At 36.7% G+C, this 71,650-nt stretch overlaps 2 protein-coding genes and 15 non-coding genes across 18 annotated transcripts; 1 reads left to right on the forward strand and 16 right to left on the reverse strand.

The window, feature by feature from the left end:
* Positions 1-34,046: 34,046 nt before the first annotated feature.
* Positions 34,047-34,131, reverse strand: TRNAY-GUA. Its single transcript is given in 2 exon segments — positions 34,047-34,082; positions 34,095-34,131. It is a non-coding gene; the product is annotated as a tRNA-Tyr (tRNA).
* A 97-nt stretch (positions 34,132-34,228) lies between these two features.
* TRNAY-GUA lies at positions 34,229-34,312 on the reverse strand. Its single transcript is given in 2 exon segments — positions 34,229-34,263; positions 34,276-34,312. It is a non-coding gene; the product is annotated as a tRNA-Tyr (tRNA).
* A 457-nt stretch (positions 34,313-34,769) lies between these two features.
* On the reverse strand, positions 34,770-34,854 carry TRNAY-AUA. Its single transcript is given in 2 exon segments — positions 34,770-34,805; positions 34,818-34,854. It is a non-coding gene; the product is annotated as a tRNA-Tyr (tRNA).
* A 97-nt stretch (positions 34,855-34,951) lies between these two features.
* Positions 34,952-35,036, reverse strand: TRNAY-GUA. Its single transcript is given in 2 exon segments — positions 34,952-34,987; positions 35,000-35,036. It is a non-coding gene; the product is annotated as a tRNA-Tyr (tRNA).
* Positions 35,037-35,133: 97 nt separating this feature from the next.
* Positions 35,134-35,218, reverse strand: TRNAY-GUA. The gene is given in 2 exon segments: positions 35,134-35,169; positions 35,182-35,218. It is a non-coding gene; the product is annotated as a tRNA-Tyr (tRNA).
* A 459-nt stretch (positions 35,219-35,677) lies between these two features.
* TRNAY-AUA lies at positions 35,678-35,762 on the reverse strand. Its single transcript is given in 2 exon segments — positions 35,678-35,713; positions 35,726-35,762. It is a non-coding gene; the product is annotated as a tRNA-Tyr (tRNA).
* Positions 35,763-35,859: 97 nt separating this feature from the next.
* TRNAY-GUA lies at positions 35,860-35,944 on the reverse strand. The gene is given in 2 exon segments: positions 35,860-35,895; positions 35,908-35,944. It is a non-coding gene; the product is annotated as a tRNA-Tyr (tRNA).
* Positions 35,945-36,041: 97 nt separating this feature from the next.
* On the reverse strand, positions 36,042-36,126 carry TRNAY-GUA. The gene is given in 2 exon segments: positions 36,042-36,077; positions 36,090-36,126. It is a non-coding gene; the product is annotated as a tRNA-Tyr (tRNA).
* Positions 36,127-36,765: 639 nt separating this feature from the next.
* TRNAY-GUA lies at positions 36,766-36,850 on the reverse strand. Its single transcript is given in 2 exon segments — positions 36,766-36,801; positions 36,814-36,850. It is a non-coding gene; the product is annotated as a tRNA-Tyr (tRNA).
* A 97-nt stretch (positions 36,851-36,947) lies between these two features.
* Positions 36,948-37,032, reverse strand: TRNAY-GUA. The gene is given in 2 exon segments: positions 36,948-36,983; positions 36,996-37,032. It is a non-coding gene; the product is annotated as a tRNA-Tyr (tRNA).
* Positions 37,033-37,129: 97 nt separating this feature from the next.
* Positions 37,130-37,214, reverse strand: TRNAY-GUA. Its single transcript is given in 2 exon segments — positions 37,130-37,165; positions 37,178-37,214. It is a non-coding gene; the product is annotated as a tRNA-Tyr (tRNA).
* Positions 37,215-37,308: 94 nt separating this feature from the next.
* On the reverse strand, positions 37,309-37,393 carry TRNAY-GUA. The gene is given in 2 exon segments: positions 37,309-37,344; positions 37,357-37,393. It is a non-coding gene; the product is annotated as a tRNA-Tyr (tRNA).
* A 97-nt stretch (positions 37,394-37,490) lies between these two features.
* TRNAY-GUA lies at positions 37,491-37,575 on the reverse strand. Its single transcript is given in 2 exon segments — positions 37,491-37,526; positions 37,539-37,575. It is a non-coding gene; the product is annotated as a tRNA-Tyr (tRNA).
* Positions 37,576-37,672: 97 nt separating this feature from the next.
* Positions 37,673-37,757, reverse strand: TRNAY-GUA. The gene is given in 2 exon segments: positions 37,673-37,708; positions 37,721-37,757. It is a non-coding gene; the product is annotated as a tRNA-Tyr (tRNA).
* A 437-nt stretch (positions 37,758-38,194) lies between these two features.
* TRNAY-GUA lies at positions 38,195-38,279 on the reverse strand. The gene is given in 2 exon segments: positions 38,195-38,230; positions 38,243-38,279. It is a non-coding gene; the product is annotated as a tRNA-Tyr (tRNA).
* Positions 38,280-38,893: 614 nt separating this feature from the next.
* Positions 38,894-45,561, forward strand: LOC121996776. Its single transcript, XM_042550884.1, has 3 exons — positions 38,894-39,966; positions 40,544-40,620; positions 45,166-45,561. Coding segments are annotated over exons 1-3 (1,065 nt in total). The 5' UTR covers positions 38,894-38,979; the 3' UTR covers positions 45,167-45,561.
* A 783-nt stretch (positions 45,562-46,344) lies between these two features.
* On the reverse strand, positions 46,345-54,512 carry LOC121996777 (scar-like domain-containing protein WAVE 5). Of its 2 annotated transcripts, none has more exons than XM_042550886.1 (10): positions 54,190-54,512; positions 52,987-53,150; positions 51,833-51,956; positions 51,631-51,760; positions 51,362-51,408; positions 50,118-51,268; positions 47,293-50,021; positions 47,045-47,218; positions 46,851-46,958; positions 46,345-46,771 (listed from the first exon to the last, which is right to left on the reverse strand). In XM_042550886.1, the coding sequence occupies exons 1-10, from the start codon at positions 54,342-54,344 to the stop codon at positions 46,718-46,720; spliced, it is 4,836 nt and encodes a 1,611-aa protein (XP_042406820.1). In that variant the 5' UTR covers positions 54,345-54,512; the 3' UTR covers positions 46,345-46,717. The 2 variants fall into 2 exon arrangements, with proteins under 2 accessions (XP_042406820.1, XP_042406819.1); XM_042550885.1 differs by having other exon boundaries at positions 51,833-51,959.
* Positions 54,513-71,650: the final 17,138 nt, after the last annotated feature.

The raw sequence follows: 71,650 nt of genomic DNA on the forward strand, positions 1-71,650 counted from the left end.
GATCAGTATCTCTCCGCATGGACAACTGCACCTGCATTGTCCATGTCTACATGTCTTTCTGTATTGTCAAACATCGAAACCATGATCAAGGTTTACGCTTGGTCAACTAGGTCAACCTTGACCTACTGGAAATTGCACCAACAATCTCCCCCTTTTTGATGTTTGACAATACCTTTAAGTTAGGCTAATCCAATAGCCTCAACTTTCTTCATGCCACTAGGTAATGAAACATAAGTTACAACCTTACATTCTCCTTTTAAGAAGGCAACCTCCTTCTTAGATAATGAAGGCCTAACTTAAACCCTTCATTCTCCCCCTATTGGCACACATCAACAAACTCTCCCCCTGAAGAGTAAGTTATCGTTGTTCACAACTTCACTCGTTGTGATCAACAAACTCTCCCACTAACTCCAATGTTCTTCCTTGAACATTCTCTAGACATTCTCCATTCTCCCCTTTTTGACACACATCAAAAAGGAGTAAATCAAGGTCAAGAGTTTCTTCCTAATGAAAGTCCCATACCTTTCATTGAAACCCTTAATTTTCCCCTTGATACTAAATTCAACAATCAACTTAGTGATAATCCCATATCACTCATCCTAAAAAATTTCAACGAGTAAAATACTCCCCCTAAAAGTCAACTCCTCTTGACTAATAGGTAAAACTCCCCCTAAAGGACAACTCCCCCTTGACCATTGCACCAACAATGTCTTGGAGAGTTCCAAACCTTTAGAAACCTAAAACACCACTTCCCGAGCTAAAATTTCAGACAACCAGTCGAATTTCAGCAAGTTGGCACGCCCTGATCGGTCACCGGACCGATCAGGTCTTCCCTGGATCGGTCACAGTGACCGATCCACAACTGCCTGGACCGATCAGACTCCCTTCTGATCGGTCCACAACCTCTGATATCAGTTTCTGAATTTCCTTCCGAAATTCATAAACCCCTACGAAATTCCAGAAAATTCCAGAAATTATAAAACTTTGAGGATACATTCCTCATAATATATACTATCATGGAAAAATAGTTTTCTATGAAAATAGCTTCCATTTTTCAATCTTGATACAAAGTTCACAAGTCTTTGAAATAGCTCAAAGTTAACTCATCTTTGTATCACCTCGTTCAATCAATCACCTTGTTCAATGATGAATGCTATCACTAGAAAAGCTTCATCAAGGTTTTTCAAATCAATTTTAAAATGATTTTAAACCCTTTAATTTGGGACCACAATCTTAGGGCTAAATGTACATGACTTGTACACAAACTTTCCCTATGATCCCCAATTAGAATTAGGCTCATCTAGGTACAAGAACTATGCACCTTGATCCTAACTCACAATCCTAATATCTCACACACATCTAAGGTGTATCAAACATATCCAAGTCAATTTTGATGTAAGATGTGAGTTTAGGTTAGCTTAATCTAAGTTCTCATGCATTTTTCTAAATAACAATTTGATCTCCATATCAAATTGTGTTTTAGTCCTTAAATCAATTTCATTGATTATTAATGCACAAGATGATGACATGGCATATAATTGTATCATAAATGGAAACATGTGCCAATGTCATGATGTCATGGCATAAAGTATGAAACTTAAATAAAGCATGACATTTAACTAACCTAAGCATTATCATGACATTTTAAATGATCATAAAATAAATATGATGTCATGACATGGCATATGGCAAACAATATATGACAAATAGCACATAAAGATATAGAAAATACCTAATTCTAGCCTTAGTTGCCATTTTTGATAATTTTGATCATTTTGCCATAGGTTCTATATTCCTAAGTGTAATAGACCTAAAATCATATACCAAGGATTTTTGGTTAATTATGTGCCAACTAGATTGACTCTAGAAAAATTCCTCAAATGTGGTTGGCACATCCTAATTATCTTAGGAATAATTTTCACTTTCATTTTCAAGGCTTGATTAGACCTTGAAAATTCCTAAGGTGCCACCTTTTGCCATGATTAGGTTAACTACCTATTCAAGTAAGGTTGACACACCCTAAACCGTCTAGCGTGATGAAATCACGCTCCTAGGAACCCAATACCTATGGGAGCTCATTGGGTTCACTAAGTATTCACTAGGGATGACTTCCCTAGCAACCCTTCTAATGACCCTCCTAGGCTTTGAAGCCTTGGTCATTTGGGACTCATCAAGATCAACTCTAGGGGTGACTCCCCTTGTGACCTTGGTGATGGTCTTCCTTGCCCTAGATTTTGTTCCATAATCTAATGGAACATTATGATAAGTGGGTTTGACCACTTGGGACTTAGGTTTGTGACCCAAACCTTTCTTGTCCTTGGACATTGGTTTTTGACCCTTAAACCCTAGAGATGACTTCTCCAAGTTCTTAAGAGCCTTTTCCAAAGTATCAAGTCTTGACCTCAAGACTTGATTCTCCTTCTCTAATACCTCAATTTTTAATTTTTCATTTTTCTTTGAGGTACTCCTAGGCATGTGTCTAGTTGTTTTGGGGTTTCTACCTAGATTTTACTTAACCTTAGATGAATTAATCCTAGGGTTGACATTTCTAGTATTATCCTTATCTAGGTTAACATGTTTGGCTCCTAAGCTCATGTATTGGTTCCTAAAATTAACATGCTTATCATTATTAGCAATTGCAACAAAACTACTAGCATGTGTCTTATTGCAAGAGTGAGACTTAAATGTTACCTTAGGGTTTGCCTTCGCTCCCCCTATTGACGTGCTCGGTCTTTTGTCCTTGTGAGGTTGCCTCCCCCTCGGACATTGACTCCTATAGTGTCCCCTTCGCTTGCATTGGAAGCACACCACGTGCTCCTTGCCCTTGCGTGTTGGGACTCCGGCTTCCTTGACCTTTGGTGCCGGAGGAGTCTTTCTAACCCTCTTTGGACATTTACTCTTGTAATGTCCAAATTCCCTACACTCAAAGCATATTATGTGTAATTTGCTAGAAACTAAATGGCTTGAGTTACCTAGAGTTGAGGATGGATGAACGCTCTCTCCTTCATCCCTTCCGGAGGTAGAAGCTTCTTCTTCTTGCTCCGAACTTGAAGAAGAACTCTCCTTCTCTTCTTCTTTAGATGTTGAGTGGCCCTCAACTTCTAAATCCATTCCTCCATGAAGTGAGCTACTTGGCTCACTTGACTCCTCTTCATGACTTGAAGTGGAGTTCTCCTCATGGAACTTTGCCAAGTTGTTCCACAACTCCTTGGCATCGTTATATCCACCTATCCTACACAAAACATCATTAGGTAAAGAAAATTCAAAGATTTTCGTTACCTCATCATTGATGGTTGATTGGTGGGTTTGCTCCTTCGTCCACTCCTTCTTCTCGAGTGGTTTTCCTTCCTTATCCATTGGAGGCTTGAAACCTAATTGAACACAACTCCAATTTTCAAGGTTAGTCATAAGAAAATACCTCATTCTTACCTTCCAATACGCGAAGTCGTCGCGGTCATAGAAAGGTGGAATGGTGATGTCTTCTCCGAGTTGATCCATCTCTAGCTTGTGCTCCCTCGGGTGTTAATCCGTCGAAGAGCAACCTTGCTCTGATACCACTTGTTAGGATCGACGGACGCGGCTAGAGAGCGTGGTGTGAATAGCCGACCCCAAATCTTCGCGTTTCTTTCTACAAGTTGACGTTAGCGCAGCAGAAAATAAAACAAAGAAAGAAAGACAAGAAGACCAAACCTCAAGCACAGCGATGTAACGAGGTTCGGAGATGAAACTCCTACTCCTCGGCGTGTCCGTAAGGTGGACGAATCCTCTCAATCCATCGGTGGATGAGACCCCAGAAAATTGGCTAATAATCACTCCTTCTGGGTGGAGAAACCTCGCCACAATGTCTTGCAACAGCAAGATAAACAGGAGTACAAGAATACAGCAAGAAACTAAGTACAATACAAAAATGTAATAACCCTAGCTTGCCTTCTTGTCGACTGGATGAAGCAGCAACTTCATGGGAATCCAACCACAGCACCAACTGTCCAGTTGAAGTCCCAGCCGAGGGAAGCTCACGCGAAGCTTCAGCGAAGAAGAGCTCAACAAAGCTCAAGCAGAAATACTTCAGCAGTCAGTAGGAAGAAGAGGAAGAAGTTATCAGACTGTAGTGCCTCTCGATCCTTTTATAACCTCTGATATCCTGAGCCAACCTGCGAACCTGCAAGGCAAAAAGACCAGAACACAGAAGTCCGAAATAGCCTAGCCGTTGACTCACAACGGCTAGGCCTGGACCGATCAGGCTCCACCCTGATCGGTCCAGAGCCTATCTGATCGGTCCCCAGACCGATCAGCTGTTCCTTCCCGAGCCTGTTGCCTCCTTCTGATCGACCTTCTAATCGATCTCCAAACCGATCAGATAACACACAGAAGCTCACTGTTGTTGGTGCGGGTAGCACTAACGGTCTAACCCAGGTTTTGATGAATGACAAATAGGTTAAGTTAGTTGTGTTGTTGTCTGACACTTTGATCAAGTGTGCAGGAAAAGTCCAGCTAGGTCGACGGGCTGACCGGATAGCTGGCGAGAAGTCCAAGCGGGTCGACGGGCTGACCGAACGCTTGGCGAGAAGTCCAGCTAGGTCGACGGGCTGACCGGATAGCTGGCGAGAAGTCCAAGCGGGTCGACGGGCTGACCGGACGCTTGGCGAGAAGTCCAGACGGGTCGACGGGCTGACCGGACGTCTGGCAGGTAAGTCACTGGAAGGGAGTGACTGTGAGGACGCGTTCGGGAAGGGGACATTAGGCGTCGATCCGGCTTAGATCCATTTCGGATATCTAAGTCGAGATCGTGACTAGATTCCGGTCTCGGAAAGACGGAATCTAAGTCATACTCTTGATGCTAATTTTTATTACTTAGCGTATCTGTAAAAATGTGCTAACAAACTGTGCTGCAGGGTTTATTTGCCTCGGACTAACACTGTTTTGCAGGTAGGAAACAGTGGGGATCCGGGCGCCCGGAGGCAAGTTTTATCCCCAGGCAGCGTTAACACTTGGAGCATGCTGGTTGGGAGTGTTACGTCACTCCAGGCGGAAGGGATCCAGCGCCGGAGCAACATATAAAAGAAGCCCAGGCGGGAGCTTCAAAACAATCTTCTGAGAACTCGAGTCCAATCACTCTGCTGCTCTGCGCTCCAACAACGTTCACAAAGCTCCGACGACTCACTCCGGCTCTCCTTTTAATTCATTGTTTGTCGGTTAGCTTTGTTTTCTTTCTTTTCATTAGCAATATTTGTACGTAAATTGTAATTATCCGAATTGCTAGTGAATTGCCCAACGAAGGTACTCAAGGAGTACGGGCCTTCGAGTAGGAGTCGTCACAGGCTCCGAACGAAGTAAAAATCAACCGTGTTCATTTCTTTACTTCCTTACTTTTCCGCTGCGTTTTAACTCGAGATTTTCGAATCGATATTCACCCCCCCCTCTATCGAATCTAACGGTTTTACAAGTGGTATCAGAGTAGGTACCGCTCTGATTTGGTGCAACCACCAATCAGACAGGGGGTGCAATCATTTTTTTTACAATTCCAAACTGATATTATTATCTTTTTGGAAGATTTTTTTTCGTTGCATTTAAAATCTAAATTAGTACAACACCAACTTAGAGTTTCTATTTTCTCCCGCACTGCTAATCCAAGACGAAGTCTTGGGATCTTTTCCAGTTAATTTAGTGTGTGCAGGATAAGATGTCTCAACAAGAAGGCTTCAGCACAGTACGTCCTCCCCTATTCAACGGGGATGACTTTTCATACTGGAAAAGAAGAATGGAGGTCTACATGAAGACAGACTACGACCAATGGATGAGCGTCACAAGGGCTTACAAAATTCCAGTAGACAACTCCGGGAACATAGTAGACCCTGAAGACTGGACAAATGATATAAAGAAAAAGGCATCAATTGAAAACAAAGCCATCAATACTCTACACTGCGGACTAACACGAGAAGAACTGAACCGAGTCGGACCGCATCAAAACGCTAAGGAGCTTTGGGATAAACTGATCGAGCTGCACGAAGGAACAAGCGATGCGAAGGTAACAAAAAGAGATTTGCTGTTAAATAAAATTTTTAATATAAAAATGCAGGAAGGAGAAACGGCAAGTCAGCTCCACGCGAGGGTCAAAGATATCCTCAACGGTCTCCACGCGATTGGCCACCAAATGGAGAACCGAGACTTAATCAGGTACGCGTTAAATGCTTTTCCGCGAAACAATTTGTGGGCATCAATCGTAGATGCCTACAAAATTTCAAAAAATTTATCTAAATTAAAATTGGATGAACTCTTTTGTGAATTAGAACTGCATGAGCAAACTAACGCCGGGGTCGAGAAAGGTGTAGCTTTATTTGCAGGTTCCTCTAAAGAAAAGAAGAACAAGCCCGAATCTGAAGAAGATTCCGATCAAAACTCTGAAGACGAAGAACACCTGGTGAACCTGGTAAGGAAAATGTTCACCAGGAAAAAGAGAAGCTTCAGCAAACAGGATCTTCAGAAGATCAGTTCGCCAGCCGACTCAAGAAATGTCACATGTTTCGGATGTAACAAAAAGGGGCACTACAAGAACGAATGCCCAAGATTGAAACTTGACAAACCAAAGTCAACAAAGAAGAAAGCCCTCAAAGCAACATGGGACGATTCCTCCTCAGACGAATCGGAGGGAGAAAGGCAAAAGCACCAAAGTCACCTCGCGCTGATGGCTCGCGAAGCTGAAACGGAAGACGAATCAGAGGAATCGGAAGACGGGTCCGAACCCGAATCGAGCCACGAGTCCGCACTCGTTTCCGAAGGTTCCGAAGAGGTATACCTAAACTTAAATCGTAAATTCTTTAGAATTATCTCGTGTTTAAATAAAAAATTAGTTAAATTGGAAAAAAAAAATCGCTTCTTGAGGAAAATCAAAACCTCAAGGAACAATTAAAAAATTCGAATCCAACTCAAGATCGAACACTTGAGGAGGAGAATTTATCATTAAAAAATGAAATTAATAAGTTGAAAGAATTGTTGGAAAAATTCACAACAAGATCTAAAAATTTAGATTTAATTCTAAATAACCAAAAGGCATGCTATAATAAAACCGGACTTGGATATAAGTCAAACTCAAACAAAACCTTTAAATCATTATTAATCCAACACAAAGCAACTAAACAAGCTTGGGTCCCGAAAGCGTGCTTAACCACGCAAGTAGGACTTAATCAATTCTATATACCTAAAGATAAAATACATTATATAAACTTGAATAAATCAGATCAAAAACTAAAATATAAATCTAAATTAAAATCAAAATTCAAAACTCAACAAAATTTAGATTATCACCAAGTTGATTATAACTATAAAAAGAATCGACACAAACCCAAAATCTAAATTAATGGCCAATAATTCAGGGGGAGGCTCCAGAATAGCTGGCACCTCCAAAACTAACCTACCCGACAGGGTAACCCAAAACAAACTAACCCGGCAGGGTAATTAGAATTAGAGACCAAGTTTAACTTGACTCATGGTACTGGTGAAGTTTTTGGATGATAGTACGTTAGGGAAGCTTGGGCATCGCATGTCTAGAAAGATATGACTTCGATCTGGTGCATTTGGCCAAGTGGAACTGACCGAAGCTACCCTTAAACGAATTCTAACCAGTTAGACCAAGATTTAGTACTAAGTTCCGTGGATAGGACTATTCGGAAAACCTCGAAAGGTTGGTTACTTCTAATGATGTCCTTGTGACTCACCAAGCTTAGAAGTTTATCCGAAGAATGCCTATTTGTGGAAACCAAAGCTAAGTCTGAATCTAACACAAGTTAAAACAAAACTCTGTAATCGAACTAATTTCATCTCACAAAATCATAGGATTCCTTGATTGATAATATAAATCGGGTGAGATGAATAAAATTTAAATTAATTTCAAAATTTTAAAACTTAAATTAATTTCAAAATTTTAATTTTAAAATTTAAATTAATTTCAATTTTAAACTTAAAAATTAATTTCAAAATTTCAATTTTAAAACTTAAATTAATTTCAAAATTTTAATTTTAAAACTTAAACTAATTTCAAAATTTCAATTTTAAAACTTAAATTAATTTCAAAATTTCAATTTTAAACTTAAAAATTAATTTCAAAATTTTAATTTTAAAACTTAAATTAATTTCAAAATTTTAATTTTTAAAACTTAAACTAATTTCAAAATTTCAATTTTAAACTTAAAAATTAATTTCAAAAATTTCAATTTTAAAACTTAAAAATTAATTTCAAAATTTTCAATTTTAAAACTTAAATTAATTTCAAAATTTTAATTTTAAAACTTAAACTAATTTCAAAATTTTAATTTTAAAACTTAAATTAATTTCAAAATTTTAATTTTAAAACTTAAATTAATTTCAAAATTTCAATTTTAAAACTTAAATTAATTTCAAAATTTCAATTTTAAACTTAAAAATTAATTTCAAAATTTCAATTTTAAAACTTAAATTAATTTCAAAATTTTAATTTTAAAACTTAAACTAATTTCAAAATTTCAATTTTAAACTTAAAAATTAATTTCAAAAATTTCAATTTTAAAACTTAAATTAATTTCAAAATTTAATTTTAAACTTAAAAAATTTAACTTCAAAATTTTAAACCTAAATTAATTTTAAACTCAAATTATTGTCAAAATTCAAAAATTAATTAATTTCAAAATTTTAAAATTAAGATTTTTTTCTTAAATAATGATTGATTAAAAATTGATAAACTAAGACTAACATAAAAGTCCTACTTGTTGTAGGAAACCAAGTGGATTTTGGACAGTGGTTGCTCCAAACATATGACTGGAGATCACACCAAGTTCACTCAATTAACCTACAAAAGCCTAGGAACAGTTGCCTTTGGAAACAACGGTAAACTAAAGGTAATTGGTATAGGTAATATTGAATTAAAAATAGATTTCATAATTACAAATGTTCTACTTGTTGAAAATTTTAAATACAATCTCCTGAGCATAAGTCAATTATGTGACACTAGGTATAAGGTAAAATTTCTATCCACAGAATGTTTGATCAAACATCTAGATAATCCAACTATAAGCCTAAAAGGCTTTAGAAAAGACAATATCTATGCCATTAACTTAACCACTTCTTCAGTCAAGTGTTATTTAACACAAAAAGAAGAAACCTGGCTATGGCATAGAAGAATGTCACACACACATTTCAGAAACATAAGTAAATTAAATGGTCTAGTTAGAGGCTTACCAAAATTACCTAACTTAAATTTAACAATATGTAATGCTTGTCAACAAGGCAAACAAACAAAATCTACCCACAAACCAATTAATGAATCCCAAACCAACTCAGTCCTAGAACTTTTACACTTAGACCTATTTGACTCCCATGGAGTTAAATCAATAAATGGAAGTCTATACTGTTTAGTTATAATAGATGACTATTCTAGGTTCACTTGGGTCAAATTCTTAAAAAATAAAGATGAAACCTTTGAAATTTTTACAAATTTCTGCAAACAAATTGAAAATGAAAAAGGCATAAAAATTAAAAGAATCAGAAGTGATAATGGAGGAGAATTTAAAAATCATAATTTTGAAAAATTTTGCCTTGAAAATGGCTACCATCATGAATTTTCTTGCCCTAAAACTCCCCAACAAAATGGAATTGTAGAAAGGAAAAATAGAACCTTACTTGAAGCATCGAGAACTATGCTAAATGATACAACTTACCTAAATATTTTTGGGCAGAAGCTGTTAGTACAGCCTGCTATGTACAAAACCGAACAACACTAAACAAAAAACACAATAAAACATTTTTTGAAATATATTACAACAAACAACCTAATATAAAATACTTTAAGGTATTTGGTTGCCCAGCCTTTATCCTAAATACTAGAGAACACTTAGGCAAATTCACTTCCAAAATAGAAAATGGAATTTTTCTAGGTTACTCTCTGAATAGCAGAGGCTACAGAATTTATAATAAAGTCACTTTAAGAATTGAGGAAACCACCAATGTAAAATTCAAAGAATCCAATCAAAACCTAGAATAAGCCCAACCTCAACCAGTTGACTCTGTTCACGAACATATCAATTCTGAGGGAACAAACCAAACCCAAAATCATGAAGAAGAAGAACAACTACAAGAAAGTCAACCTCCTAGAACCATAAGAGTCAACCCAAACCATCCTACTAATCAAATAATTGGTGACCCAGACCTGAGGGTCCAAACTAGGTCATCTTTCAGAAACCTAAGTCAAATCTCGTTAATCTCAAACATTGAACCCAAAACTGTAGCTGAATCTCTACTTGACCCAGACTGTGTCATAGCTATGCAAGAAGAATTAGCTCAATTTGAACGCAATGAAGTTTGGGACCTAGTACCTCCACCTAACGATAAGAAAATAATAGAAACCAAATGGGTATTTAGAAACAAGTTAAGTGACACTGGAGAAATTACTAGGAACAAGGCTAGGTTAGTTGCCAAAGGGTTCAGTCAAGTTGAAGGACTTGACTACGATGAAACTTATGCCCCAGTAGCTAGACTAGAATCCATTAGAATGTTACTAAGCTATGCAGCTCATAAAGGATTCAAACTATACCAAATGGATGTCAAGTCTGCCTTTCTTAATGGATTGATAAAAGAAGAAGTTTATGTAGGTCAACCACCAGGTTTTGAAAGCCTAGAACACCCTGATTATGTCTACAAATTAAAAAAGGCATTATATGGACTTAAACAGGCACCTAGGGCATGGTATGAAAGACTAACCTCTTACTTAACCTCTAAAGAGTTCAACCAAGGTCAAATTGACCCAACACTATTTGTGAAATCAATAAAAGAAGATATTTTTATAGCTCAAATTTATGTAGATGATATCATCTTTGGTTCAACAAACTCGAGTTTTTAAACGATTTACAAACCTAATGGAACATGAATTCGAAATGAGTCTGGTAGGAAAATTAACTTATTTTCTAGGGTTACAAGTCAAACAAACAAATGAAGGAAATTATATTTATCAACAAAAATATACTAAGGAATTACTTAGAAAATTTGGAATGGAAAATACTAAAGAAATAAAAACACCTATGGCCGTCAACACAATCCTAGATGATGATCCTAATGGAAAATCAGTAGACTTAAAACATTATCGGAGCGCAATAGGTAGTCTACTTTACCTAACTGCAAGCCGACCTGACATTTTATTTGCAGTTAGTATGTGTGCTCGATACCAAACCTGTGCTAAAGAATCTCATTTGACTCTAGTCAAAAGAATCTTTAGATACCTCAAGGGAACCACAAATGTAGGAATTTGGTATCCTAGGACCAACAACTTCGAATTAATAGGATATTCTGACTCAGATTATGCCGGATGCAAATTAGACCGCAAAAGCACAAGTGGTGGATGCCAACTACTTGGTCCATCCCTTGTCAGCTGGTTTAGTAGAAAACAACACTGTGTTGCACTATCTACAACTGAGTCAGAATACATAGCTATAGGCGAGTGTGTTGCACAAATATTATGGATGATGCATACTCTAAAAGATTTCAACTTAAATATCACAAATGTAAAAGTATTAATTGATAATATAAGTTCGATTAACTTAACCAAGAATCCTGTACATCATTCAAGAACCAAACATATTGAAGTTAGGCATCACTTCATCAGGGATCATGTTACTAAAGGTGATATTGAACTCAAGTACATTGAGTCTAAATCAAATTTAGCTGACATTTTTACAAAACCACTCCCTGAGAGTGAATTTAGCAACTTACGACGACAATTGGGTATGTGCTCAATAGACTAGGAAATTTCAAAATACTTTCAAAAATGGTTTTATCAAATTATAGGTTAAACTTGTTTGTTTTCAAAACTTTCCATTTTTAGACTTTCAAAAACAGTTTTGACCTTAGACTAGTTTTACATCTTTAGAAAGCATGTACCCATAGGACTAGTTTTTGAGCATCTCACCAACACCCTAGGGCTACCTTGCTTGTGTTTGACAAACATAGAAAGGGGTGAGATGCATAGGCCAACTGTCTAGACTTAAGATGCTTATTTCAGTGCATCAACATAAGTCTGGATGTTAAATACAATTCAGATATTAATCAGATTAAAGTTCATCAGTCAAGTCAAACACTGACTGATTATAATTAACTTTATCTGACTAACCAGGTGAAAGCTACTATCTTCTGATAGTTAGTTAGTACCTAATTGGTTAGACAGCTGGTTAAAGTTATGTCAGGTTCAGGGGGAGGAATTAATTAAAAAATTTTCCTTTATATAAAATATTTTAAATCTTGTTTGAAAAATGTTCTCCTAAAAATTTCTTAAACCTACTTTTGAAAACTAACTCTTATAAAACTAAGTTGTTTTTAAGAATTGGGTTTTACTTTTTATTGAAAATTGATTCTGAAAATTAGATTTAACTTAGTTTTGAAAATTGTGGAAATTAGATTTTTCAAAACTTAAGTATTTGAAAACTAGTTATCAAGTATTTTAAAACTAGATTTTTATCCTTTTTACTTAGTCTTTGAAAACTCAACTTTTCAAGTATTTTAAACCATGGTTTTGAAACTAGTACTTTTGAACTTTAAAATTTTGATTTTTGAAAATTAGATTTAATTATTTTACTTTATCAAAATTAGTTCTACCAAACTCCTTTGAAAACTAAAAGTAAAGTTCAAAATCAATATTTACAAACTGAAATTTGATTTGCAAAAACTCAAGTGTTAAAAATTATGAAAGTTAGATTTTTTCAAACTTAAATCACTGTCAAAAACTTAAGTTTTAAATTAAATCGTTTACAAACTTAGTGTTGAAAAATAAATTTTTCAAACTTAGTTTTGGAATTCTGGTTTTTGAAAACTTGTGTTTTGAAAATGAAAACTTAGCTAGCTTTCTAAAAGCTAAAAGCTAATGCTTTAAACAAATTTTCAAAAACTTAAACTCCCCCAAGTCAACTTGACTATTTTTTTGCTGTTAAAAATTATACTTTTATCAATATCTTTGAATTTTTTTACTCTACACTATGCTTGTTTACCCATGCTTACTTTTTTTATGAATGCCAAAGGGGGAGAAGGGTTAGGTGGTTAAGTTAGCTAAACCAATTTTGAAAACACAAACTAACTTTAAAACCACACAAATGCATGTTGTTTCGTACATATGCTTTCACTAACTTAACCAGGTTGTCATTCCATCAAAAAGGGGGAGATTGTTGGTGCGGGTAGCACTAACGGTCTAACCCAGGTTTTGATGAATGACAAATAGGTTAAGTTAGTTGTGTTGTTGTCTGACACTTTGATCAAGTGTGCAGGAAAAGTCCAGCTAGGTCGACGGGCTGACCGGATAGCTGGCGAGAAGTCCAAGCGGGTCGACGGGCTGACCGGACGCTTGGCGAGAAGTCCAGCTAGGTCGACGGGCTGACCGGATAGCTGGCGAGAAGTCCAAGCGGGTCGACGGGCTGACCGGACGCTTGGCAAGAAGGGTCGACGGGCTGACCGGACGTCTGGCAGGTAAGTGAGGTAAGTCACTGGAGGGGAGTGACTGCGAGGACGCGTTCCCGGGAAGGGAACATTAGGCGTCGATCCGGCTTAGATCCATTTCGGATATCTAAGTCGAGATCGTGACTAGATTCCGGTCTCGGAAAGACGGAATCTAAGTCATACTCTGGATGCTAATTTTTATTACTTAGCGTATCTGTAAAAATGTGCTAACAAACTGTGCTGCAGGGTTTATTTGCCTCGGACTAACACTGTTTTGCAGGTAGGGAACAGTGAGGGTCCGGGCGCTCGGAATGGCTCCGGGCGCCCGGAAGGGATCCAGGCGCCCGGAGGCAAATTTTATCCAAGGCACGTTAACACTTGGAGCATGCTGGTTGGGAGTGTTCGTCACACTCGTGCGCCGGAAGGATCCAGCGCCGGGCGGCATATAAAAGCCCCAGCGGGAGCTTCAAAACAGCAGTCTTCGAGAACTCGAGTCCAATCACTCTGCTGCTCTGCGCTCCAACAACGTTCACAAAGCTCCGACGACTCACTCCGGCTCTCTTTTTAATTCATTGTTTGTCGGTTAGCTTTGTTTTCTTTCTTTTCATTAGCAATATTTGTACGTAAATTGTAATTATCCGAATTGCTAGTGAATTGCCCAACGAAAGTACTCAAGGAGTACGGGCCTTCGAGTAGGAGTCGTCACAGACTCCGAACGAAGTAAAAATCAACCGTGTTCATTTCTTTACTTCCTTACTTTTCCGCTGCGTTTTAACTCGAGATTTTCGAATCGATATTCACCCCCCCTCTATCGAATCTAACGGTCTTACAACTGTGTGGTTACTGATCGGTCACCAGACCGATCACTCGTATCGCTGGATAGGTCACCAGACCGATCCAGGTTTAGAGCTCCAGCCCTAAACCCTAAATAGTCCTGAGAACGAGCTACCGAGCCCTCTCTTGACCTCGTCTGGTCCAGAGAACGAGCTACCGAGCCCTCTCTGACCACAGTCCGGAGAACGAGCTACCAAGCCCTCTCCGACTTTTCGTGCCATCTCCGTGCCAAGTCTCCATACTTGGACTTTTCACCAGATGTCTGGTCAACCTTGACCCATCTGGATTTTCCTTGCCTGGTTTCACTCACCAGGACTTTCCAACTGCCTGGCTTCACTCACCAGGACTTTCACAACTGCCTGGCTTCACTCACCAGGACTTTCCCCAACTGCCTAGCTTCACTCACCAGGACTTTCACTTTCACCTAGCTTCACTCACTAGGATTTTCACCTGGCTTCACTCACCAGAATTTCTCGACTGCCTGGCTTCACTCACCAGGACTTTCTGAACTGCCTGGTTTCACTCACCAGGACTTTTCGAACTGCCTGGCTTCACTCACCAGGACTTTTCGAACTGCCTGGTTTCACTCACCAGGACTTTCCGAACTGCCTGGCTTCACTCACCAGGACTTTCCGAACTGCCTGGTTTCACTCACCAGGACTTTCCGAACTGCCTAACATTCCAGTTAGGACTTCCTAGTCAAGTATCCGGTCAACCTTGACCTACTTGACTCTTCTTCATTCAACCTGATCAGACCCTAATCAGTATCTCTCCGCATGGACAATTGCACCTGCATTGTCCATGTCTACATGTCTTTCTGTATTGTCAAACATCGAAACCATGACCAAGGTTTACGCTTGGTCAACTAGGTCAGCCTTGACCTACTGGAAATTGCACCAACAGCTCAGGACGGCGATCAACAGCCGGTTCTCCACGAACGCATCCCCGGTGCTGGAATCGAGCCCATATCCGTCGAAGAGGGAGACGACGACGACCGACAAGAGATCGAGCGACAATGCCTTCTCGGAACCTATCTGCATCTTGGCGGATCGAGCGGTGAATCGGAAGCACAGATCTCCGATCTCTGTTTTTGTCTGCTTCGATTTGGGAGAACGTAGGAGGTTGAGATTGGGTCGGCGATGGGAGGGGACGAGAAGATAGAGGCAGAGAAGGTGAGTCGCCCGAAGACTGCTCTCTGTCTCTACCTCCCGTAGACGGCATCATATAGGATTAGGTTGGAAGGAAGAGTTGAAGTGTTGAAAATTTTAGCTAAGTATTGGTGGGAAAATTAAATTATTTTATTTTGGTTCATTAACACCACTTTTAACAACAATTTTTTACTATCCGATTTCGTAGATAGAACAAGAAAATTATCATAGACACCGGTTTTAAAAACCGCTGTTAAAACTGGTGTCTATTAACGAAAAATGGGTGCTCATAGACATTGGCTAAAAAAACCGATGTCTATTATCGAAAATCTGTGCTCATAGACACCGGGTTTTGGAAAAACCGGTGTAAAATACTCAAAGACATCGGTTTTTACTTAAAACCGTTGTTGCTCCACTAATGTCTATGAGGGTTTTTATTGGAGTGATTGGTTTTCCATTGGGGTCGTCGTCTAGGATTGTGTTAACTACCATAGGTGTTTTTATTTCTCTAGTATTTTTCATCCTGAATTTTTTAAGTAATTCTTTGGTATATTTTTGTTGACAAATAATTTTCCTCATTTGTTTGTTTGATTTGTACTCCTAAGGAGTAGGTTAATTTCTCTACTAGACTCATTTCAAACTCTTGTTCCATTAGATTAGTAAATTCTTCCAAAAATTCTGAGTTAATTGAACCAAAAATTATATCATCTACATAGATTTGGGCTATAAAAATATCCTCTTTTATTATTTTAACAAATAGGGTTGGGTCGATTTGAACTCGATTAAATCCTTTTGATGTTAGGAAAGAGGTTAACCTTTCATACCATGCCCTAGGTGCTTGCTTAAGTCCGTATTATTGGTTAGTCCTAGGAAAACCGTACCGGTTCCACTGTAAAAAATTTTGTACAAGTGTCGAACCTTTCCTTAAATAACCTATTGTGTTCTTTAGAAGTTAAATTAGGAATCGCAAACGGAACTTAACATCATTGATTCCAAATTTAACTTATCTGTTCTTAATGGTTTAGACTTGGATCGCAAGCGAAACTTAACACTATTGATCCAAATCCACCTATGTTATTAATTCCATTAAATATTAATTTCTAAAATTGGCTTCCAGGACTGCATGGCGAGGCACAGGGCCTTCTTGGATATGAGAGCAACCACCATCGCCTAGACAAAGTCTTTTAAGGAAAGCTAATATTTAATTTCCTTAAATAACTCTAGGTTTAACCAAAAAAACAATCGAATCACAGAAAAATAAAGAAAACACAAACTCAAAAAATAAATTCGAAAAACTAGATCTAATGCCTCTTGTGTTTGGAATTCTTACAAAGAAAAATAACTAGTATGATGCGGAAGAAAAATACTAGTTATACCTTCTCTTTGTATGCTAATGACCTCGAGATCTTCTGCCATATTCCTCGCCTTGCCTTGGACGTCGTGTGGGCGACGATCCTCCACGATGAACACCACCCAAAAGCTTTCTTCCTCTTCCTCTAAAATCCGGCCACCACCACCACCAAGGAGAAGAGAGAAAAGGGAAAAGAAGAGGGGAGAGGGAGGGTCGGCCACCAAGAGAGACTCCACCAAGAGAATAAGAATTGATATCTCATGAGGTCTCCTCACCCCTTCTTTTATATTACTTGCCCAAGGCAAATAAGGGCAGAATTTTTACAAAAATTAAAATCTTCCTCTAGTTTTTCCTTTTCCCTTTTAATTTTTTCTTTTCTTTCCTCTTGATTGAATCAATCATGGATTGATTTTAATTTGATTGGCCGGCCCCTTGCTTGGGCACCAAGCAAGGTGGCCGGCCACCTCATCAAGGAAAAAGAATTTTTTTTTTAATAAAATTTTATAAACCCTTATAAAATTTCACACGCTCTCTTCTAATTTCCTAAAGTAGGAGTTAAAAAGGAAAGTTTAAAAAAATTAAAACCATGTTTTAAAATTTAAAACTTCTCTTATAAAATTTCTTTTTTTAACATGGTGATAGAAAATTTAAATTTTAAAACTTCTCTTCCTTTTTTTTCTTAAACCATGAGGATGGTTAAAAAAGGAAAGTTTTAAAACTTTTAAACTTTCTGTTAAAACATGTGGCCTAATTCAAATAAGGAAAATTTTTAAATTTAAAAACTCTCTTTTAAAACTTGTAGTTTTCTACAAAGAGAAGATTTTAAAAATTCAAAACACCACTCCTTGTTTGAATTATTGTGGCCGGCCCCTACATGCTTGGACACCAAGCAAAGGGCCGACCCTTTAAGAGGAGATGGTGGCCGGCCATTGCTTGGTCACCAAGCAATGGACCGACCCCCTTCTTGGACACCAAGATGGGCCTTACTTTGGATGGACTTGAGGGTTTAATGAAGCTACGACAGGGACCTAGAGGAGAAATTGGTTTTGGCCTTCTAATGAGCTTGAGTATCCCAAGTTCACCCCGAACACACAACTCAAGTTCATCGATAATAACTCATTCCACTAGAGAGTTATTATCACACTACCGCACCAATCCCAAATTATATTATGGGCTCCTTCTTATCATGAGTGTGTTAGTCTCCCTGTGTTTAAGATAACGAATGCCCACTAATTAAGTAAGTTACTGACAACTCACTTAATTAATATCTAGCTCCAAGAGTAGTATCACTCAACTTCATTGTCATGTCGGACTATGTCCACCTGCAGGGTTTAACATGACAATCCTTATGAGCTCCTCTTGGGGACATTCTCAACCTAGATTACTAGGACATAGTTTCCTTCTATAATCAACAACACATACTATAAGTAATATCATTTCCCAACTTATCGGGCATATTGATTTATCAAGCTAAATCTCACCCTTTGATAAATTAAAGAAATAGATACTAAATATATATACTTGTTATTATATTAGGATTAAGAGTACACACTTCCATAATAACTAAGGTCTAGTTCTTTTATTAAGTCAGTATAAAAAGAACTTACCTAAAATGGTCCTACTCAATACACTTAGAGTGTACTAGTGTAATTTATTAGTCAAGATAAACTAATACCTAATTACACTATGATTATATTAATGGTTTGTTCCTTTCCATCTTAGTCGTGAGCAACTGTTTATAATTTATAAAGAGCTGATAATATGATCTTCTGTGTGTGACACCACACACCATGTTATCTACTTTATAAATTAATTGAACAACTATATTTAACAAATAAATATAGACATTTGACCAATGTGATTCTTTTATTTCAAAAATAAATGTTTACAAAAGCTAGGCTTTTAGTATATACTCTAACAATCTCCCACTTATACTAAAAGACTAAGCTGTCATATCTGCTGCTATACATCTGATTCCCATCCCTCCCACATGCCGATCAAAAGCTTTCGCCGGAAGGGCCATAGTGAAAGGATCTGTCAGGTTATCTGCTGATGCAATCTTGGCGATGACAACTTCTCCTCGCTTGACGATGTCTCGTATCAGGTGGTACTTACGCTCTATATGTTTACTCGCCTTATGGGCTCGTGGTTCCTTCGAGTTTGCAACTGCACCGCTATTATCACAATAGATTGTGATGATTTTGGGCAAACCAGGAATCACATCTAAGTCCATTAGAAAGTTCCTGAGCCATACTGCTTCTTTGGCTGCCTCAGAAGCTGCCACATACTCAGCTTCCATGGTTGAGTCTGAAACGCATTTCTGCTTAACACTCCTCCATGCAATGGCTCCACCTCCTAAAGTAAACACATAGCCTGATGTAGACTTACTGTTGTCCCTATCTGATTGGAAATCTGAATCCATATAACCCACAGGGAGTAAATGGTCTGCTTGGTAAACTAGCATATCATCTCTAGTCCTTCTCAGGTACTTCAATATATGCTTTACAGCAGTCCAATGTCCTTGTCCAAGGTTACTCTGATATCTGCTAACCATGCCCACGATAAAACAGATATCAGGTCTCGTACACAGCATTACATACATAAGGCTTCCTACAGTCGAAGCATAAGGAACTTCCTTCATATCCTCTCTCTCCTTGGATGTCTTCGGAGACATCTCTTTAGATAAGGCTACTCCATGCCTAAAAGGTAAGAAACCTTTCTTGGAGTTCTGCATGCTAAAACGAGCAAGAATTGTATCTATATATGAAGCTTGAGATAGACACAACATTCTTTTCTTACGATCCCTTATAACTTTGATCCCAAGAATGTGTGCACATTCTTCTAGGTCCTTCATATCAAATTATTTGGACAACCATACCCTTACGTCTGATAATACTTTGACATTATTGTCAATTAACAAAATATCATCTACATATAGTACAAGAAATACCACCACGTTTCCGTTACACTTCTTGTATACACATGACTCATCCGGACACTGAATAAATCCATATAACTGGATTACTTCATTAAACCGGATGTTCCAAGATCTTGAAGCTTGCTTTAGTCCATAAATTGACCGATTGAGCTTGCACACTAGATGCTCTTTGCCTTTTTCAATGAACCCTTCTGGTTGCTTCATATGGATGTTTTCCTCAAGACTTCCGTTAAGAAAAGCTGTCTTGACATCCATTTGCCAAATCTCATAATCCGTATGAGCAGCAATGGATAAAAGTATCCGGATAGACTTTAGCATAGCTACTGGCAAAAAAGTCTCCTCATAATCGATTCCCTCTTTCTGAGTATACCCTTTCGCAACAAGCCTAGCCTTGAAGGTTTCTACCTTCCCATCTGTCCCTCTTTTCCTTTTGTAGATCCACTTGCATCCAACGACTTTTACACCATCAGATGGTTCTACAAGCTCCCAGACCTTATTAGAATACATACTCTCTATTTCAGAATTCATTGCCTTTTGCCAAGATACTGCATCTATATCTTGGAGTGCTTCGTCATATGTTCGGGGATTAGGTTCATGTTTACCCTGGATTAAGTCTGAAGACTCTCCCAAAAACATGAATATCTCAGGTTGCCTTACAACCCTCCCACTACGACGAGGCACTGTCTGTGGTTATGTATCATGTGTGACACGTGTTGCAGTCTCTTGTGGTACTTCATCTTGTACTGTTGGTACTGAAGTAGACGTGTCCTCTCTCATTTCTTCTAGAACAATTTTACTTTTGAGCTTGTGATCCATTATATAGTTTTCTTCTAAAAACTGGGCATTGGTACTAACAATGTCCTTCTGGTCTTTAGGACTATAAAATAAACCGTCTTTCATTCCTCTAGGATAACCCACAAACACTCGAACTTCTGTACAAGATTCTAACTTATCAGCATCTGCTTTCAGCACATGTGCTGGACTACTCCAAATCCAAATATGTCTTCGATTGAGCTTTCGCCCATTCCACAATTCTGTGGGAGTAGAAGGTACTGATTTAGAAGGTACTAAGTTCAGAATGTGCGCTACTATTTCTAGAGCGTATCCCCAAAACGAATTTGGTCGATCTAACCATCTCCATAAGAGTCATATTCCTTCGTTCTGCTACACCATTCTGTTGGGGTGTACCAGGTGCAGACAACTGGAATTGAATCCCGACCTCTGATAAGTAATTCCTAGACTCTCCCAAGAGGTATTCGCCACCACGATCAGACCATTTGATACTTTTACCAAGACGTTTCTCCACATCAGCCTTTTACTCTTTGAACTTATCAAAGTACTCAGACTTGCGACGCATCAAGTAAATGTATCCATATCTCGAATAATCATCTATAAAATAGACAAAGTATTCGAAACCACCTCTTGCCTGGATAGACATAGGATCACACAAATTAGAATGAACCAGTTCTAACACATCTTTGGCTTTATACCCCTTGACCTTAAAAGGTCTCTTGGTCATTTTACCTTCCAAGCAAGATTCACAGGTTGAAAATTTTTCCAACTCTAATGTACCCAAGAGTCCATCGGCTATAAACCTTTGAATCCTACTTAAGTTAATATGACCAAGTCTTAGATGCCAAAGATATGTTTGGTTCATCTCCGAAGGTTCTTTTCTCTTATTAGAGTTAGAAAATGTGTTATTAATTTCCATTTGTTGCTTTATGGGAGAAATTGGATTTAATGTATATAAATTGCCAACCAATACACCAGAACAGATAATAACTCTATTTCTCTTTATAACTACATTGTTACTGAAAGAAACAGAATATCCATCTAAATACAGTTTAGAAACTGAAATTAAATTCTTTCTAAAACTGGGTACATAAAGACAATTTCTTAAAACCAAACTTCTATTCCAAAAAGGTAAGTAGACGTCTCCCACTGCAACAGCCGCCACCTTAGTAGCATTACCCATGTATACGGTTATCTCTCCTTCAAATAGTCGTCGGGTTTCCTGGAACCCCTGCAAAGAATTACAGACATGATCAGTGGCTCCCGTATCTACACACCAGGTGCTGGTAGATAACATCGCTAAACATGTTTCAACTACTAGAGCATGAGATATACCTTTATTGTTCTGATTCCTACGAGGACAGTCCGCCTTCCAATGTCCCGACTGCTTGCAGATGAAGCAATTGCCCTTCGGCTTCTTCATTCCAGCTTTTTGTCCTGTACCCTGAGGTTTATTCACCTTCTTTGCTGAAAAAACCTGTTTCTTCTTCTTCTTGCCTTTCGACTTAGAAGTAGAACCATTTTCAGCATAGTGAATCTGAGAACTGTGACGAAATATATCTTCTGCTGCCTGTAGTTCTGTCAGAAGTTCCGCCAACGTATACTCTCTTTTGTTCATGTTATAGTTCAGGTGGAACTGCTCAAAACTCTAGGTAGCGTTTGGAGAATTATATCGACTTGGGTTTCCCCATCGATTTCTCCTCCAAGGACTTGTATTTCGTTCAGATAAGTCATCATTTTGAGGATATGATCCCTTACGGGTGTCCTCTCAGACATGGTGGCTGTCATTAGCTTCCTCATTGTCTCTTGCCTAGCAATCCGACTCTGATGCCCAAAGAGTTCTTCGAGATTGTTCATTATATCATAAGTCGTTGGTAAATCCTGATGCTGATGTTGCAATACATTTGACATTGAAGTCAAAATGTAACACCGTGTCATCTCATCTGCCTTTACCCATCTCTTATGATATTCAATCTCCTCTGGGGTAGAATCATTGTTAGGTGTTTCTGGGCATGCCTCTGATAGTACAAACTTATAGCTTTCAGCAGTTAAGACAATATCCAGGTTTCTTTTCCAATCTATATAGTTTGGACCAGTAAGTCTATTCTCTTTCAGAATAATGGCCAGTGGGTTGAAAGTCATCCTAAGAATTACAAAAATAAACTTTGGTCAAGACTCTAAATTTAGAATAATATTGATTCCTCAAATAATACTATTTTAAATTAACCAACACCTCAAATCACCGTGAATTTTGCATGCCACGATAGTGTGGACGTATACAAAATCAAACATTTGTAAGAGGAGGTTTTACGCATTAATTTTATTCTTGTCAACCTAACTTTATGACAAATAAAATTAATAGTTGGTTTTCCTTCGGTCACACAAATAATAGCAGTGACTCCGATGGGAAGGATACTATTAGACGTGCCTAAGTGTATACCATTACTTGACACTTAGTCCATTAATAAGATTGTGCCACTTCCGATGAGGAAGATCACACACTCTTAATTAATTTCCTATAGTCATCCAAAATGAAAATTTGAACTAGTGATCCACAAACAAACTTATCCGATATGGAGGAAGGCGCTCAGAGCCAACGCCCAAGTTTGTTTGTATCACTTACAAACCAGTAATAGAGACTATGGAATTTATTAAAATCCCTCTCCCACTTGGTTATTTAAAATTGAGGATTTTAACCTATTCTAGCATACATCACATGCACATAAACATCACAATAAATAAAAGTAATAAATTTGGAAATTAATTTTCCAACTATTATGGCATTTTCCATCACTGTCTTCAGTATGCTCCAACCCTAGCTGCTACAATCTTTAGCCACCGCCATCGGGTCGAGTTGTCGCATTTATCTTGCTTCTTATTCCGCTGCGCCTCTGGTCCTCCAATAGCACCACACCTCACAAAGAGACGATCCGCAACAAATATAGAATTTTACATATATCGATCCTTTATTCCATAAAGGAATGTACATGTATTCTAGATCGAACATAAAAATAAAATTCTAAAATAATACAGCTCCTGCTGTATTTGATACATACAATCATGCACACAAAATAATGTCTTTGACATGTCCAAGGGTTCAATCACACACAATATCTAAATGTCATAATAGTTGGAGCCTGCAACCACAAAGTTAGCACATCCTACTATTATCCTGCCTAAATTATGTATGACATGTGCATAATTAATTTGAAAACCAAAACACACAGAGGCAAACCCTAGCTCTGATACCAATTGTTGGTTAGTCCTAGGAAAATCGTACCGGTTCCACTGTACAAAAATTTTGTACAAGTGTCGAACCTTTCCTTAAATAACCTATTGTGTTCTTTAGAAGTTAAATTAGGAATCACAGACGGAACTTAACATCATTGATTCCAAATTTAACTTATTTGTTCTTAATGGTTTAGACTTGGATCGCAAGCGGAACTTAACACTATTGATCTAAATCCACCTATGTTATTAATTCCATTAAATATTAATTTCCAAAATTAGCTTCCAGGACTACATGGCGAGGCACATGGTCTTCTTGGATATGGGAGCAACCACCACTGCCTAGACAAAGCCTTTTAAGGAAAGCTAATATTTAATTTCCTTAAATAACTCTAAGTTTAACCAAAAATAACAATCGAATCACAAATTTGAAAAAAAAAAGAAAACACAAACTCGAAAAATAAATTCAAAAAACTAGATCTAATGTCTCTTGTGTTTGGAATTCTTACAAAGAAAAATAACTAGTATGATGCGGAAGAAAAATACTAGTTATACCTTCTCTTTGTATGCTAATGACCTCGAGATCTTCTGTCGTATTCCTCGCCTCGCCTTGGACGTCGTGTGGGCGACGATCCTCCAAGATGAACACCACCGAAAAGCTTTCTTCCTCTTCCTCTAAAATCCAGCCACCACCACCACCAAGGAGAAGAGAGCAAAGGGAAAAGAAGAGGGGAGAGGGAGGGCCGACCACCAAGAGAATAAAAATTGATATCTCATGAGGCCTCCTCACCCCTTTTTTTATATTACTTGCCCAAGGCAAATAAGGGAAGAATTTTTACAAAAATTAAAATCTTCCTCTAGTTTTTCCTTTTCCCTTTTAACTTTTCCTTTTCTTTCCTCTTGATTGAATCAATCATGGATTGATTTTAATTTGATTGGTCGGCCCCTTTCTTAGGCACCAAGCAAGGTGGTCGGCCACCTCATCAAGGAAAAAGAAATTTTTTTTTATAAAATTTCACAAGCTCTCTTCTAATTTCCTAAAGTAGGAGTTAAAAAAGGAAAGTTTTAAAAAATTAAAACCATGTTTTAAAATTTAAAACTTCTCTTATAAAATTTCCTTTTTTAACATGGTGATAGAAAATTTAAATTTTAAAACTTCTCTTACTTTTTTTTCTTAAACCATGAGGATTGTTAAAAAAAGGAAAGTTTTAAAACTTTTAAACTTTCTTTTAAAACATGTGGCCTAATTCAAATAAGGAAAAATTTTAAATTTAAAAACTCTCTTTTAAAACTTGTAGTTTTCTATAAAGAGAAGATTTTAAAAATTCAAAACACCCCTCCTTGTTTGAATTATTGTGGTTGGCCCCTACATGCTTGGACACCAAGCAAAGGGTCGGCCCTTTAAGAGGAGATGGTGGTCGGCCATTGCTTGGTCACCAAACAATGGACCGACCCCCTTCTTGGACACCAAAATGGGTCTTACTTTGGATGGACTTGAGGGTTTAATGAGGCTATGACAGGGACCTAGAGGAGAAATTGGTTTTGGCATTCCGATGAACTTGAGTATCCCATGTTCACCCCGAACACACAACTCAAGTTCATCGATAATAACTCATTCCACTAGAGAGTTATTATTGCACTACCGCACCAATCCCAAAGTACATTATGGGCTCCTTCTTATCATGAGTATGTTAGTCTCCCTGTGTTTAAGATAATGAATGTCCACTAATTAAGTAAGTTACTGACAACTCACTTAATTAATATCTAGCTCCAAGAGTAGTACCACTCAACTTCATTGTCATGTCGGACTAAGTCCACCTGCAGGGTTTAACATGGCAATCCTTATGAGCTCCTCTTGGGGACATTCTTAACCTAGATTACTAGGACACAGTTTCCTTCTATAATCAACAACACATACTATAAGTAATATCATTTCCCAACTTATCGGCCATATTGATTTATCAAGCTAAATCTCACCCTTTGATAAATTAAAAAAAATAGATACTAAATATATATGCTTGTTATTATATTAGGATTAAGAGTACACACTTCCATAATAACTAAGATCTAGTTCTTTTATTAAGTCAGTATAAAAAGAACTTACCTAAAATGGTCCTACTCAATACGCTTAGAGTGTACTAGTGTAATTTATTAATCAAGATAAACTAATACCTAATTACACTACGACTATACTAATGGTTTGTTCCTTTCCATCTTAGTCATGAGCAACTGTTTATAATTTATAAAGAGTTGATAACATGATCTTCTATGTGTGACACCACACACCATGTTATCTACTTTATAAATTAATTGAACAACTATATTTAACAAATAAATATAAACATTTGACCAATGTGATTCTTTTATTTCAAAAATAAATGTTTACAAAAGCTAGGCTTTTAGTATACACTTTAACACGTATAACACCTTTTTTAGCTTAAAAACATAGTCGGGGTATTCTAGACCTTCAAATCCAGGTGGTTGTCCTACATAGACTTCTTCTTTTATTAGTCCATTTAAAAAGGTAGATTTAACATTCATTTGATACAGTCTGAACCCTTTATGGGTTGCATAACTAAGTAACATTCTAATGGACTCTAATCTTGCTACTGGGACATAAGTTTCATCATAGTCAAGTCCCTCTACTTGAATAAACCTTTAGCAACTAGCCTAGCTTTGTTTCTAGTAATTTCCCGAGTTTTGCTTAACTTATTTCTAAACACCCATTTTGTTTCTATTATCTTTTATTTTTGGGTGGTGGCACTAGATCCCAAACTTCATTTCTTTCAAATTGAGCTAGTTCCTCTTGCATAGCTATGACCCAGTTTAGATCAAGTAATGATTCAGCTATAGTTTTGGGTTCAATTTTTGAAATCAGAGAGATTTGACTTAGGTTTCTAAAGGATGATCTAGTCTGAACCCTTCAGTTTGGATCACCAATTATTTGGTCAATTGGATGATTTGGGTTGACTCTTATAGTTCTAGGCGGTTGATTCTCTTGAGGTTCTTCTTCTTCATTGGCTCTTTCTTGATTATTGTTGCCTTGAATAAATTCAATTGGCTGAATTAGGATTTGTTCTAGGTTTTGTTTGGATTCCTCAAATTTTACATTTGTGGTTTCTTCAATTCTTAGTGTAACCTTATTGTATATTCTGTAACCCTTACTATTTAGTGAATATCCTACAAAGATTTCATTTTCTATTTTAAAAGTGAATTTTCCTAAATGTTCTCTTGTATTTAGTATGAAGGTCGAGCACCCAAATACTTTAAAGTATTTTATATTGGGTTGTTTATTATAATATATTTCGAAGAAAATTTTGTTATGTGTTTTATTTAGTGTTGTTCTATTTTGCACATAACAAGTTGTACTAACAACTTCAGCCCAAAAGTACTTAGGTAGATTATATCTTCAAGTAGTGTTCTATTTTTTCTTTCTACAATTCTATTTTATTGAGGTGTTTTAGGACACGAAAATTCATGATGATATCCATTTTCAAGACAAAATTTATTAAAGTTATGATTTTTAAATTCACCTCCATTGTCACTTCTAATTCTTTTAATTTTAATGTCCTTTCCATTTTCAACTTGCTTGCAAAAGTTTGTAAAGACTTCAAAATTTTCATTCTTATTTTTTAAAAATTTTATCCAGGTGAACCTAGAATAGTCATCTATTATTACTAGATAATACAAACTTCCATTTATTGATTTGACCTCATGGGAGTCAAATAAGTCTAAATGTAGAAGTTCTAGTATTGAGTTGGTTTGAGAATGATTAGATGGTTTGTGAGTAGATTTTGTTTGTTTTCCTTGTTGACAAGCATTGCATATTGTTGAATCTAAGTTAGGTAATTTTGGTAATCCTCTAACTAATCCTTTTAATTTGCTTATATTTCTAAAATTTATGTGTGACATTCTTCTATGTCATAACCAAGTTTCTTCTTTTTGTGTTAAATAACACTTAATTGAAGAAGTGGTTAGGTTAATTGCATAGATGTTATCTTTTCTAAACTCTTTTAGACTTATCATAGAGTTATCTAAGTGCTTAATTAAGTATTCCGAAGATAGAAACCTAACCTTATACCTAGTGTCACATAATTGACTAATTCTGAGGAGATTATACTTGAAGTTTTCAATAAGTAATACATTTGTAATAATAAAGTCAATTTTAAGTTCAATATTACCTATGTCAACACCTTGAGTTTGTCGTTGTTTCCAAAGGCAACTGTTCCTAAGCTTTTGTAGGTAAGTTGAGTGAATTTGGTGTGATATCTAGTCATATGCTTGGAGCAACCACTATCCAAAATCCATTTGGTTTCCTACAATAGGTAGGAGTTAGGGTTAGTTTGAGTTTAATTCTAACTTTACTTAGCATGATTGCTTAGTTAAAAAAAAAAAATTAGAGAAGATTTTAACATAAATTTTTTAAGTCAAAAAGTTTTTTAAGTTAAAAAGTTTTTTTTGAGTTAAAATAAATTTTAAGTTAAAAGATTCTTAAAATAAATTTTAAGTTTAAAAAGATTTTAAAATAAATTTTAAATTAAAAAGATTTTTAAAATAAATTTTAAGTTAAAAAGAAATTTTTAATATACAATAATTTAATTTATTTAATTTAATTAAATTTTCAGTCCTTAGTCATCTCATCCGATCTAAATTTTCAATCAGGGAATCTTATAATTTTGTGAGATGAAGTTGAGTTCAATTTTAGGGTTGGTTTAACTTTGTGTTAGATTCAAGTTTAGCTTTGGGCTCAACAGCTAAACATTCTTTGGTTAAACTTCTAGGTTATGGTGAGTCACTTGGACATCATTAGAGTAACTATGCCTTTGAGGTTTTCTAAATAGTCCTATCCACTGAACTTAATACAAAACCTTGGTCTAACTAGTTAGGATCCGTAAAGGATAGCTTCAGTTAGTTCCACTAAGTCAAATGCACCAGGTCAAAGTCATATCTTCCTAGATATGCATAGACAAAGTTTCCCTAATGTAATATCATCCAAAACTTCACTAGTATCGTTGGTCAAGTTAAACTGTTATCCCTTTAAACTAGTCCTAATTATCCTGCTGAGTAGGTTAGTTTTTTTTAGATTACCTTGTCGAATAGGTTAGTTTTGGAGGTGTCAGCTATTCTGGAGCCTCCCCTGAATTATTGGCCTGTATTTTTAAGTTTTAGTTCTAGGTTTATGTCTATTACTTTTATAATTATATTTAACTTCATGATAATATGATTTTTTATGGGTTCTAAAATTTTTCAATTTTGATTTTGTTGGTCTAGTTTTGTGTTTCAGTTTTTTATTTGATTTATCAGATTTTACATAGTATATTTTGTCTTTGGGTATGTAATATTGGTTAATTCCTACTTGCGTGGTTAAGCACGCTTTCGAAACCCAGACTTTATTTTGTTGTTTATATTGAGTTATTAATGATTTAAATGTGTTATTTGAACTTGGCTTATAGCCAAGTTCGATTTTATTATAGACTGCTTTTTGACTGTTTAAAATAAAATCTAAATTTTTAGATCTTGTTATAAATTTTTCTAACATACTTTTTAATTTATTATTTTCTATTTTTAGTGTTAAATTTTCCTCCTCAAGTGTTATGTTTTGAGTTGGATTAGAATTTGTGATTTGTTCCTTGAGGTTTTGGTTTTCCTCAAGGAGCAATTTATTTTCATTTTCTATTACAGTTAATTTTTTATTTAAATAAGCAATAATTTTAAAAAAATTCTTATTTAAATTAAAATTTACCTATTCGGGACCTTCAGAAACGAGTACGGACTCGTGGCTCGATTCGGGTTCGGACCCGTCTTCCTATTCGTCCTCCGATTCTGCTTTATGGGCCATCAACGCGAGGTGACTCTAGTGCTTCTGGTCTTCGGCCTCCGATTCTTCTGAGGTTGAGTCGTCCCAGGTCACTCCGAGAGTCTTCTTCTTGGATGTCTTCGACTTATCGCTCTTTAATCTTGGACACTCATTCTTGTAGTGGCCTTTCTTATTGCGCCCGAAGCAGGTCACGTTCCTTGGTTCAGTCGGGGAGTTGATCTTTTGCAGGTCCTTTTTGCTGAAGCTCTTCTTCCTCCTGGTGAACATCTTCCTTACTAGGTTCACCAGGTACTCTTCGTCTTTAGAATCTTGATCAGACTTATCTTCAGGTTCAGGCTTGGTCTTTGTCCTTTCCTTGGAGGAACCTGCAAACAAGGCAATACCTTTCTTGGTTCCGACGTTAGTCTGCTCGTGTAATTCAAGTTCATAGAATAATTCGTCTAGTTTTAATTTAGATAAATTTTTTAAAATTTTGTAGCCATCCACGATAGATGTCCACGATGAATTTCATGGAAAAGCATTTAATGCATACTTGATTAAATCACGATTTTCCATTTGATGGCCTATCGCGTGGAGTCCGTTGAGGATGTCTTTGATCCTCGAATGAAGTTGACTCGCTATTTCTCCTTCCTACATTTTAATATTAAATAATTTATTTAACAAAAGGTCGCGCTTAGTTACCTTGGCGTCGCTTGTTCCTTCGTGTAGTTCGATCAACTTGTCCCATAACTCTTTCGCATTTTGGTGCGGTCCCACTCGGTTCAGCTCTTCTTTTGTCAGCCCACATTGTAGCGTGTTGAGAGCTTTGTAGTCCGTCGAGGATTTATTTCTCATGTCCTAAGTCCACTATTCCGGGTCTAGTGGATTTTCGGAGTTTTCAACCGGCACCTTGTATCCTCTGGTGACGCTGAACCACTTATCGAATTCGATCTTCAAATAGACCTCCATTTGCTTCTTCCAGTAGGGGAAGTCGTCCCCATTAAATTAGGGGGGGCGTACTATGCTGAAGCCTTCGACTTGAGACATTTTTATCCTGCACACAAATAGATAAAAAAATGAGGAAATCCCAAGACTTGGTCTTGGATTAGCAATGCGGAATAAACTTAAAAAGAATCTAAAACTGAATTAGTGTTACACCAATTCAGCTTAATTACTATGAAAAAAAAATTCCAAAAAGGTAATGATACCAATTTGGATTTTCAACGTAAAACTAAAAAAAAGGGGAAAAAAAATTCACCCCCTGTCCGACTGGTGGTTACACCAAATCAGAGCAGTACCTATTCTGATACCACTTGTTGGATCGTGAAAGTCGATAGAGGGGGGGGGGATGAATATCGATTTAAAAATTCGAAAGGAAGATCGAGTACGCAGCAGAAAAATCGAAATTGGAACAATGCTAACACAAGTAATTTTTTACTTGGTTCGGAGCCTTGGTCAACTCCTACTCCAAGGCCCACACTCGTCGAGTGCTTTCGTTGGGCAATCCATTAGCAATTCGAATAAGTTTTTACAAATTTAAAGTACAGGAATGCTTAAGAAGATTAAATATCAACAATAATTAAGAAAGAAAGGAAATAACACAGTGTCGGAGAAGCTGTAGCGTCGCAGGAGCACAGCACGACAGAGCAAGCTTTGGAAGGCTTTGTTGTGAGATGTTCTTTGCTCCAGGGTGCATCCTCCTTATATAGGAGGCTCTGAGCGCCCAGATCCTTTCCGGGCACCTGGAGTGTGACGTAGCCCAGCCAACCATGAAGCTCCATGTGGCGAAGCGATGAGTAGATAGTATTTGCACTCCGAGAGCCCGGATCCCTTCCGGGCGCCCGCACCACTCTTCTCCAGAAAGTCTTTCTCCTGTAAGAAAGAGTTAGTTCGAGCCAAAATGCAAATAATATTACCCTGCAAAATAAGGTGTTAGCACGATTATAATAAACAAGCAAAGTATTAATTAGATTTCGTCTCACCGAGACCGAAATCTAATCAAGATCTTAACTTAGAGTTCTGAAATGGTTCTAAGTTGGATCAATGCCTAAGTTCTCTTCCCGGGAATGCGTCCTCACAGTCACTCCCCTCTAGTGACTTACCTTAACTTACCTGCTAGATGTTTGGTCAGGCCTTCGACCCGTCTGGACTTCGTGCCAGACGTCCGGTCAGCCCTTCGACCCATCTGGATTTCATGCCAGCTATCCGGTCGGCCCGTCGACCTAGCTGGGCTTCGTGCCAGACAATCGGTCTGCCCTGTCGACCTGTTTGAGCTTCTCCTTCACACTTGGTCAAAGTGTTAGATCATAATGAACCTAACTTAACTTACTTTGTCATTCATCAAAACTTGAGTTAGACCGTTAGTGCTAACCGCACCAATAGAAAGAAGTGGGGCAGCTTCGAAGAGAATTGGAGGCACAATTCTTAGAGCTTCTCACAGAACCAGACGTGTTCATGGCCAAGAACGAACACACTCATGAGAATTGAGTTGTATCAGGGAGAGTCTTGGGTCAGATATGTTAATACTTACACAGATGGCAGAACAGTTCAAGGACATTACGTCTACTGTCAGCCAGTAAGTAGACAAATCTTCACAAGAGAAGGTTCAAAGGGTAAACCTACCTATCCTATATTTGACTCAACTATTGAATGATATCATATACCCTATTTTCCATTCATGTGGGGATTATTGGAAATGTGAATGGAATAAAGAGGTGGAGACGAAGAGACTCTATTGTGCATGAGTTTAGTCCCACATTAGAAGTCTCTTGACTTTATTGTTGGTTTAAGTTATGACACATGCATTGATGTTGTAAATATATGCATGGGAAGAGACTCTCTCACGCATGAGTGTGCAGGGGTGGATGCAAATCCAGGGCCCGGATTATACTGAACCAAGGTTGATTCGTGTGTGAGCATGACTTGCGTATGTTGAATGCCAGACCGGTCGAGGTAAAATTTGCCCAAAAGAATAAACCAACATATTACCACTTGAATATCTTTTTGCTACATGCTTAAGAGTGTAACGGAAGCATTAATGTGAAATTAATGGCGGCATTAAACTCTTTAATGGTGATTTCGTAACGTCTCGGTATTAATGGTGACATTAAACTCATTAATAATGATTTCGTAACGTCTCGATATTAATGAAGATATTAAACCCATTAATGATGACATTAAATCCAACATTAAATAATCATAATTTGATCATTTATTGTAGGTAAGGTGAGAGCTCCTATATAAGGAGGTTGAATCTTGAGCAAAGAGTAGAGTGGAAGATAAGCGAAAGAGAAAGGGAGAGGAAGAGCAGGGAGCGAACTTCTGTCCACCCGTGTTCTCTCACAAAACTCTCTTACTTATGCATCTGCTCGGTTAAACTACTCGTGATAACACTCAGGTGCATTTTCAGTTCACCACGAACAACCAGTGCTTGGTTGTGTTCGTGGTTTTGTTGTTGTATCCTGGGAAACAAACGATCCGAGAGAACCTCGAAGCACAACCGGAGGTGGGGTGAATCTGTTTTAAGGAAACTGCGTTGAGCGCATGCCTCGACACCTTACTCGATGAATTTTCTTTCCGACTCTGTGATCGACTCCCGATTCTGCTACGCATCTCATCGATTCCGCGACTCGAACCACCGAAAGCTTGGCAGAATCAGCCCCACTGGCAGCTTGAGATTATCAGCTCAGGTCATCTTGACAAATAAGTTAGAATTGATTTTGTATAATTTCAATTCAGTTAATTCCCTAATATCCCCGACAATAGATTGCCCAACAAAGGAGAAGAGAGGAAAGGGTAGAGTTGCGGTGAGGATTGCATTGAGGAGAGGGAAGAGTCGTGGCGAGAACGCACTACAGAGAGGGAAGAGTGGCGGTGAGGAAAAGGCCGGGCTCGAAAACAAGGGAAACTGGGTGAAGGAAGCTCTTTGTATGATTATTTATAAAATTTAAGCAAAAGAGTTATCATTTAACAAATTTGGTCCAAAACTAGTAAATGGATAAAAAAACATAATTAAACTCAAATAACCTTCCAAGTACATTTATATATTTTAATTTTAATTTTAAATTTTAAAGAAATAATAACCTTGAATGACAAATGTATAATTTCAATTCAGTTAATTCCCTAATATCTTCAACAATAGATTCCCCAACAAAGGAGAAGAGAGGAAAGGGTAGAGTTGCGGTGAGGATTGCATTGAGGAAAGGGAAGAGTCGTGGCGAGAACGCACTACAGAGAGGGAAGAGTGGCGGTGAGAAAAAGGCCGGGCTCGAAAACAAGGGAAACTGGGTGAAGGAAGCTCTTTGTATGATTATTTTTTTTAATGCATCTATAAAATATAAATAAAATTTAAGCAAAAGAGTTATCATTTAACAAATTTGGTCCAAAACTAGTAGTAAATGGATCAAAAAAAACATAATTAAACTCAAATAACCTTCCAAGTACATTTATATATTTTAATTTTAAATTTATATTTTAAAGAATAATAACCTTGAATGACAAATTATAAAAAAATTAAAATCCGACCTGCCGGATTCGAACCAGCGACCTAAGGATCACCTGCAACAACTACAGTCCTCCGCTCTACCAACTGAGCTAAGGTCGGTGATGCATATTAATTTAAATTTAAATTTTAAAGAAATAATAACCTTGAATGACAAATTTTAAATCGATTCGTTAGTTGAGAGGCATAAAAATTAAAATCCAACCTGCCGAATTCGAACAGCGACCTAAGGATCACCTGCAACAACTACAATCCTCCGCTCTACCAACTGAGCTAAGGTCGGTAACACATATTATTTTAAATTTAAATTTTAAAGAAATAATAACCTTGAATGACAAATTTTAAATCGATTCGTTAGTTGAGAGGCATAAAAATTAAAATCCTACCTGTCGGATTCGAACCAGCGACCTAAGAATCACCTGCAACAACTACAGTCCTCCACACTACCAAGTGAGCTAAGGTCAGTGATGCATATTATTTTAAATTTAAATTTAAAGAAATAATAACCTTGAATGACAAATTTTAAATCGATTCGTTAGTTGAGAGGCATAAAAATTAAAATCTGACCTGTCGGATTCGAACAGCAACCTAAGGATCACCTGCAACAACTACAGTCTCCGCTCTACCAACTGAGGTAAGGTCGGTAACACATATTATTTTAATTTAAATTTTAAAGAAATAATAACCTTGAATGACAATTTTTAAATCGATTCGTTAGTTGAAAGGCATAAAAATTAAAATCCGACCTGCCGGATTCGAACCAGCGACCTAAGGATCACTTGCAACAACTATAGTCCTCCGCTCTACCAACTGAGCTAAGGTCAGTGATGCATATTATTTTAAATTTAAATTTTAAAGAAATAATAACTTTGAATGACAAATTTTAAATCGATTCGTTAGTTGAGAGGCATAAAAATTAAAATCCGACCTGCCGGATTCGAACTAACAACTTAAGGATCACCTGCAACAACTACAGTCCTCCGCTCTACCAACTGAGCTAAGGTCGGTGACGCATATTATTTTAAATTTAAATTTTAAAGAAATAATAACCTTGAATGATAAATTTTAAATCGATTCGTTAGTTGAGAGGCATAAAAATTAAAATCCGACCTGCCGGATTCGAACCAGCGACCTAAGGATCACCTGCAACAACTACAGTCCTCCGCTCTACCAACTGAGCTAAGGTCGGTGATGCATATTATTTTAAATTTAAATTTTAAAGAAATAATAACCTTGAATGACAAATTTTAAATCAATTCGTTAGTTGAGAGGCATAAAAATTAAAATCCAACCTACCGGATTCGAACAGCGACCTAAGGATCACCTGCAACAACTACAATCCTCCGCTCTACCAACTGAGCTAAGGTCGGTAACACATATTATTTTAAATTTAAATTTTAAAGAAATAATAACCTTGAATGACAAATTTTAAATCGATTCGTTAGTTGAGAGGCATAAAAATTAAAATCCTACCTGTCGGATTCGAACCAGCGACCTAAGAATCACCTGCAACAACTACAGTCCTCCACACTACCAACTGAGCTAAGGTCAATGATGCATATTATTTTAAATTTAAATTTAAAGAAATAATAACCTTGAATGACAAATTTTAAATCGATTCGTTAGTTGAGAGGCATAAAAATTAAAATCCGACCTGCCGGATTCGAACCAGCGACCTAAGGATCACTTGCAACAACTATAGTCCTCCGCTCTACCAACTGAGCTAAGGTCAGTGATGCATATTATTTTAAATTTAAATTTTAAAGAAATAATAACTTTGAATGACAAATTTTAAATCGATTCGTTAGTTGAGAGGCATAAAAATTAAAATCCGACCTGCCGGATTCGAACTAACGACTTAAGGATTACCTGCAACAACTACAGTCCTCCGCTCTACCAACTGAGCTAAGGTCGGTGACGCATATTATTTTAAATTTAAATTTTAAAGAAATAATAACCTTGAATGACAAATTTTAAATCGATTCGTTAGTTGAGAGGCATAAAAATTAAAATCCGACCTGCCGGATTCGAACCAGCGACCTAAGGATCACCTGCAACAACTACAGTCCTCCGCTCAACCAACTGAGCTAAGGTCGGTGATGCATATTATTTTAAATTTAAATTTTAAAGAAATAATAACCTTGAATGACAAATTTTAAATCAATTCGTTAGTTGAGAGGCATAAAAATTAAAATCAAACCTACCGGATTCGAACAGCGACCTAAGGATCACCTGCAACAACTACAATCCTCCGCTCTACCAACTGAGCTAAGGTCGGTAACACATATTATTTTAAATTTAAATTTTAAAGAAATAATAACCTTGAATGACAAATTTTAAATCGATTCGTTAGTTGAGAGGCATAAAAATTAAAATCCGACCTGTCGGATTCGAACCAGCGACCTAAGGATCACCTGCAACAACTACAGTCCTCCACACTACCAACTGAGCTAAGGTCAGTGATGCATATTATTTTAAATTTAAATTTTAAAGAAATAATAACCTTGAATGACAAATTTTAAATCGATTCGTTAGTTGAGAGGCATAAAAATTAAAATCTGACCTGTCGGATTCGAACAGCAACCTAAGGATCACCTGCAACAACTACAGTCTCCGCTCTACCAACTGAGGTAAGGTCGGTAACACATATTATTTTAATTTAAATTTTAAAGAAATAATAACCTTGAATGACAAATTTTAAATCGATTCGTTAGTTGAAAGACATAAAAATTAAAATCCGACCTGCCGGATTCGAACCAGCGACCTAAGGATCACCTGCAATAACTACAGTCCTCCGCTCTACCAACTGAGCTAAGATCGGTGATGCATATTATTTTAAATTTAAATTTTAAAGAAATAATAAACTTGAATGACAAATTTTAAATCGATTCGTTAGTTGAGAGTCATAAAAATTAAAATCCGACCTGCCGGATTCTAACCAGCGACTTAAGGATCACCTGCAACAACTACAGTCCTCCGCTCTACCAACTGAGCTAAGGTCGGTGACGCATATTATTTTAAATTTAAAATTTAAAGAAATAATAACCTTGAATGACAAATTTTAAATCGCTTCGTTAGTTGAGAGGCATAAAAATTAAAATCTGACCTGCCGGATTCGGACCAGCGACCTAAGGATCACCTGCAACAACTACAGTCCTCCGCTCTACCAACTGAGCTAAGGTCGGTGATGCATATTATTTTAAATTTAAATTTTAAAGAAATAATAACCTTGAATGACAAATTTTAAATTGATTCGTTAGTTGAGAGGCAAAATTAAAATCCGACCTGCCGGATTCGAACCAGCGACCTAAGGATCACCTGCAACAACTACAGTCCTCCGCTCTACCAACTGAGCTAAGGTCGGTAACACATATTATTTTAAATTTAAATTTTAAAGAAATAATAACCTTGAATGACAAATTTTAAATCGATTCGTTAGTTGAGAGGCATAAAAATTAAAATCTGACCTGTCGGATTCGAACCAGCGACCTAAGGATCACCTACAACGACTACAGTCCTCCGCTCTACCAACTGAGCTAAGGTCCGTGATGCATATTATTTTAAATTTAAATTTTAAAGAAATAATAACCTTGAATGACAAATTTTAAATCGATTCGTTAGTTGAGAGGCATAAAAATTAAAATCTGACCTGCCGGATTCGAACCAGCGACTTAAGGATCACCTGCAACAACTACAGTCCTCCGCTCTACCAACTGAGCTAAGGTCGGTGACGCATATTATTTTAAATTTAAATTTTAAAGAAATAATAACCTTGAATGACAAATTTTAAATCGATTCGTTAGTTGAGAGGCATAAAAATTAAAATCCGACCTGCCAGATTTGAACCAGCAACCTAAGGATCACCTGCAACAACTACAATCATCCGCTCTACCAACTGAGCTAAGGTCGGTGACGCATATTATTTTAAATTTAAATTTTAAAGAAATAATAACCTTGAATGATAAATTTTAAATCGATTCGTTAGTTGAGAGGCATAAAAATTAAAATTCGACCTGCCAGATTCAAACCAGACCTAAGGATCACCTGCAACAACTACAGTCCTCCGCGTGACGCATATTATTTTAAATTTAAATTTTAAAGAAATAATAACCTTGAATGACAAATTTTAAATCGATTCGTTAGTTGAGAGGTATAAAAATTAAAATCCGACCTGCCAGACTCGAACCAGCGACCTAAGGATCACCTGCAACAACTACAGTCCTCCGCTCTACCAACTGAGCTAAGGTCGGTGATGCATATTATTTTAAATTTAAATTTTAAAAAAATAATAGCATTGAATGACAAATTTTAAATCGATTCGTTAATTAGTTGAGAGGCATAAAAATTAAAATCCGGCCTGCCGGATTTGAATCAGCGACCTAAGGATCTCCTGCAACAACTACCGTCCTCCGACTCATATTTTCTCACAGTTAATTTAATTACCTATAATTAAGTCGAAGGAAACAAGAGTTTTTTCCCTGTTCTTTAGCTTAAAAATTTAGAGAAAACGAAAAGATTAAAAAAAAAGTCTTGTATTTTTTAAATATTATTGTCATTTTTAAAAGATTTTAAAAGGAGAAGTAAAATGTGAGTAATAAATTCGGATTTAAAAGTTTTTAACTTATTAAAAATCTATATTCGATTTGCATTTCTCTAATATTTTTTGAAATGATTTTAAAATTCAAGTTTAATTTTTTTTTCCTTGAAAAAATGTCTAACAAAATTATATTATTATTATTTATTTATTTTCTTATTATTTGAAATTTCAGGAACGCTTATAAATTATATAATAAATTGAACACACTGTTTGAAATGAACGTCCAATGAAATATTTTGGGAAATAACATTGTGAATATTCGTAATTAGGGTGGCAAAATGAAAACCTACCCACGGAGTTTGAGATCGATATCGCCGCCCCCATCGCAGTGATCGATTACCTGCCCGATCACCATGGCCGCCACCGCCGCCGCCGCCGCCACCACCGACGGTGAAGGTTCCCAGATTCTCTCCCAGATCTCCATCTCTGGTCCTGCCCTCGCCTCCATCATCCAACGCTTCGCTTCCGCCCCCGCCGACATCGACGGCCTCCTCTTTGGCCACGTTACTCGCCTCCCCCCTCCTGACCCGCTTGACGACTATGATATCGGCTCTTCTGCTTCTCCCGAGGACTCCGACGGCACCTCAAACTGTCCCCTAGCTGCCACCGTCACCGGGCATCTCTTCCTCCCCTCTCCGTTCTCCTTCTACGATGCCCTCGGCCGCATCCATCTATCCTCCATTCAAAGCGTCCTTGCGTCTTCCGTCCATCCTGATGCATCCTGCCTCGGATGGTTCTCCGGCCGCCGCCAATCCCCACTGCGCCTCTCCATGAGGGAGCGCGCCGTTTCCTTCTCTATGTTTAAAACCCTATCCTCTATTGATGTTGCCCAAGGCGTGCCGCCGACCGGATCCTCTCTGGGATGCCGCGATGTCCTACATCGGCCTTCCATCTTCCTCCTTTTGTCCTCCTCCGCCTCTGGGAATCAAGCGGTTCACACCCACGAGTACAGGGCCTTCGTGTTCCGTCCTAGTGCCGGCAAGGGTGTACTCGAGCCGACATCTATGAAGATCGTGAATCTAGGGCCGTTGTTTAGGGCGCAGTACAATTCTTTCTCCGCACAGTCTGGGTTGCCATGGATGCCTTGCCATCCAAGGGGATCCAACGAAGCGAACAAGCTGGAAGGGGAGAGCTTGAACCAACTCCGGCAGTTAGCAAGAGAGCAGCAGCAGCTAGATGATTCTACAGGAGGGTTTGAAGTGGATAGATTGGGGAGGCTGGTAGGGTCTGTGGCCACAGAGTACACCTCAGAATTGGAAGATTTGTATGAAAAGATGATGCTTAAGCTGGAAAGTTTGGCTAAAGTCGTGGATGAGAGTTCAGCTAAGATTCTTGAGCAGGTCATATTTGTTTTCTAGTTTAATACATTGAGTTGCTTCTTTCTGGCAGATGAAAATTTTGAATTTGCTGTTCCGTGTGAGAAGGAGTACATTCTAGTTAATTCTCATATCTTATTTCGCTCAGACTATAGATCTTGATTCTAAACTAGCAGCCTCAGCAGTTGAATTATATTAATGAGAAGCCCTAAAGAGACAATTATATTTCATGCCATTTTCCTATCTCTAATGCTTACAAAGGAAACTGGTGGAACAGGATCATGTCACCGATTCAATCTTCCGGGATTGTGAAATGTCATGGTTGTTTTACCTATTGCTTTCATAGTATCCCTTGTTTTCACTTATATTAATATCATATAGATTTCATGTTGCTGGATGTGATCAATGCGACCAACATTCTTTTTGTGCTGTAATACCCTTCTTGTTTTTATCATTTTTATATACTCATGTAAGATTTCATCCCTGCCCATGCATTATTTCTTTTTCCTAAATACACATTTACTTTTGATACATTTGATTAGCATGCAGTTGTTCTGATGGAGATACCTTTGCTGAAAGGCAATATTTGTATACTTGACAGGAAAATCGGGTTTCTGAGTTGAAAAGAAAAGGCAGAATGGAAGGGTTAGACTTTGAATCTCGAAATGTTTCCATATGGTAATTTTATGATCACACTTCATGGAGCTTTCATTAGATTCTTAGTTTTGTTGAATTGAGTATTTATAGCCTATTTTTGTAATGGAACTGTCTTTTTCTAGAAGAAATTTTTTGACGCCGAACAGAATATAGATTATTCTAGGGCGTGAAGTTTCAGAGGAATTAACGAGAAAAAAAGAAAGAAATAACAAAATAAAAAGTAGCCCAAGCTAGGTTTAAAAACCTTCTCGAGAAAACAAAAGCGGGAATAGAAGAATAAAAGAGATGTGGCCGTAACGTGGCTTCAGCGTAACTAATTGATTCAATATCAAAATAACTTATCCTAAACATCATTTAAGCGTAGGTTTATATAGCTCTCAAAACCATCAAAAAAATTTAAACAGAAAAATAACCAAATAGACTTATTGCTTAAGATTTAGGATAAATTAACTAACAAGACTTATTCCCTAAGATTTAGGATAAATTAACTAACAAGACTTAATTTCCTAAGATTTAGGACCAAATTAAATATAATTAAGAAAAAAAAACTAAACTTAATTAGCGGATAACTAATTAAAAAACCCCCCAAAGATGTAAATCTGAGTACTTTGGATTCCCTTCTGCATCAGTCACCCGAGGTTAAAAAAAACTCGTCCTTGAGTTCAGAATAATATCAGGAGGTAGCCCAGTAGGAAGATCATTTGGCATTAAATCGGCAAAACTACTAGTAGATGTTGGACTTTGAGAATCCTCGTTGATTTGCCGATGAGCACAACATCGTGGACACTGTTCTTGGCCATCTTCGCGTCCCTCAAGTACTTCTCTACCGGCTCCATTCACTTCTTGAATGGGTCCATGTTGAGCTCCTCAAATTGAGCTCGGGTGATCGTGGGATAGAAACTGATGAACTCAGGAGGCTTCTTGATCAAGTCTTTGAAATGTCTTTCTATTTCATCCTTCATAGTTTGCCTAGCCTCTTCAGTTTCTTCAGCAAGAATGAGTGTAGTATGTTTATCAGGATGATACTTAAGAGCAGTCTCCAGGTAACTTTGACCATTGGCAATCTCAAAGCTATCTCAGTTCAAAAGATCACCATCAAAACCGGAGGAAGGCATGGTACAAGAGCTCTGAGGCACCAAAACCTCCTCCTTAATTTTGTCCTCTTCCTTCCCTTGCTGCCATTCAGACACTGCGAAACTATCCACTTCCATTTTAAAAACTGCTTCTTCCACAACATCAAGATTGCCTATGGTTCTAATACCATTATTACTTTCAAAAGCTGAAAATTTCACACCATCAGAACTAAAGGAAAAAAAAGCAGATGCTCCTTGAGAATGCATTGCTTCTCCTTGGAAACCGCCCTTGCAATGTTGCAAAATTGTAGCGGCATTGACCTTCATCTTTGACACGTCCATATTTGAAGAATCAGAAGAAGTGGCATGACTAGGAATGATTAGACATGGATGTTTGGATTACCGCCATCAAAATCACAATTGGAAACATCAGGTGGGGTTGAAGGTGGTGGAGGGTAGGAAGTACCTATAGCAATCTATGAAGAACCAATTACCAATGGAACTATGCCTGATCGAAGAGCATCCTCTTGGCCCAAATGATGCCTACTAGCAGTAGAATCCAGAACATCATTAGTTGAAGACTTGTTTTCTTCAACATATACATTAGTCACATCCTCAACATTAATTAATTGAGAAGATTCGTCATGTTTTGAGATTTTATCCTCAACACTCTCCAAATGATTTTCAGAATCTTCTATTGCATTTTGGTCTTCGATAATATGTTTGTTTGGATCATCCCTGGATGTGAAAACTTCATGCCTTATTGCCTCATCATAAGGTAGCTCATCAATTTCATCGATAACTTCAACCACTTCATCATCATCGTCATAAACTGGATTACCAAGTATTTTGATCTTGTCATCATCTTCGTCGGCTCCTACTATCGGACGATTGGTAGATTAGACTCGTCGATGTTGTCGAGGTCCGCATCCTCATGGTTGTCTCCGCCGCCATAGGAGGAAGGGTGGATGTAGAAGCATTGTGGACCAAGTTGTAGGTGGCGGGGTGATTGATCCGACATCTCTCGAAACTAAACTTGCGCTTGGACATCTCTTCTCGATTGGAAATTAAGGATTTTTCAAAAGGGGAATAAAGGAACTTACGATCTTATGCCGTCTGTCTCTGTAGATATTGAATCTCGTCTTGGGTGCTATAATCACGGTGCAAGATTTCCTTTGTCGGAATATACTTGGCACGACCATGATCACGACCACGACCACGACCACAACGACCATCTATGGGATCTAGAGAGTTCTGATACCAACTGACGTCGAACAGAATATAGATTATTCTGGGGGTGAAGTTTTATAGGAATTAACGAGAAAACAAGAGAGAAATAACGAAATTAGAAGTAGCCCAAGCTAGGTTTAAAAACCTTCTTGTGGCTTAAACGAAACCAATTGATTCAATATCAAAATAACTCATCCTAAACATCATCTAAGTATAGGTTTATATAGCTCTCAAAACTCTCAAAAAAATCTAAACAGAAAAAAATAACCAACTAGACTTATTCCCTAAGATTTAGGATAAATTAACTAACAAGATTTATTCCCTAAGATTTAGGATAAATTAACTAACAAGACTTAGTTCCCTAAGATCTAGGACCAAATTAAATATAATTAAGAAAAAAAATAAATTAAACTCAATTAACGGATAACTAATTAAAAAAAAGTCAAAAAGATGCAAATATGAATACTTTAGATTCCCTCTTGCATCAATTTTGGATTCCAGTTCCCTTGTGTTGCTTTCCTTGTTTTTCATTCTTCAGCTGGATATTTAATCCTATCTCCCAGTGTAATGAGTATCTTTTTTCTATCTTTATTTTTCATTTTGATATTGCAACATCATCTCTGTTGTCGTTCTAGTTATTGTGTTCATGTTAAGCTCTAGATCATGGAAGCTGATATACATGTTGCTATTGTACTGAAGTTGTCATCAACTTGTGTTCCAGGTATCTCAACTTTTGGAGTGTATCATTGCAAGGTTTGCTAGATAGATGTATGTGATACTAATAAGTTTAAAAACCACTTAGGAACAACTAAACGTGGCTTCAGTAGATAATAAAGTTGGAAAAATAGATTTAAGAAGATATAGGCATATTTAAAGGCAACCTAATTATAAAGTTAGACGAGTTGAATCAACTAGAATAGAAGATGCGACTGTACAACTTAGACTGTTAAGTAGGTGAAATGGTGATAACCATAGCAAAGTTACTTATTGTTCCAAACTAATTAACATGGGTTGAGCATGATATATTAATAACCCTACTAATTTTGTCAGTTGAGTTATGGAATTTTAGAAAGTCAAAATGAAACTGTTAAAATAATTATTCATGACTAAATTCTGAAAATCAAATTCAGAATGAAACTTTAACATACATTATTCATGACTTAGCTCAGTTTGAAGGCTATAACAAACTATTTATACAAGCTTTTACTTTTTCTTTACTTGGTTAATCCTTCTGTAAAAGAAGAGCTTTTTGTATGAGGGTTTTCCACCTCTTGAAGGTGAACATATTAGTGGGATTTTTGAGGAGAAAGACTTGGAGGGCTGAACCAAGTTAAATTATTTTGTTAGCATTGTTCCATTGTGATTTGTATTCCACTGCATATCTAACGTGTTATGAAGCTTTGCACTCAAGTTTCTTTTCTGTTTTCAAATTTCTGATTATTCATCTGCTTCTTGGATCCTTCAAATTGCCCCTTAATTTGTCTTTATAATTATTACTTTTCTAGTGTAATGATGGATACATGAGCTAAGATTTGGCCTGTGTTTTAAAATGTAGTATAACATTGATTTAAATAATTTGAATATTATTAATGATAGTCTTAAATTGACAGCCAGGGAATAAAATCCCCTTGTTGATCTCAAATAGTTATATAAACATAGACTGATTGTCATTCTTAGCACTGATTTAAGATTAAAAGAAGAAAGGAAGCATGTTGAGATGTCCAGTCTCACCACTGATTAATTTGCAGGACCTTCCGTTTATCCTTTCCTTGTGTTACAAAATTGAATGCCCTTGGCAGTTTGTGTTTTTTTTTGTTTGGTTTATTTGTTCGCTGAAAGATGGAGCGTTCTTACGCTACCACACTGTTTGCTTAAAAGATTTTGATTTGCATTGCATCTCGCCATTATTTGTTTGCTGAAAGATGGAGCATTCATAAGCCACCAGGCAGTTTGTCTTAAAGAATTTGATTGGGTAAAGCATTCATTAGCTGCTTTGCATCTCACCATTATCATCTGACTTTCAGCTTTTGTGCTTAGAATCCCATCTCTGAAAAGGAAACGATGCTGTAGTATGCGGCTTCGTTTTGTCAAATGTGCTTTTACCATATGCTAATTCAATAAACTGAAGCATCATTCTTTTTTGTCTATTAGAGTACAAAACATGGTTGCTTATACCAGTAAATAGTGTCGTAATGTAATAATCAGATACTTGTGTGCTTGAGTATTTGATTTGCTATTTCTTCCATTTTGCCATACTTTTCAGATCCCACCAAGTCCACAAGTTGGAGATTTTCGAACAAGACTGGATTCAAGCGTACTGGATGCATGGCTTGTTTTGCTTGAAAAGTTTCGACACTGCGAGGCTATTTTCGCCTAGTAAATTTTGGTCCATCGACGTGGATAAGAAAGGGGGAAAAAAAGAGAGTGGGAAGTGGACATCTGAAGACTAGAGAAATTGTATTTGTTGCCAGTAACATTTAGTTTCTTTTGTGTGGTCCTGTCCGGTGTTGCTATGCTCGTCTTTTTTTCCTCTCTGCCTAAAAGATGATTTTGTTATTGCCTGGCGTCTTAAGGTTTTCAAACTCCAAGATGTAATTTGTGCTAGGGGAGATTTGAACCATTATTATCCAAGGAGTCCGTCCCTTACCGTCGCACCATAGTCCCATGGTTTCTTTACTCTTTGTAGCAAGATGTTTATGCTCATTTCAGATCTCTCTAAGATTTTGTCCTTAAAAAAATAATTAATCAAGTTAGATAATATTGAACTCGGGATGACCAGTCCGGGTTCATAAAAATTTTTCATCGACTATTAGAGTAAATCATAAAACATTTGTGGCAGACGGTCCAGAAGTTTAATATTTTTTAATTGTGAGTCTCTCCTTGGATTATATAAAGGAAGATTATTAGGATAAATCGAAAAGTGCTTGTGACGACGAATGGTCTACAAGTCTGGCATCTTTTGATTGTGAATAATATTATTTGGAGTAAAATTTTTTATAAATGTGGATGTCAGTCTGTACTTTTGATGATATATCAATTGCTTTTAACGTGAGAGTTTGTTTTGTACCCGATTCAATTCTTTTAAAACAAAATCAACAATTTTTTTTAAAAAATAAAATAATAATTATGGTCTTTTTATGTTGAATTAAAATCGGAAAGATGATTAAGGAGACACCGGAGTAATTTCGACATTTTCACTTTTTAAAGTCTGGATATTAATTATTAATAAAATTTATTTTTAAAGTCTGGATATTAATTATTAATAAAATTTATTTTAAGAAATGCGATGAAACATACACCATATGATCTTAATTCTATATAGTGTTTAGTTAACATGTTACATGGTATAACAGTTCGTCAACTTAACAAGATTTTTGTGCATAATATGCCCATTTTTTAATGAAAGCATTTGCTTAAGAATGTATTACCATGTGAAATAAAACATTACATGAATCAAACATGGCCCTTACGCTTACACCGATGGATCATAAGTCATACTCAAAGATTTGGTCTTTTGGACCAACATTTAGAATGTTCAAGCCAGAAGATCTATCAACACAAGAAAACGTGTTTCCTCTACATTTTGAACAAGGGCCTATTGCTCTAGATAGATATGTTACATGATACAATCAAACAGAATTCAACCTTAATAGAATACAAACCGAACAAGGGTTGAAAAAGAGAACGCACTGTACACAATGCTTATATTACAAGTGGCCTTCGTGTCTGCACTGCACTTTTTCTTCTTCTTTTTTTGGCTTAGTCAGAGTTGGGACAGCTTTAAATTTATCACAAACTAATTTGTGCTCGACACTTCAGCAGTCACTCCAATTATCTTCACAATCATCTTCGTCGCTTCCGACCATTGCCTATCCAAAGAGCAGATGTTAAGCAGAACGGCAATCAAGAAGCTAGTGACCCAAGAACAATGTCAATTTTAAGACTAACCTGGCGAACTGCATTTGCTTTCTCTAAGATGGCCACAACTCTAATGTTTCTTGAATCACTCTTGTGGCTTGGCTTCCAAAGAACAGTTGCTGGCTTCAGACTGTATGACTGAAAAAAGAAGTTTGCCCAAGTTACAATCAAGAGAAGAGATACAACCCGATTAAGTGGCCAACAGTCTATGAAAACGCACCAACCTTGTTTCTTATCTGCTCTAATAATGCATCTTTCTCCTCTGATTTAGGTTTGTCAGAAGGCCTAGCGAGCTCCGATACCTTCCTCAACTGCAAAATATTGGACTCTAGTAATGCATCCATTTGATCTGCCTTGTACTCATCAGAAGGCCTAGCCACCTCTAACACCTTTCTCAACTGCAGGACAGTGGACAAACATGAGGGAACTAAATGGTTGGAACTTGAGCATTAAACCAAGTAGACTGCATTACCTTGCTTCTATCATGAGCAACAACAGCATCAATCAATGGATTTCTAGGGCGATTACGAATGGAACGAGGGTTAATACCAAACATTTCACCTTCTTTGGTAGGTACAAAAGCAAATAAAGTTGGCTGGATCCTTTCCAAAGAATACACATAGCCATGCTGGGGCATGTCTAGCCCCGAAGAGAGTGACAGAATATGATGGTTATCGTCCAAGTTGCTAGTTTCAACCAAGAAAGGGCTCTGAGACTGAACCACTTCGTTCTCCAAATATAGATGCCTATCGTTGGAATAACAAAGATATGGATTTTCTGGAGTGCTGTCTGATGATGACATAAAAAAGTCTCCCCTAGGTAAAGCTAGAATTGGATTTTGGTTGGGCAACAGAGAAGACAGCTTCTGAGATCTCCATTCAAGAGGTGGAAGTGGGGGTGAGGGTGGTGTTTCTTCATGATTCTGGGAAGGGAAGGAAGAATTTGAGTTGCCTTCCTGAGACTGGTGTGATATTCTGGATGTACTCTCAAAAGCACTCACATCGGAGCCTGACAAGGGATAGAATGCCATATCAGAGATATCGTAAGTCGCATGGTGTGCAGAAATTTCTGAATTCCACTCAGATGAAACATGAGCCTGTGAATCCATTTTTGCATTCTCATCCGAATTTGATGCTGGCATATGGAGTAACACATTGTTTGTTAAGGCGTGAAAATTTGGTTCAGGTCCTTCTGATGGTTTATCTTCCAATTCAATATAATGAATTGGAATTTCCAGTTCAAGGCATTCACCTTTTTGATGTAAGGATCCTGATTCTTTATTGCTAGCTTCTAAGGTAGAGTAATGTGCATTTCTTGCTTGTGAGTTAGAGAATTCTGCATTGCAAACTTGTAAAGGCGAAACTTCTTCATTGCTAGCTTGGAAGATAGAGACAACTTCTTTGCTAGTTTGTGGGGTAGATATTTCTTCATTACTAGCTTGTAAGGTAGAGACATCAAAATTGTTAGCTTCATAGAGTTCTTTTCTATCTTGCAAATAATAGAATTCTTGGTCACTAATTTGTAAGCTAGAGATGACTTCATTGCTAGCTTGAGAGGCAGATGCAATTTCTTTGCTAGTTTGAGAGGAAGAGACATCTCCATTGCTAATTTGCACGGTAGAGACACCTCCTTCGCTAGCTTGCAAGGTAGAGACATCTCCATTGCCAGTTGGAATGGCAGAAATTTCTTCAGATAAACTTACAAAATCAAAGATTGAGTTGGTTGGCAGGGGCATATCTCCTTGTACACTTTCATGTTCACCTTGCGCTATACACTTTGAATCAGAATGTTCACTTTGAGCACGATAATTTAGATATGGATCATCAAGAACAGGATATGCTTTGACATGGCCACCCGGCATAGTTTCATGAATATCACCAAGTAACCAAGTATCATTTGCATTAGATGAATTATTCACAGGCAAACCAGAGCATGAAGCAGTTGGGTCTAATCCTGGAGAATCTTCCATGTTCAAAGTGCTTTGAGAACTTAAAGATTCCACCGTGTTCAAAGGATGCATTTCATGGTTAATTGGTTGATGCTCATAAAAGGATGCGAGATCATTACTATCTTCTAGCAACTGCAGATGCTGGTCTAGTGCTTCTTCTGTATGAACCAAGTAAGGTTCTTTGTTATTAGCTTCATCATTGGATGCAAAAGTTTCATCTGTCAAGTTTTTGTGAACAGTACGTTGTTCAGGCATTCCAACAGCATCCTGCAATCGGTCTAGATAAAAGTTCTTTGAGAATTTTAAATTATCATCAAGCATGATGGAATTACTGACACTCTCGGAAAATATTTCTCTAGAAGAACATAAAGGTGTCTTCTCTTCATTGTTCCCCTCGAAGGACTTTTGGAATTCCTCACCCAAGTTCATCTTGGGAGATTCCAAGGGTTCCTCTGTGCCCGAAAAATAGTCAAACTGGGGTTGCAATATTGTGGGCATCGAGAAATTGCTTTCTATCCCATCACCATTCTCAATGCTAACTTTTATGTTTTCGATTGCAAGCACAGATTGTATTTCTGTTGCACAATCCGCAATGCTGATGGTGGAAATAACATGAGCCAGAGGTGATATGTTTTGGGTTGGGCATGTTTCTGCATGTTGATTCACTGTCTCTGGGGAATTTCCTATGTTTGTAGTTGAGGTTTGAAGGAGAACTTCATCATATGGAAGAGAATCTTTTAAAACAACGTTCTCCTGCTTTGTTTTGGAAATTTCATCAGACAAGACCAGACTGGATTTTGCCTCTTCTGAAATTAGCAGCACAGAGTCACATCCAATAATAGAGTTTTCAGTACTATGGTATTGTGCTAGATCATCAGTTCCTTCCACACAAATAGATGCATCACTCAGTAGTTCTTCAGGATGATGAAAGTCGTCCACATCTGCTAATAATTCGCCACAATGTAAAGCATCCTTGTAGATGTCAGGGACAAAATCTGAGGCAACTGGCAAGATGCTTCTTCGAATTGAACTGTTTGCTGCATCTTTGGAGGCAAAAATTTTTATTTCTTGATCCACTGGAACTTGTATCTCTTCTATTGTGGTCATGGAGAATGAATCTTCACTCTCAAGGTCCTCCACCAAAGTGCTTCTAGTTAATGGACAGGAAAGCTGATCAACTATATGTATGTCTTCATCCACATGATCTTCTGGACGAGTTCTCTCAAATAAACATGGATCTTGATAAGGTGGACCTATCATATTGAACAAAATATGCATAAAAATGTTAAGACTTGTTACAGAAAAACAGGAACACGGTGTTTATACAATAAGTTGAAAGACAAAACTACCATTGAAGCATTTGGCAATCTCATCAGATTCTAATTGGGCATCGTTACTGGCTGAGGTACTTTTGTTACCAGGAATTAAACAGGGTGCAGAACTTTCTTCAGGATTAATATTTATGAAATCAGAAACAGGGCAAGTATCATAAGAATCCCAGTTTTCATTTATGATTTCTTTTGGTTGCAACGTGGTGGGATCATCAAATGTCTCCATATTGCTGGCTTCATCAGAGACTAAATCAGCAGAGTTAGCAACCTCACCATGTGGCAAAGTAGGCTCCTGGGTATCCTCTGCTTCTTGATTTGTAAATACTTCATCTAGGTTACTAGTATGATTTGTCATTCCACTGATTAGCATAATGTTAGATCTTACTGGCCCAGTATAATCAGGTTCGGATATCTGAGTGAGCATCTCCTCTACTCTTTCACTATTGTAAGTGTCTATCTCCTGACCTTCCTTTTTCAAAGCACCAATATCTGGTACACCTTTATTTATTAAATGTGTTTCAACTTCTGATTCCATGCTGTTGGGCGTATCCATGAAATTTTCTTGCTCACTACCAATGTCTTCAGTCCTGTAGCCATCAGTACTGCCTTCTAACTGAAGTTCAGCCCTCACTAACTTATGATCTGCCACCCTCTGAGATGTGCTTCTCACTATATCACTAAGTTCATTGTCATAGGCACTGCTTTCTGACTTAATGTCAGAATCAGCTGAGTTTTCCCTACTGTCCACAAGATTATATCCTCTCTGAGTATAAGGTACGCCCACTATTGGCCTATGCACTGATTCTGAAAGTTCTTTAGCTTCCGCCTTCTGGCCATCTAGTTCATATGCAGTGATCCTAGTCGATTCTTCTTTACTGTTCATGGTAGGACATGAATCTCCTACTAGAGAATGATTTTCTGACATATTCATAGCTGTATCGCGTGTGAGAGAAGTTGGTACACTTGAATCAATTAGATTTGAATTTAAATTTGAAGAACTTTGAGAACTGTCGAAAGCAATTTTCTGCTCATCCAAATGCAGTTGAAGAAGATGCTTCCTTAAGCCACTCAATTTACTTTCATTGGTATCATCCAAATTCCTTGATTTCAACCTCACAAATCTGGTAGCAGACTTATCAGCCACCTGAACTGAACTTGCTGGCTTTGAACTATAGAAGACCAACAGAAGGAGAGAGAACAAGATTCAGAACTGATGCTGGTTTATATCATTTGATCAAACTGTATGTGCTGATTGAACTTACTCAGTATTTGCACGTGGTGACAATAAAAATTCTAGCGTTTTATCAGTCTTCCAATGTGATCCGGCAAGAAAAGAAAGTCAGGTTAACTTTTGTCAATGCTGAGAACAATTCTTAACAATCTAAAAAAGTGAAGATATTTTTTTTTCAGCAGACAGGGTTAGCTATTAAAGAGATAGTAGAATGTAGTTGTACAAGTCGAAGAAGAGGATATTTATTTATTGTAAAAAAGGACCAAAACAAAAATAATGTGTTCCTTTAAGATGTCTTACCCTAGTCCTCCGAGGTTTTTTCTCTCTTGGTTTCTCTGCTTCCATCAAGCTAGAGGAAACTAATTCTGTTTTAAAGAAAGATGGATCTGAGTACCTCTTCAAACAAGCTCCTGCACCAGCAGTATCAAACCTGAAGGAAACAGGCCATTTAGTCCAGCGCAAATTCAAAATTCTGAGCTATATGTCAGTCTCCATATCATACTTATCTAGTATGAATAACCGAGGTGGGCCACGGCATTCTTCATAAGAATCCAAGATAAAACGTGACATATCCCCTTGAGTGATGATGTTCTGATCCAGATGAAAGTTAGAGTGCCAATCAATACCTGCTGATGATTACATGAAGGCAACAATAGAAGCATTAGGAAACAACATTAATATCCAAGTATATGCCATCCAGTTCTTCTAAAATTGTATGGTACAAACAAATAGGCGAGCCACATTGCATGAATCGTTCTTTTATGCTTAAGTTTTTTCATTGATAAACACAAAGACTTTATTGCTAAACCTTTGATTCAAGAAAATAGATGATCTACAACACAATCATTATTCATTCATTTTTCCAGAGTTCTAGATAACATTTTATCACCAGAAACAAGATGCGCATTACATAAGAATTTTAAAATATTCAAGTATTATCTTACAAGAAATTTATATCTTATAGTTCTTCGTTTGTCTTCACAAGTGGTGAAGACAGCAAGTAAGACAAGACTATGGAATTGTTAACTCTAGTGACAATCTCTTATTTTGTTTGATTGAACAGAGGAAAGGAAGTGTGGTTGGTAATTTTTTGGAAACACAGATTAGGATACAAAATAGTTTTCTTCTCTAATTGGGGGTTAGCAAAAGATAATTTCTTCTTGCAAGAAAGATAAAGCTCCAATTTGAAAAAAGAGTGTTCCAATCTCTTTAGAGTGCTAGATTGCCCATCAATTTTCAAAGTGAAATATAACTTGCATTTGACATCCTAGCAATGATGTCAGCATACAAAATGGTCTCATAAAGAACATTTTTCAATATGGACTATCTATGTTGTTACAAGATTGTCTGTTTAAGAACTACCTAAAATACTCTGTCCCCTGTTGATACAAGCTTAACATTGTCTTGATGCAATGAATTTACCGAATGGCAAAACCAATTGCTTCACCTAGGAAGAACTAGAACAAAAGAAGCAACTTAAAAGAACTACGCTAAATAACTTTTCCATTGTCGATCCAAGTTTAACCATTTGTCTTGATGCAACAAATTTATTAGAACAACAAAACCAGTTCCTTTACCAGGAAACTGGAACTAAACGAGTGATTTAAAAGATTGAATTTGAATTTCTTGGAGGAAAAAGTTAAAATGCATACTGACCATTGCTGTATGAAAACCCTGAATGACTAGACTGAGAGAAAATAGCCTTCTCAACTGCTGGGAAATCTGCTTCAAGTTGCTGGACTTGAAGCATCAACCCATGCCCTCTAACAGCAGTACCCATGACCTCTTCATGCAAGTCGTGAAATATTTCTGCAGCAAACCTATTTACAAGATCCATACTGTGATAAATCTTGACATAAATTGCAATATTTCACCAAGACGCATGAGTTATTCTCAGAATATGTAGAAACATATAGCAGTCACAACCAATCGAATCGCATCACTATGCAAGAAACTATTTCAAAGAATAAGGGTGTGTCATATTAAACACTAAAATTCCAAGAAAGGAATGAAATAAAGTTGATGTATTTAAAAGAGCAAATATTAAGAAGTTAATGAAGAACAATTGCTATGAGTTTGTTTCCATAAAATTGCATGTTTGCAATACAAGAAGATTATGTTTATTCTAGTACATAAGTGGGAAAAACAATTCATGAACATCACTAACTTAGGTTTCTCTTTCTGCAAAAGGAATATCGGCAATTATGATCATTGTAGTCGAGCTGAATAAAATACTATAGCAAAAATTCTACAACTACACTAGTTCAAGATATGGCACATCCACACACCAGAACCAATTAGTGCTACCTAGTTGGAAAAAATGCAGCAACGCAGCAACTAGCCATCTTCATTGTCCTTTACATTTCTGCCTGGTTTCTTTATGGTCACTTTCTACTTGAGCACTTACCATTTGAGTACGACCGTTGCGTAAACATTTCCGTAACTCCTCCATCAGTAAGTTAGTAATTGTTTTCCATCTAATCTGTTTCTTCAAATGGTCTCCGAATTCAGACGCAACATAACAATTCTAGACACTCTGAATCATACTCTTCGAAGATCCACAGAACATTTCTTTCCTGAACTATCGTATGAAACAAGAACAATATTATATGTAAAATCCGAATTTACGTGGGCAATTTTCTTTTCAACCAAAGAATTGAGATTTGACGTAGCCACGTAAACCCTAGTCTAACAGCTCAACTACTCAGATATGGCACCCATAAGCAGTAGTAATAACATTGCATGTCAAATGCACACACACAGATTCATCCTAAAGCCCGAAACTTCATCGCCATTGAGGCACAGGGAAAAGGAATAACGACACAAAACGCGAGAAGCAGCCAGGCATAAGCAACTTACTCCGCGAGATCCCCGAGCTGTCGCAGTACGCCAGCGAAGCCAGACATGGCGACCCCTTCGAGGATGGCCTCGGGGTCATCCTTGTCAGCGGCCCGGTGGAGCTCCGGATCCGCCAGCCCGTACTCGTTCCTTATCTCGTACCGAATCGTCGGCATCTCGCCGGAACACCACCACCACGAACAGATCACGGAGAGCAGTGAGATGAGACCTCAGAATCCAGCCTTTTCTCGCCGCCTCTGAAGCTCCTCCTCTGCCGCCGAACTACGCTTGCCAACGGTGAGACAGAGACCTTTTTCCTTTTGTTTTTTTTTCCTTTTGTTTTTTTTTTTTTTTTTTTTTTGAGTTTCCTTTTCAAAGGGATTTCATTTGATGGTCCATAATAGTAGCAAAAGGCGATTTATCTCAGCGCTTTCATTAATTCCTTCTAAGATCAACATAAAATTTGATGATTCATAATGCCTATCTTTAGAGTCATAGTCATAATTTAACCATAATTAATTATAATTTTTTCATTTAAATTATAATTTGAATTGAAATGAACGATTGAAAGGTTGCCAACAATGAACGGATGACTGAACTGTCGTTGAGCGGGATGACCTTCGAACATCCACCTTAATCTAAATTATAATATGAAGGCACAACCAATAGCTAAATCACAATTAATTTTACCGTAATTATATTATGGATCCTTTGCGTAAAAAAAAAAATGACAAGCTAATCTCGTGTTTCCACGGAACAAAAGAAAATTCTAGAAAGAATTTTCAGAGACGCTTTGTTTGCAAAGAAGTTTATTAAATATATTTTTCATAAAGATAATTATATTCATTTTTTTATTAAACTAAATTTATAAGAATAATTTAGAAAATGTTTAAGTTTGGAGAATCTTTTGATTAAAAAACTTTAAAAAAAGGGATTCACTTTTTATGACTTAAAAACTTAAAGTTAAGTGTCTTATTATCCAATGAGATTGATAGTTTAGTTTACGGCCAACACCTTAATTAAGTGATTCCCTCCGATGATTGATTGTACGGATCCAGCCATGACTCCATTCTTAAGTGTTCTGTTTGATGGAATGTAAATGACGTTGGGTGTTATATTAGAATTATCAGTTTTGTATGAAACCAAGTAGATGCTTTTAAATTACCAAACTGGCAAACTGTGTAAATTAGTTTTAAAATTGTTAATCATCCTGTATTTATTTTTTATTTTATTTCTAATCAATTAACTGATAAAATATTAGTCCAATAAATTTCTATTCAAAAACTAATCGACTGATTTTTTAACACTTATCGAATTTGATTTCTCTATATGCCAAAATTTTAAATAAATGAATCAACAAGTAATAAAAATGAGTCGAATCACTTTACTTCAATATCAAAATTAATTTTAAATAAAAATAGTTGATAGATCAAATGATTTTGGATTGACATAAAATTAATTTCTATATGTTCGACTAATTCTCCTGATTACATGCATACCCTTAAAAATCAATTTCACCTAATATATTAAGAACAGTAATTGTTTTAACACGAATTAGATTTTGAACATGAATGTATTCAAAAAATCTAATTCGTATTCTCAAACATCAATTTGACCTAATATATTAAGAGTAGTGATTTTTTAAATATGGATGTGTTAAACAAAAATCTAATTCATGTTTAAAAATTCACTTATATCAATATATTTGATCAAATTGATATTTAAGGATATGAATATAATCAGAAGATCTAAATAAACACGCAAAACTAGTTTCATATTAATATGATGGTGTTTGGTCTATTAACAGATTTTAGGCAAAATCGACTGATGGACCAAATAAACTGATTGACATGAAATTAACTTCTATATGTTCGGTTAGTTCTACTAATTATATTCATTCCCTCAAATATAAATTTAATTTAATATATTAATAGTAATAAATTTTTTTTAACACAAATTAAATTTTTTAAATGTATTCGTATTCAAAAAATCATTGTTCTTAATATATTAGGTCAAATTAATGTTTGAGGACATTGATATAATAAGGAGAACTAACTAAATACATAAGAACTAGTTTCATATCAATATGAGGACATTTGGTCCATCAACTGATTTTTCCCAAAATTGACTGATGGACTAAATGATTTCGGATTAACATGAAACTAGCTCCTATATATTCGTCTAAATTATATTCATGTCTATAGTGATTTTTTGAACACGAATTAAAATTTTCAAATACATTTGTGTTCAAAAAATCACTGCTCTTAATATATTAGATCAAATTGATATTTGAAAGTATGAATATAATTAGGAGAACTAGTCGAACATATAAGAGCTAGTTTTATATCAATTCAATATTATTTGGTCAATCAACCGATTTTGCCCAAAACCGACTTTGATATTGAAGCAAATTGATTCAACTGATTTTTATTATCAGTCGATTGATTTGCTTAAAACTTCAACATAGAAAGAAATTAATTCAACTGGTGTTAAAAATAAGTTGACTAATTTTAAAACAAAAATCAATTCGATTGATTTTTTTTATGAGTCAACTGATTAGGAGTTTCATGATATCCGAGTCGATTTGAAAAAAAATAAGTTCATGTTGGGGGTTTTCGGGTGGGAGGTTTAGAGATTTTTCGATCGGGTTCAGGTTGACTTAGGTTGATTCAAATATAGATGTTAGTGGATTTTTAAGGATTAAATTAATTTTAATTTTGAAAATTAAGATTCTTTTTATATATATCGATATTAATGTTTGTACAATAATAATGAAGTATTGAGATAAAAGTGAATTATAGAGAAAATAAAAAAAAATTAATCAAGTTATTTAAGTTATTTAGGTTAGCTTCAGGGTTGGTCAGATTCAATTTTAGATTCAGATTTAAGGATTTCAAGTTATATTCGTGTTCGGATCATGTTTGGATTAGGATATTTTAATATATTTTTTAAATCCCATCTCACTTATCTAAATTGCCATTCTGATCATTCCTCTCCTACTAATTCGATCCCAAATTTAGATACCTAAATTATAAAATAAAAAATTTGATTGATACTGACATATTACAATTCTTAAAAAATAAAAATATTTATAAAAAAAGTGAGATCGATAAAAAATTATAATTTTAATTGCATTATCAATTATAATAAAAGGTGATTACCCTGATTTTAAGCGATGATCATAATTCGTTTCTAAATTATATGAAAAGAGATAAATTATAAGATCAACTTTTCGCTGTAATTACCAAGTTAATTAAGGGTGAAAGGAATTTTCTTTTCATGAGGATATGCATGTTGGTTCGGATAGCATGAAATACAACCAAAACGTAAACTGTAAATGACTTACATGAATCTCCCGATGAACTCGCTGAAGATATCGTCGAAAACGTCGCTGTTGTTGTCGCCGAGAAGATCACTACTCAGAACTGTTAGGTCCTTCAGATGCGGCTAGAGAGGGGAGGTGTGAATAGCCGACCCCAAATTTGCGTTTCTTTCTACAAATCAAGTTAGCGCAGCGGAAAAATAACAACAGAAACGTAAATGGAGAATTCAAACCTCAAGCACAGCGATGTAACGAGGTTCGGAGATGAAACTCCTACTCCTCGGCGTGTCCGTAAGGTGGACGAAGCCTATCAATCCGTCGGTGGATGAGGCCCCGGAAAACCGGCTAATATAAACTCCTTCTGGGTGGAGTGGAGAAACCTCGCCACAATAACTCTTGCAACAGTAAGATAGAAGTACACAAAATACAAAGAAGCACAAGACAATATGAATGTAAAACAAACAAGCTTGTCTTCTCGTCTGGAGATCCGTTGATGAAGCAGCAGCTTCACGGATGCCAGCAGCAGGGAAGCTCACGCGAAGCTTCAAGAAGTACGAGCTCAGCAAAGCTCGCAGAAGGAACCTGGAAGAACTTGCAGAAGCAAGAAGAAAGTCCTGTAGAGTCGCTCGACTCTTTATATAGCTGAACCTGCAAACCTGTGAAGGCAGAAGAAGACACAGAAGACCGAGATCTAACCGTTGTCACTCACAACGGCTAGGTCTGGACCGATCAGGCTCCAACCTGATCGGTCCACACTGTCCCTGATCGGTCTTGGGGACCGATATGGCTAAGCCTAGACCGATCAGGCTATGTCCTGATCGGTCCAGGAGGAGTCTGATCGGTCCCTGGACCAATCAGCCTTTCTCCTTCTTCTCTTCTGTTTGCTTCCTGATCGGTCTTCAGACCGATCAGATAATCCACAGAAGCATTCTGTTTGGTTACTGATCGGTCACCAGACCGATCAGCCGTATCACTGGATCGGTCCCCAGATCGATCAGAGCTTGGTTTTTCCCAATACCAAGTCCCAAGTCTCCCACACCAACATCCGGTCAACCTTGACCTATTGGTACATCATGCTTAGCATCTGGTCACTCCCTTGACCTGCTAAGACTTCCCACCAAGTGTCCGGTCAATCCCTTTGACCCACTTGGACTTTTCTCTTCGTGCCAAGTATTCGGTCACTCCCTTGACCTACTTGACCTTCTCAACACCAGATGTCCGATCATCCTTGATCCATCTGGATTTTTCCTTGCCCGGTTTCACTCACCAGGACTTTCACCTAGCTTTACTCACTAGGGTTTCCAATCTGCCTGGCTTCACTCACCAGGACTTCCAAACTGCCTAGCTTCACTCACTAGGACTTTTACCTGGCTTCACTCACCAGGATTTTCCATCTACCTTCCTGGTCTAGAGAACGAGCTACCGAGCCCTCTCTGACCTAGTCCGGAGAAAGAGCTACCGAGCCCTCTCCGACTTCGTCCGGTCCAGAGAACGAGCTACCAAGCCCTCTCTGACCTAGTCCGGAGAACGAGCTACCAAGCCCTCTCCGACTTCCACATGCCAAGCTTCCATACTTGTACTTCTCCATGCCAAGTCCTTGCTTGGACTTTTCCCATGCCAAGCTCCCTGCTTGGACTTCTCGAAATAGATCAACTCAAGTCGGGTCAACCAGGTCAACCTTGACCAAGGGTTGCACCCACAACCTCCCAAGTTTTCCAATATTCTTGATACAACTCTTCTATTCTCGTCAAACATCAGAATAGAACTTTTCTATTCTCGTCAAACATCAAAATACAACTCGAGTCAGGTCAACCAGGTCAACCTTGACCTAAGGTTGCACCAACAGGAACCTCCTTGAACTTTTTCACGAACTAAATCCCAGCCTCTGGACGTTCTCCAACGGTCACTGATCACCTCACAACTTCGCTGCGCTCTCTGATCACCTCTGCTTCATCCGTTGTTACCTTTCTCATTGCTTGGACGCTCCTTTTATAGGAAGGTCAAGGAAGACGAAGGGGAAAGGACGCCCCTTCGTCTCCTTGGCGCTTGCAGCAGCAAGACGTTTGCATCAACGAAAGAGACGACCCCCTTCATCTCCTGTAACACCCAACATCTCCCACTCGTCCAAGTCAATCCATAAGGTTATATGGTCACATAGACCACGTCAGTCACATAGACTACGAGGTGATCATGTCACGAAGATCAGAGCAAAATTAGTCACAAAGACCAAATAAGTCACGTGGACTTTATGAGGATCAAGTCACGAAGACCAGAGCAAAATTAATTAGTCACAAAGACCAAATAAGAACATCCATTCCATATATACATTAGGGAAAATGGTTCGTGCGACAGCAAGCACATTGAGCATTCAACTGCTAAGAAAATTGTCACACCTTACTTAGCTACTTCATAGAACGAATCAGAGATATAAATGCCCATGGAACGAATCAAAGACATAAATGACTTGCCTTTACCCCAGATTAAATTATTTACATCATCATGAACATCTCTAATCCCTCATATTGACTATATATCAAGAGCATGTTCAACATCTCCAATCAAACTACCAATGACACTGGCATATGGTTTTTTCTTCATCTCGACTATTTTCTCAGGAGTCTTGGGATACATATTTTTGCTCAAAATAGTACCTTTTGCTATAGGCGTTTGTTCAATGTTGCAATCTGACATATTGAAGCATTGTAGCATTTTAGTGATATAAGCTTCTTGAGATAAACCCAAAAGCCTTTTTGATCGGTCTCTAATGATCTTCACTCCTAAGATGTACTCTGCTTCTCCCATATCTATTATGTCAAATTGTGATAAAAGCCAACTTTTGACTTCTATCACACACTTTATGTTGCTTCCAGCTATTAGTATATCATCAACATATAATGATAAAATGGCAAACTTTCCTTTTTCCTTTCTTAGGTAAACACAATGATCCTCATTGATCATTTCGAAATCATAAGACAAAATGACTTCATTGAATCTTATGTTCCATTGTCTCGACACTTGCTTTAGCCTATATATAGACTTCATAAGTCTACATACTCTTTTTCTTGGCCTTCAACAACATAACCTTCTGGTTGTACTATATAAATTTCTTCATCAAGATTACTATTAAGGAAAGTCATTTTTATATCTATCTGATGTAATTCCATATCCTATTGTACTATAGCTAGGATGACACGTATTGACACAAATTTCACAATTAGGGAGAATGTCTCTTCAAAGTCAATACCCTCCATTTGGGTATATCCTTTTGCAACTAATCGAGCTTTGTATCGATTAATCGATCCATCTGCTTTCCTCTTTACTTTGAGAATCCACTTATTCCCAATAGCCCTTCGACCCGGAGGAAGATCGACTAAATCCCAAACTTGATTCTTTCTCATTGACTTCATTTCTTCATCCATTATAATTTTCCATTCTTTTCTACCTGAGCTTCTCAAAGCTTCCTCAACCGTTCGAGGTTCCTCATCATCAATCGGGAGAATCATCAATGCCTCATTCTCAATATCAAACCTTCTCCGAGGAATAATATGACGACTACTTCTTCGAATGTTAGACTGTTGAGAAACTGACTTATTCAGTGGCAAATTCCTCCCACTAGGTTGACTAGATTCAGACATCACCTGATTTGTTGATAAAGGAATACTATCCTCCTCCTCTATCTCATATATAGGAATTATCTTATCAAATTCACATCGTGTTGGGAACTCAGTTTCAAGAAAAGTAGCATCTCTTGACTCTATTTCAGAGATGGTTCCATTTTGTTGCTCGCCAATAAAAATATAACCCTTAGAAGTCTCAGAGTACCTTATAAAGATGCACTTCTTACCTCTGGGCCCTAATTTTTCATGTTCATGAGTCTTATCATGAACGTAGGCAGCTGACTCCCAAGGTCTCAGATTACTTAAATATAGCTTTCTGCCTGTCCAACGTTCATGTGGGGTAGATGAAACTTACTTTGAAGGTATTTTGTTAAGTATATAGGCCGCAACTAATAGTGCATCTCCCCAATAGGAGATTGACAAATTAACCTGCGTCATCATAGAGCTAAGCATTTCAAAAAGAGTCCTATTTCTTCTTTCAGCAACCTTATTTTGCTGTGGAGTTCCAGGGATAGTTAGCTGTCTAATAATCTCTTTCTCATTACACATTGTCTTGAACTGATCAGACAAATATTCACCTCCATGGTCAGTGTGCAAGGTTTTAACCTTACGTTCTAATTGATTCTCAACTTCGTTCAAGTAACGAATAAAACAATTCAATACTTCAGATTTGTGAGAAATAAAATACACATGACCAAAACGTGTGAAGTCATTAATAAATGTAATGAAATAAGAACTTCCATTTCTAGCCTTCATATTCATTGGACCACAAATATCTGAATGAATTAATTGCAATGGTGATTCAACCCTAATAGTCTTACCAAATGGTTTCCTAGTCGTCTTTCTAGCAAGACAATGCTCACATATAGACAAGTTAATCTTAGCATGAGTGCCTAAAAGGCCCTCCTTAGCTAATCTATTTATTCGTTCTTGTACTATATGACCTAGCCTAGCATGCCAAATTTCATCATTAACATCATCATTACTAGTAAGAGCAATGTTTGGAAAATAACCATCATTATTATTCAGTTCTACATCAAGAACCATAAAACCATTTGTTACATAACCATACCCAATTAACACAGAATTAATTCGAAGTTCCACACAACGACTATAAAAATTTACATTGTAACCTAAATTAAGAAGACAAATGACAGAAACCAGATTCCGTCGAATCTTAGGAGCATACAGGATATCATGTAGAAACAAGGTACGCCCACCACGTAGGTTGAGCTTGCAAGTGCTAATGCCTTTGACTTCAATTCTTGCATTGTTTCCTATATATATCCATTTGTTGCCAGCTGGTACCAGACGATACTCTATATATGTAGCTCGATCACGTGCTACGTGGTTCATTGCTCCTGAATCTACAATCCACAAAGGATACGAATCAGCTAACAACACTGTACTTGCAATATATTGCTCGTGGAAAGAAGATAACAATGGACCTACCTTTTTAGGCTCAGTACAATTCTGAGCAAAATGGCCCTTTTTGCCACAGTTGAAGCAGGTCAACTTGCTCATAGGTCTTTGTCCATATCTCTTTCCTTTCTTCTCGATTTGGTTTTTAACAGCAACAGCACTAGCCTCCTTTCCTTTTCCCTTTCCTTTCTTAAACCATCTTTTCTTATTCTTGCAACTAGAACCTTCAGCTACAAAAGCTTGACCAGAAATCCTCGCGGATTCAATCCTCTCCGCCTCAAGTTCAACATGGCGTGAGACATCGGTGAAAGTCTTGATACTCTCACTATGGGTCAGATTCTGTTTCATCATTTCCCAAGAATCAGGAAGGGAACGGATAACTGCTTGAACCTGTTGTTCATCAGTCAACGCATGACTAGCAGTCTTAAGCTCTCGAATCATGTTATCCATCTCCCTGAGATGTTGGGCCATGGTAACATTCGAGCACTTTTTACAACTATCAAACTTGATAGTTAGCTGACGGAGCTTACTCCACTGTACTTCTCTCTAAGGGCTGCCCAGACAGCATGAGCAGATGGTAATGGCTCATACTCAAATACTAGGTCATCCACCATTGAACTAATCAATATACCCTTAGCAATGGAGTCCTTCCTTTTCCATGCCTTATAGGCATCAAGGTCACGTCTGTGTTGTGCTATAAAACCATCAACCGGTTCCTCCATAAATTGATTTACAGCCTCTAGAACTTCTTGTTCCTCAAGAACGTATTGTATCTTGAGGTGTCAAATTTTGTAGTTATCCCCATATAATTTCTTACCCTTATTGAGTTCAGCTATGATGTTTTTAGTTGCCATGATCTACATAAATAAACACATTATTTATTATTTCAGTATAATTCATATATGTGCAATTAATTATTAATTCAGTGTAAATTAGAATTAGTTTACAAAATCAAGTGACAATTTTGTTTCCACTCATCATTCGTATGTTCTAATCTAATCAACATCGATCAATTTTATTACACACATCCCATCTAATGAACGAATCATTATTAAAATGAACTAATCATTTTTCATATGAACTAATCATATGGATATATGAACGAATCATATTCACATGAACTAATCATGTCATGAAATGAACTAATCATTTCCAAGTTTGTTAACATATAACATAACTTTTCATTATATAATTCTGTTCGTACATAACGACAGAAATTATTACATGACTCAAAAACTAAATGAGTTAACACTGTTCGTACATAACGACAGTAAACAGAACACTAATAAACTAGATATGTCAATATTGCTCCCACTAGGACAAATACTAGTGTAGCGGCCAACATTATCCCTGTTAACCTGGACTCATTTGGGATAATCTCAGATGGGGCAACTTCAGGATTCTTTATCAGATACATTTCTGGATCTTCCTCGAACATTTCCTGGTCCTCTTCAGACTCTTCAAGCTCTTCTTCACCCATATAGTGAAGTAGTTCCTCACACAATTCTGAATATGTGACCCGCCCTTCATGACGACCCCATACATAGTGTGCTATTACCCTAGGATACTCTGGCAATGATTGCATCAATGTCCAGATCCTATAACTGTCCAGGACTGGAAACTCTTCTTGCTCAAGTTTTCAGAATAATCTATCAAGCCTTCTAACATGTTCGTCGACTCCATAAACAGATTTATACTCTATCTCCTGAATCTCCTCCCGGAGCTGGTTTCGCCGCACTTCGCAATGAGTCAATGTGGTAATTGTCCGAGCCATCTGAAAAATTGAATTTAAATAAGTCAGTACAAAACCAATTTAATTCAATTTATACAGATATACAACCATCATTATAAACCAAGAAAAACAAATCTTCTCGATTTTCAAGAGTTTAAATCGACTGACCCATTGGACCGGTCAATCAGGAATCCTGATCTTAAGCTTAGTCTATTATCCTCATTAGAACTAATCTAATTGGACAGGGATTTCTGACCTATGTTATGTTATTGTTTAAGCTCATTTGAGTCAATCTCGGACTTATTTGATACCATTGTTGGTTCGGATAGCATGAAATACAACCAAAACGTAAACTGTAAATGACTGACATGGATCTCTAGATGAACTCGCTGAAGATATCGTCGAAGACGTCACTGCTGCTGTCGCCGAGAAGATCACCACTCGGAACCTCCTCGAACTTTTTCACAAACCAAATCCCAACCTCTGGACATTCTCCAACGCTCACTGATCACCTCACAACTTCATTGCACTCTCTGATCACCTCCATTTCATCCGTTGTTACCTTTCTCATTGCTTGGACGCTCCTTTTATAGGACGGTCGAGGAAGACGAAGGGGAAAGGACACCCCATCGTCTTCTTGGCGTTTGTAGCAACGAAAGAGACGACCCCCTTCGTCTCCTGTAACGCTCAACAATGCAACCACCAGGAATTAATCAATTGCCTCACTGGAACAAGTCTATCACCCTTTAACTAACTAGATATCTAGTGGGAACTTAAATGCATTACCAAATAGAGATAGATCATGTGTTAATAAGAGCATGATTAATGATTTATATCTTGTTTATTCCTTTCAAAAAAATAATAAATCTGTTACGTGAATGACCTCTTTAATGTCGACTCCATGGATATATACATATATTAAATATATGATGAAATAAATATTAGATCATCAATTCTTAAATGCCCACTATCTATGTTACACCCTAAGACTTGTTTATTCCTTTTAAATAAAGTGAATGAGAAGGTTGATTTTTCTTTGACTAACTCATTCATCCAATAGATTATATTTTTCTTTGGAGGGAAGATAATTTACCTGATTTGATATACTTCAATCATTTCAGCAATAAAAAAACTATGTTTTTTTAAATATCGTTTATTTCTTTTTTATTTTTTTCTCACGATCCGCACTTTGTTCTACTTCGGCCCAACAATCTTGGCCCAAATGTCTCTCCAAATTATATATATATATAGAGAGAGAGTTTTTGTGCAGGAGGTCAATTAATAGTTTATTTTTATTATTTTTTATTTTTTTAATATTTTAAATTAAAAAAATTAACATTTCCTTATATAAATTTTTAATACATTAATATATTCCCTCAACATATTACAATACTCAATAAATACTTAAATTAATTTTATTTTATTTTTTTTTAAAACCAAACACTATAACTTAATTGGGAAGCCCCTAGAGGTAAAATCTAAAAAACAATAGCTTTGATACTATAACCCAAAGCTTGAACCCTAGAAGTAAAATCTAAAAAAAAATAGCTTTGATACTATAACCCAAAACTTGAACCATAGAGGTAAAATCTAAAAAAAAATAGCTTTGATACTATACCCTAAAGTCTGAACCCTAAATAGCTTTGATACTATAACCCAAAGTCTGAATCCTAGAGGTAAAATCTAAAAAAAAATATAGCTTTGATACTATAACCCAAAGCCTGAACCCTAGAAATAAAATTTAAAAAAAAATAATTATTTTTTTAATTCAAAATTAAAAAAAATAGCAAAACACAGACATTTTAATTAAAAAAATAATATTTCTTTATATAAGTAGCTAATACGTTACGATATCCCCTTAACATATTACAATACTCTGTAAATACTTAAATTTATTTCATTTTTAATTTTTTTAAAACTAAATATTATAATTCAATTGGAAAATCTAAACCCTAGAGGTAAAATCTTAAAAAAAAAATAACTGAAAAATTATATCCCAATTAGGATGCCTGAACCCTACCAATAAAATTGTAAAAAATATATTTTTATTTATTTTTTAATCAAAATTAATATATTTTATTTATTTTTTTAATCAAAATAAAAAAAAATCATGATATACTGCGCGACGCGCACTGTGCGCGTCGCGCAGTATATCAAAATCGTATATATATATATAGTCAAGCGACCTAGATTTAATCTAGGCGTCTCGATTGATTCAGTAGTTTTTTTTAAAATTTTTATTTTCTTAGCTTTGAGGTTAACCTAATTAAATTTTGTATTTATAGTTTAGGGGTTGAGTTATATTATCTAAGTTAAAAAAATTTAGTTGCTTACGGGATATATATTTAAGGTCTTTGATAGCATTTTTTAGGTCCGGAGTTAAATCAATTAGATTTTACCTTTAGGATTTAAGGGTTGAGCTATAGTATTCAAGATAAAAAAAGTAAAACTAAAAAATTTTTGGTGCTCAAAGGGTGTGGATGACTGGATGAGTCCACACAGACTCGTATGAAACGTGTGTGTGTGTGTGTGTGTGTGTGTGTGTGCCTATATATATATATATATCTTGCACAACTTACCATGAGCGACGGTAGGTGACAACCTACGTGACCACCTATCGTGACTTAAACTTGAATTTTTTAATATCTCTCTTATCTATATGCAATTCTCTTCTCTCTCCTACATATAAGATGGTGATGGTTTATAGAAACCAGTTGAAATCAGTACCAACATTGGTGCTGGTTTGTACAAACCAATAGTGGTGCTGGTGCTGATTTGTTGAAACCAGCACCAATGCACCAATGTGGTACAAACTAGCACTACGTTGGTACTGATTTCAACAAATCAATGCCAACGTGATGCTAATTTAAACAAACTAGCAGTTATCAGTGGCATAGCCAGGATTTTAGGCCAAAAGGGGCGATTTTTAAAAATTTCAAATATGAGTGAAATCAATTTTCACGATCCAAAAACCTAAATTTCAAATTTAAGGAGCTAAAAATAGATTTAAATTAGAAAATTTCAATTTCAGCCTTGGGTGTTAGTGCATTTGGTACCAATGGTCAAATCTAAGTTTTAATAAATTACAAGTGGATTAAAGTTAGATGTGTTGTTAATCTAACCTTGTTACAGAGTACGCAGGATTGACTAACTTGACGAGTCAAGAAGACTAGACACTAGGCAGGAAGTCCAGTCGGGATCTGCGATTTTCGATTGGCGAAGTCCAGATGTGGTATTCTGGCAGGAGGTCGGGATGTTTGATTCGCGATGGTTGAAGTCTGGATATGCGATTTTGGCAGGAGGTTAGGATGTTCAATTCTCGATAAGCGAAATTCGGATGTGTGATTCTGATAGGAAGACCTGGTGGGTCAGATTGGACGTCAAGAAAATAACTTGGCATTTGGTAAGTGGAGGTAAGTCAATGGAGTAGAGTGACTCAGTGAGAACGTGTCTCGTTTGAGAGGATAGTAGGTGTCAGTCCAATTTAAGTGTATTTCGAAAATCTAAATTGAGACTCTGACTAGATCCTGGTCTTGGGAATACAATATCTAACTTATAAATCTATATCAATTGTTCATGCATATATTTTTCTAACTCTATATTGTAGAGATAAATGTAGATCTTTGAATTCTACATGTGTGACAACTGACAGAGCTTGATTCCGAGTTTGGAATCAAAAGATATAGTTTCTGAAAGATTGTTGTGTTAAATTAGCAGTTGGAGGCGCCTCGCATGCTTCTAGAGGCGCCTTGAGCTTGCTGGAAGACGCCTTGAAGAGCTTTGAAGGCGCCTTCTAAAGGATAAAAATCGAAGATTGCAGATTTTATCATCATCGAAGATAGAGGATAAAATTTACTTATGGAGGCACCTCGAAGGAGGTTGAAGGCGTCTTCTACAGCCTATATAAGCCCTTCTTAAGCAACACTCAAGCCACAACTCTTCTACAAGCTTCTATGCGTCTATTTGATGCTCTAACTACTTCAGCTTCGTGATGCTGCTCTACTACGACACTAGTGTGCCCGCCTACTATTGAGGAGTAGTCCAACACCAAGCCTAATCCAATCATCTTCGAAGGTGTTGGGTAACAAACATTTAATATTCTACTTAATTGTTGCATAAAAGAAAGTGTAGCTTGTTACACTTTTCCTACTCTTTTTATACTTGATCCCCTCTTCCGGCGAGAAGAAGTTATTAGTGGATCACCCATCAATAAGTCCACGGGACTTGAGTCTTAGAGTAGGAGTCGCCGAAGACTCCGAACCAAGTAAAACTGACCGAGTTCGAGTTTTTTGTTTTGCTTTCATGTTTAGTTTTTTCCGTTGCGTAACCAAAAAAAGTAATTTTTTTAAACCACATGATTCACCCCTGATCTTACGCGCGTCTCGATCCAATACTATATTCTAGTTGAAACAATGATTCATCAATTTTTAGAGCTTATCTATGACTCAAAGTCGAAGAATCTTTTGTGATTTCGCTTCTTCATAATATTTAATATTTATACATATGAGACCTTCATTTCAATCTAAATAATTATCTTAACTAGCATGCAACTTAATAAAATAAAATTTATAACAATTTTCTTTTCATTCACATTATACTCTAGGATGTTCTTTCTTAGCCCAGGATCACTAGATACTTAGCATCAAGAAGTGGTGGAGATAAAGATGTCATGTTTGAAGTGGATTCATCTCGCATATTCTTAAAATACCTTAACATTGTTATTTTACCTAATTTATCATTAGCATAATGTTTTAGAAATATAATTGCCTAATTTAATTACTATCTTTTTCTGACAATTTAAAATAATTAACAAATAAAATTGATAGTAAACAAATAACATACTTGTCTAACAAATAAAAACATGAATATATGAAAAATTAAAATTATATTTTTTCTAATACTTAAATTCATAATCGCCAAAGATCAAGTAAGAAAATTTCACCTCAATCAAAAGATGTTTACGGTGAAGGTAGGTGAAGCGATGACAGTGGCACCGGATAACAAATTACGTAGGCGATCGAGAGAGAGAATAAAACATGATGGGGGAACACGGTGTGAAAAAGTTTAGAAAATTTAAAATTTAATTTTTTTTTTCCGTGTATAGATTTTTTTTATCCAAATTTTAAGGGATGTTATCACACCCCCTTACCTCAAATAGCTACGCCCTTGGCAGTGGTGCTGATGCTGGTTTGTATAAATCAGTACCAACAGTGGTGCTGGTTTGTATAAATTAGCACCAACTATGATGTTGGTTTCAACTACTGGTGCTAGTTTCAACAAACTAGCAATGGTGCTGGTGCTAGTTCGTAATAACAACACTGTTGGTTTGTACAAACCAACGCCACGTTGATGTTGATTTGTAGAAACCAACACAACGTTAGTGTTGATTTGTAGAAACTAGATACAACGTGCTGATGCTGGTATTCAAAGACTAGTATCAATGTGCTGGTGTTGATTTTTAAACACTAGCATATTGGAGCTGGTCTTTCCACCTTGATACTAGTTTGTAAAAATTAACATCATCTTACATGCAGGAGAGAGAAGAGGGCAATATTTTACATGCTGGGGAGAGATGAAAGTTGTATACAGATGAGAGAGATATTAAAAAAAAAAAATCAAGTTGAGGTCACGTTAGGTGGTAACTTAAGCTGTCGTCCACTGCCGCTCAAGGTAAGTTGTGCCGGGTATAATAATAATAATAATAATAATAATAATAATAATAATAATAATATACTGTTATGTTGGGCGTGCTATGCGCCCTGTAACATGATTTTTTTAATTTTATTTTTAACATGAGTTTTTTTTATAAGATTATGATTATATCAATCATATTTTATCTTTACAGATTAGGGGTTACATTATATAGATATACCCACACTAAGTTTATCAAACGAAAGTTAAATAGCTTGATTATATATATATATCTAAAAGCCTCCTTAATTATTTACATTGTCAAATTCTCCTTTCTTTTTTTTTAAATTAAAACTGCCCTGTTAAAATGAGTTTTAGTTTGATAAAGTTTTATCATTTCAATGTTATATAGATTTTTATAAATTATAAAATGAAAATATTCTTAAAAAAACGCCCGTTTAATTTAATTTTCTGCTCAGAATCTTTGATATAGTGGGATTATTGATATCCAACCTTAATATCTAATTAAATAATGTATATATATATATTAAAGATTTTTTTAAAAAATCTAAAACTTGATATTAGAAGGAAGTTATATAGATATTTAATCTATTTTTTATTATATATATATATTAATAGAATATTAATTTTTATTGAATGATAATAATTAAAAAAATTATAAATATATATCGAAGATAATTTTTTTTAATGATTATGGGTATACCTGATGATCAGATATAGTATAAAAAATCTGATTTATTGCCATCCCTACTTCTTGACTGAAGGCTTCCGTGATGGCTACGACCTTGTCGTTTCTCGACGAGGCCTTTTGCACGTCTGAAACTTCTGCAACACGACGACTTAGTTTTTTTTTTTTTTGCCCCTTTTTTCCCCTTTCTTCTCTTCTTCTCTTCTCCTTGTACCTCACCCACCACTAGCCACCAGGACACACACATGACACATGAACATGGCGCCAGTCCTCCTAAACCACTCAGAATAATCCTGATGACTCAGAGACATTTCAAACATGTCAAAAACTGAGAAATTGCAAAACAAAAACACGATCGATCCAGCTCAAGTTTCATAAACCTTTGTCTAAAGAGGAGGACAGTACAATACACCATTAGGTAGAGAGAAGCACAGAGAAGGAGGTGGTCCTGCGACCTGTCCTGCCTTTAGTTTCCAGGGCCATTAATTAGTCTTCATGGCTGTCATTTTGTTGGCACCTTTCTTCCCTATTCAATTCACACAGATCGACATCTGACTGTTATTTGCTCTGCTGTAGCCATTAATTCCACCATGCACATCTCTTTCTCTCACTCACTCACTCTTCTCCTGTGAAAAAAAAATAGAACCGTCACATCAACGATCTCTCAGAGTCGGTCCTATAAATATAAAAAGAGGTAAATACAGATACATAATTGAAAGCGCTTAGTAAAGACGTTAATCCAAGACCATGATACTCCAAGGATCGAACCCTAAACCTTTAAGCTATAAGATCATACGCCCTCAACTATGCTATGCAGGACAAGGAAAGAAGAAACTCAAGCAATCACTTCATGTTGTTGCCTCGACAAGTAAGCAGCCTTTTAGAAACCTTGGACATTAACAATTGAGGTTGAACACAAATGAACCACTAGACGTTAGGTAGCCATGTCTGAGTTGAGCAGAGCTAGCTCGTGCATGGCATCTTCTTTGAAGAAGAATACTACTTTGTGGCTTGAATTCAAAGGAATGGATCCAACCATCAATTGGTTG

This window comes from Zingiber officinale, chromosome 6A, assembly GCF_018446385.1.
Source record: "Zingiber officinale cultivar Zhangliang chromosome 6A, Zo_v1.1, whole genome shotgun sequence".
NCBI classification, from domain to species: Eukaryota; Viridiplantae; Streptophyta; class Magnoliopsida; order Zingiberales; family Zingiberaceae; genus Zingiber; species Zingiber officinale.

Excerpts from the sequence above, each read along its gene's own strand:
- LOC121996776 (XM_042550884.1), top strand. The coding sequence starts at position 38,980 with ATGGCCGCCACCGCCGCCGCCGCCGCCACCACCGACGGTGAAGGTTCC. Across the intron at positions 39,967-40,543 it reads CAGCTAAGATTCTTGAGCAG|GAAAATCGGGTTTCTGAGTT; the intron begins GTCATATTTGTT and ends TATACTTGACAG.
- LOC121996777 (XM_042550885.1), bottom strand. The coding sequence starts at position 54,344 with ATGCCGACGATTCGGTACGAGATAAGGAACGAGTACGGGCTGGCGGAT. Across the intron at positions 51,761-51,832 it reads CGGTTATTCATACTAGATAA|GTTTGATACTGCTGGTGCAG; the intron begins GTATGATATGGA and ends TGTTTCCTTCAG. Across the intron at positions 51,409-51,630 it reads AAAAACCTCGGAGGACTAGG|ACTGATAAAACGCTAGAATT; the intron begins GTAAGACATCTT and ends TCACATTGGAAG.